Source organism: Pseudophryne corroboree, chromosome 6 (assembly GCF_028390025.1).
Source record: "Pseudophryne corroboree isolate aPseCor3 chromosome 6, aPseCor3.hap2, whole genome shotgun sequence".
Classification (NCBI taxonomy): domain Eukaryota; kingdom Metazoa; phylum Chordata; class Amphibia; order Anura; family Myobatrachidae; genus Pseudophryne; species Pseudophryne corroboree.
The window spans coordinates 155,006,713-155,078,801 of NC_086449.1; positions in this window are offsets into that span (position 1 = coordinate 155,006,713).

Here is a 72,089-nt window from a genome sequence, read left to right on the forward strand (position 1 = left end):
CCAGGAACTTAGGGAGGAGCTTTTATCTCTTTCCGTTATACATAGAAAGATTAATCTTGCCGCTGTACGTTACAAGCTCTTTGTGTTAATTAGTACCCTAATAGAACATACTGTACAGAGATACTAAGGACGGTGATTTGGCATCCAGGAACTTAGGGAGGAGCTTTTATCTCTCTCTGTCATATATAGAAAGATTAATCTTGCCGCTGTACGTTACAAGCTGTTCGTGCTAATTAGTACACTAATAGAACATACTGTACAGAAATACTAAGGACGGTGAGTTGGCATCCAGGAACTTAGGGAGGAGCATTTATCTGTCTCCATTGTAATCTTTCTAAGTATAACGGAGGAAGATAAAAGCTCCCCTAAGTTCCTGGATGCCAAATCACCATCCTTAGTATTTCTGTACAGTATGTTCTATTAGTGTACTAATTAGCACGAACAGCTTGTAACGTACAGCAGCAAGTTTAATCTTTCTATGTATAATGGAGAGAGATAAAAGCTCCTTCCTAAGTTCCTGGATGCCAAATCACCATCCTTAGTATCTCTGTACAGTAAGTTCTATTGGATTACTAATTAGCACAAACAGCTAATTTAATACCCTAATAGAACATACTGTACAGAGATACTAAGGACTGTGATTTGTCATCCAGTAACTTAGGGAGGAGCTTTTATCTCTCTCTGTTATACATAGAAAGATTAATCTTGCCGCTGTGCGTTACAAGCTGTTTGTGCTAATTAGTACACTAATAGAACATAATGTACAGAGATATTAATGACGGTGATTTGGCATCCAGGAACTTAGGGAGGAGCGTTTACCTGTCTCCATTGTAATCTCTCTAAGTATAATGGAGAGAGATAAAAGCTCCTCCCTAAATTCCTGGATGTCAAATCACCATCCTTAGTATCTCTGTACAGTATTTTCTATTAGAGTACTAATTAGCATGAACAGCTTGTAACATACAACACAGATTCTCTAATGCCGACGATCTACAGTACTGTGTTGCTCGAACAGTTAGTTGCGTCAGAACACACTAATACCACTTTCACAGTGCCAATGCCAGATCCCACCTGGTAATTGGAAACGGGTCCTTCCTGGGTGGGATCCAGCATTGGCAGCTGCTGCAGGCTTCCCCGACCGGCAATATGCCGGCGGGTTGCCATAGTAGTGGGGGTCAGAGCCAGCAGTGGGGGTGGAGGTGGAGGCAGCGCTGGGAGATGAGATCATCTCCTCGCCGCCTCTCCCTGCTGTAGTAAACGGGTCCCGGGATGCATCGACCCGGGAGCCCGTTTACGCAGCCAATTACCCGGTATTCCACTCGGGTATAACTGCTTTATTCCTGGGTTGAATTGCTGGGTCATGCGACCTGTGATTTTTGGCTTTGCCCATTACACACTGCACGCCGAACCATATCGACCCGACATTATGCCAGGTTGATACCGGGTTATTTGTGCAGTGTGAAAGGGGTATATTTTATATTTACTGGTATGCCTATAGGTGCTCATTACAGCTGTGTATTTTAGATAGGGAATAAGTCGCTCCTGTAGATTTACCCCGATTTGTGTGAAACCTGTGTGCACCCTTCCTTTGAATGTTTTACAATAGATTACACAGGGGGAAAAAATAATAAAGTGAATGTCACGGGAACACACAAAAAAAAAAGATTGGCACTTTGGGAATCGAACCCAAGACTATCAGCATGGCAGGCGGGAGCCTTCATCGCTAGCCCACGTCACTGCATGGAAGATTCACAAGTTCATGTGTAAAAGTACTGCAAAGAGCGATTCCTTCCCATTGGTGTTGATTTCTGCCTTAGGGGACTCGGATGCTCATACTGTATTTCAAAAGCACGGTATTTTCCACTGCCTCCCCCTACCCCCATCGCCCTTTTCCCCCTGGGAGCCTGCATAGTTCTTGCAGTAGACAGGTCAGGTTCAAGACATGTGCAACAGTATACTATGTATGAAAATCACTGCAGTCGCGTTGATACTGTAGATGAGTATAATACTACAGTAGCAGTGATCCCTTCTCATTAAGTAAAACGCAGATTATCACAACACAGATTCTCTAACGCCGATGATCTACAGTACAGTGTTGCTCGAACAGTTAGTTACGTCAGAATACACTAATTAATCATGGATTAGTGGCGCATTAATTTATATTTACTGGTACGTCTACAGGTGCTCATTACCGCTGTGTATTTTAGATAGCGAATGAGTCGCTCATGCAGATTTACCCCGATTTGTGTGAAACCTGTGTGCATCCTTCCATTGAATGTTTTACAATGGACTACACAGAAAAAATAATAATAAAGTGAATGTCACAGGAACACACAAAAAAAAAAAAGATTGGCACTTTGGTAATCAAACCCGGGACTCTCAGCGTGGCAGGAAGGAGCCTTCATCGCTAGCCCACGACACTGCATGGAAGATTTACTAGTTCATGTGTAAAAGTACTGCAAAGAGCGATTCCTTCCCATTGGTGTTGGTTTATGCCTTAGGGAACTCGGACGCTCATATTTCAAAAGCACGGTATTTAGTGCACTGTACATACTTTAAAGTCAATGAGCTACATTATTTCTTTCACACATTAGTTGCGTCTGCATACTCAATCTTTAGTTAAATCTGCATACACAAGTGTTTTAACATGTTCGTTTGTATCTGTATAAACTATTTTTTTAACTCTCTCCATCTGACCATCTGTGTGTACACTATGCAGTACAGGACTGTATATTAACATTACAGTCGTCACTGACCATTTGCCAGAGCTTGTAGATCAATCCACAGCTATTTGTTCTAAAGTACTGGATAAGTGGCGCATTAGCCACCCAGTGGTGGAGATGTGTATTGCATGCTGTGTATCTAGTCGTGCCTCAACGCGCCTGTCCATGATTTATCTCAGCAACCTAAGCTATCGCCTAGGTGTTACTAAACCTCTGTCTAGGCACAGAAAGAGCCAAGATAACGGAGGACCCATCTGTATGCAGGAAAACCCATTTCTGTGCACAAACTGAGCAAAGTAACAAAAATATCTGAGGGCTTATAAGTGACACATGAAATAAAGACACATGGAATCTCCTGTTTTGATCCTTTAAGACATAAATGAATTTAAAAAGAAATCATTTAGGAATAAAATAAAAACAGTTAAATGGAAGTAGCGGTTTGGTTCTAAGGTCAAAGTTGAATACTGTAGACTTTAAATATACCCCTTATGCTGAGTGACAACAAATCCTCATAATTAGAATTGGAATGATTTTACTGAGTTGTTTTAAAGAGACCTGGAAATGCAGCTGGAAATGGCAGACAAGAAGATGCTTTTTACGCAAATAAATAAAACATTGCAGGCCCACATTTTATACCTTCATAAATTACTTTTATTGTCAGTTTGTCATAGTCGCTTATTGTCTATTGTTTGTTACTGCCTTAGCAATCCAATTTTTTTCTCTACCTCCACTTACCATATGCTTTCATCAAGCTGCCACCTGTGGTAATATTTTTCATTCCCCAGTGCATTTTGTGCTATCTTCATTTACCGATACCTTGTTATATGCTTTTTTTTTTATAATTGTTTATAATTAACATTTATTTTTTTAATTTTAGATTTTATGGTGTCTGTCTTGTGCTATTGAAGTGTTCCATTTTCATTAAGCTATGATTTAACGGTATAATTTTTCTATATGTATTTTTTAATTGTTATAGTGTTATGGTATGTCAATACACACTGCTACATCTTTTTAATACACCTTTCATATTGACATCATAGCAAAGTGCTAGATATATTATTGTAACAAAAGTGCATTCATGTGTATTAATTCACTTTTATATCACATCTTTAAAAATACACAATATGGCATATTTTTTAAAATAGAAACATATGTTTCTATCTTAAAAAAATATACCATATTGTGTGACATTTTAAAAGGAGTATCCTTCCTCACTATAGGGCATTCTGCAGAATTGAATGTACTGAACACCTGTTTGTGGACAATATACTACAGAACTACATTTATGCAGTGTGCATGATCCATGACCAAGCATACGCAAGTGTGGGTGACTCTGAGTCTCACACAGTTCAGCCGTAGGCAGTGTCGGACTGGGGCATGAAGGGCCCACCCGGGGAATGCAGTTATAGGGGCCCATATGTAGGGGTGTTGCCAGCCTACAAAGGGGGTGTGGTCAGCCTCTACAGAGGCTTGAAATACACAATAGTCTAGTGCAGTATAATGCAACATATCTACCATGTATAATACAAGTGCACAGTCTGGAACCTGATCCCTAGAGGAAGGAGTGGGCCCCCAGGCAGTGGGGCCTACCGGTGGTTTCCCTGGTACCCCTGTGGGCCAGTCTGACCCTGCAGGTAGGCGAAGTTCAGTGCAGGCATATTGATGTAATAGCGGGCTACACAGCTTTTGACAGAAGTGTCAATATAACTGGATCTTCTGAAGGTTTATCACTTGCAACAAGTATTAGCTGATTCAAGTGTGATGATGTAGGCACCACAAGGTGCAGTCCGTACTGTATATAAGGGTTAACATAACAACAACAGCAACAAAATACACATCAAAAATACATACTATACCACAATAATGAACAGTTCAAAGCATTATACAAATATTGCAATAAAACCACAGACAAGGAGTGGCAAGTACAAGCGAAAGGGTGGAGTAATTTGCTGTAGCAAGAGAAAGCAGACAGTAATGTGTTGCAGGCAACTTACACATTTTATTATTTATTTATTTGTTTGCAGTTTCTTAAATAGCGCTTTATAGTTGGAACAACAGTAATAGAACAAAACTGGGTAATAACAGATAGACATAGAGGTTGGAAGGCCCTGCTCGCAACTTACAATTTTATCTTACGTGTGTTCTCTTCTGCATTCACACAGCTCTTTGATCCCAGGCCAACATTGCTGTATGAAAGGAAAATACAGCAAACTAAGAACCTTTTAACCTTGCAATAATTCCCCATGTCTCTCTCTCTCCTCTTCTCTCTCTTCAGAACTCCCCACACTCTTCTTCTGCTCCTCTCAGTAGATGTATGTTTAACCAGACCACTCTGGAAGTGACATCACCAAGGAGGGTTAGAAATCAGAACCATATTTGGTGGAATCTTGTACTTATCTCCCATTTTCCTATACATTGTAAGCTTATGAGTAGGGCCCTATCACCTCTTTCTCTATCTGTTCTTACAGTGTTATTTTATTAATGTTTTGCTTCCAATCATAAGTGTGACAAAATACACTGAATTTATGATAATAAATGTTAATAAATAAATAAATAAATAAATATGAGTTATACTAAAATGCAGATAATCAATATCAACTATAAGTATTGAGTTATAATTACTGTAATTCAGCTGGTAACTATTTCATTTGCATAGTTCCATAATATTCAGGTTAAAGTATCAGATAGCAGCCCCCCACCACAACCACCCAATATAATGTAGGGAGGGGTGGGAAGGCATAAAATTTGTGGAAACCCATATATACTTCCCAGGCATTTCTTCCATTAAAAAAAATTGGTTGCTGTAGGTTACAATTATTTTGCTTCATCTTATTATATAAGAGTGCAAATCATATTTTGTTTCATCTAGATGTCTGAATTCACTGTTATACTGTACATTGCATACCATAATTCAATAAACACTCTATCTATGAGTAACAGAAAGATTATGCTCAATGAAAACAAATTATAATTGGAATTTGGTATTGTAATGACTAAATAATTTGTATGCTTTGTGTAAAATAATACAATCTGTATGAATGCTGACATTGTAATAACACTAATTGTTAATGTAATTGTAAAGGAAAAATGTGGGAGCAATTAGCAATTTCATTTCTGCTTTAAATGAGAAGTTTAACTGAATTATTGATGATAAAGTGTTGTGTTTGCTCAGTAATGTTGTTTTTGAGAAGAGGATTAGTGAGCTCTCCTGTCCTTAAATGCAGTAAACTTAAATGATTATGTTAGTTACATGTACATTTCATTTCATTATGATCCTCTCAAATAGTAACAAGGGAATTAAGGTAAGTTCACTGTTTTGTAAACACTTCAGAATGTTTGTTTTATGTTGCTGCCTCTGCTCTTAATACATTGGATGTGACAGTTAAGGGGTAATTCCAAGTTGATCGTAGCTGTGCTACATTTAGCACAGCTACGATCATCTTCCCTGACGCACAGTGGCAATGCTTTTGTATTTCAGGAGTAACTCCCGGCCAGTGCAGCTCCTGCCGCTGGCCACAGTGGCTACGTGTGACATCACACAGCCGCTGCGGCCGCCCCCCCCCCCCGTTCGGTCCGGCCACGCCTGCATTGGCCGGACCGCGCCTACGAAACGGCAGCCGCCCCCTCCCGCCCAGCGACCACATCTGCCTGTCAATCAGGCAGAGGCGATCGCAGCCCTGTTATGGCCTTCGGACGTCTGGCATGCGCCGGCGCACTACGGCGCCGGTGCATGCGCAGTAGAGACCCGTTCGCCCAGCTGCGATAAACAGCAGCGAGCGAACGGGTCAGAATGACCCCCTTAATGCAAATAACTGCTCTTTTCAGAGAGCTCACGAGTTTCTGCTCTGTCTCTCTCCATGGTGCTGAAAAGGATCATGTAAGTTTAGTGCTTATCTAGAGCTTGTGCTATAAAAGATTACAAATCTGAACACATTCAGGCTCAAGGTGCAGTCACTATCCACTTCTACAGTATCTCCTATTAAGTAAAAAAGTTAAATGTGTCTTGTTATATGAAAAACTTAACTGTACGATAAGGGTGGCCCAGTGGTTATCATTGTTGCTTAACTGGGGTCATAATGTGTATGTGTATAGTATGTCTTTGAGGTAAGGAATATGGATTACAAACTCCACTGGGGCAAGTACATTTTCTCTTTGCAGCGCTGCATTGTATTTAAGCACTACAGCATATACTGTGAAATACATAGTAAATAAGAGCAGTGGTTATGAGAGAAAACATATAAGCAAGAATTCCTACATCTATGTCATTCTGTTATTACCCAGATTTTTTCTATTACTGTTGTTCCAATTGTAAAGTGCAATGGAATATGCTGCGCTATATAAGAAACTGTTCATAAATAAATAAATAAATAATAAATACATTAGATATACAGTATGTATGCGCCAAATGTGCTATCGAACTATATTATTAAGTTGTTATTAATAAAAGCAAAAGTTGCATTTTACCATAGAACAGTGGTTCCCAAACTTCTTTGAGTAACGGCTCCCTAGAGTATAAAAATTTTTTTCGTGTCACCCCCTAGGCCAAAAGTTTCTTATTGAGAAATTCCGGAAAAAAAAATGAAATTAAGTAATTTGTGTGTATATGTCATCCTTAGGGTCAGTTATGTGGTGAGGGACAGTATTCACTTCTGTTTGTCCGCATATTTTAGGATTGGAAGCCACAAGCACTGGTATTGTCTATTATATTTACCATAAATAATTAGAATTTGTCCTGGACCACCAACCCAGGGCACCTCTGCAAGTACCCCAAGGCACCCCAGGGTGCCTAGGCACACAGTTTGAGAACCACTGCCATATAAGAAAAACATTAAATATAATACCTCCATATCTGTTGAATCTTAAAACTTTATGAGAAGTAAATGGGAAATATCTATCCTGCAGTATTCCATTTAAAAAGATAATTCCTCTAAATAAAAATATACTAATTAACTGATTTAGTGCCATGTTGCTAGAGATCAATCCACAATAAGTCAATCAATGTTACTGCTGGAAAAATATGTCTTCATTGTATATTGTACCAGCTCTCAAGAACATACAGCACTTAAAGTTTTGTCTGCTTATCGGAGAACACTGAAACATATAATTACTACAGCAATATGACGTGTAATTACTAGTGCCCACTGAAGCCACTTAACACTACAGCTTTCTGTTGCTTATGACTCAAATGGATATAGATGGATCCACAGAGGAGGATGTGGTTAGGAGAAGACTAAAAGTCAGCAACACAAATATAGGACAGACAGGAGTGAAGAAGAGTGAGACACAAAAGGGCATAGATAGAGAAACAGATATAACATAGATAAAATGCTACCATATCTAAAATTAAAGGCAATTGCTTCATGAAACTGTATACTGTACCTAAAAAATTGTGTGCAGTTACATGCCCAGTATATGGCATCTTATCATCTCCAAACCTAAGTTTAGTGGACATATTATATTTAATTAATAAATAATGAGACCATTTGTTTTTGTTAATTTGTTAAATGTATGCTTGCGCTATATGAATTTATTAAAAACACATTTATACAAAAATATGAATGTAGACTTGCTTGGCATTATGATCATAGCTACTATTACATTAATGGCAGATTGATCCACAGGGGATGTTGAAGAGGTGCTTAATGATTATCAGTATATTGTAGTTATAAGTAGTCATTAACAGAACTATGGCACTTAATTTTCTGCGGCTGACATGGTTCTTTAGATGTTGAGTGAGGTTCTACTGTACCTGCCAGCTCAGAGACCTGGTGGCTATATTTACTAGACTATTGGATAGTAAATATACCCCTTGCTTTTTGCAAATAAATATACAGTGGTCTTCTGCTCCACAACACAAAAGTTACTATCTTGGAGGATGTAGGGTGAAAACTGAAATTGCTGGTGAATGTTTGGCAGTTTTATAACTTCTAACTGCACATGATTTTCACCAAGCAGCGAGCCCAATTCAGTACTGATTGCTGAAGTGCGGAAATCACATGTGCTAGTACTTAATCTGCGATCACATGTGATCACAGTCTAAGTCCCTGAAAGAGGTGGGGATAGGGCGGCGTAGCATAGTTTTCTGAGTATCATCGTGGCATTGGGGGGCACGCTCTGGACAACAGAGGTGTGTCCGGACTGTTTGTGGGGCGGGTTGTGGTGGCTGCGTGATGTCACACGTAGCTGCTGCAAACCCAAAACATTGCGGCCCAGTGACAGCCTTGGCAGCTAGGCTGCGAAGGCAGGGAGCGACCCTACAGATGTAAGCGATTCGCTGTTTAGCAAAGTGCTCTCAGTTCAGCAGGGGGAAGGACCTGGCATGCCCTGTGCTGGGCAGCCCTTCGCATGCTAGGGAATGGAGTTGTAGTTTTGCAGGTTTTTCACAAAACTTCAACTCAAACTTACTTGGGCCCAGCATCTGATTTTGGGGGTCATTCCGACCCGATCGCTCACTGCAGTTTATTGCAGCACAGCGATCGGGTTGGAATTGCGCATACGCCGGTGCCGCAGTGCACCGGTGCGTGCCGGACGGATGAAGGCCATCATTCAGTAGCGATCGCCTCTGCCTGATTGACAGACAGAGGCAGTCACAGGGCGGGAGGGGGCTGGACGATGGCGTTAAGCAGCCATTTAGGGGGCGCGGTCTGGCCAATGCAGGCATGGCCGGACCATTGGGGGAGCGGGCCGCGGCGGCTGTGTGACGTCTCACGCAGCCGCTGCGGCCAGTGGCAGCGACGATCGACTCCCGGCCAGCTGCAGCAGCTGTGCGATGCTTTTGTATTTGTACGGGGGGGGGGGGGGGACTGACATACGGGGCAGACTAGCCCTGTGCTGGGCGTCCCCCCGCATGTCAGGGAAGATGATTGTAGCTGTGCTAAATTTAGCCCAGCTACAATCAACTCGGAATGACACCCTTTACCCCTTACATTCTGTAACTTGGTGCAAACACATGTGGCACTACAAAAGCCAGCAGACATTCATAGACCCTAAGTTTTCTTACATGCTGGCACTTGTAGAACTACAAGGGCTAGAATGGTCATGGCTGACAGTGCATAATTGTTTTCCCATTAATTTCAAAGTGGTTGACCCCATCAGAAATGAAATTATCAATATTGATTTTTTTTTAGATATGATACCCTGATTTTAAATCATGTCCCAACATTTACTAGCAGTTTCAGTGCCCCAACTCTTATAAATTCCTATCTTTGATCTGATTAACTATTAAATGCTGCAGATCTTATTCATTTGTTTTATTTTCTGATATTAATAATGATTTTTGGCAAGCATATTTTATTTATGTATGTGGTGGGAAAATCACTTTCATTTTAATAGGGTCACATATTTAGAGCACACTTGTGACACTAAAAGTGCAAGTATTTACTATCGGCCATATTCATGCTGTCACCTGTACTGTAGGTCTACAAGCAGCATCAGGCAAGAGTGGAACACTCATGGCCTGCCAGCTATTAATATAGTATATAACTCTTTCATGTTTTTTTCATTTATTATTTTAATTTTAACAGTTGGTATTTTAAATGTATAAACTTCATTTTTTTCTTTAATATGTGGTTGTGTGAGCCACTGATTAAGTCATTGTAAGATGTATCTTCATCGTTGACAATGCAAAAAGATATTTGAGTGCCGATAAAGCAGCACTTTACTGTGCAGTGACTGTTTGGTGGCTGAGTTTCCTCTCTAGTAGTCTTGTTGTAACATGTGAGGAGAAATAGTTTGGAGAACAGCTGTGCTTGAAAATTCCTCAGGGCCTAATTATATGGCACACAACTCAACATGCTGGATCTGCTCCTGATTTCAAACGGTACTGCCAAACTTTCAATAAAAAAGTATGGGGCACCATTTTGGATTTGTGATGATGTGAGTTGCAGCTGCTTGGCACAGAAGGGGCTCTTTTCTGATACAAACTGAAGCTGAGGGTGTCAAAAATCAAATATCTGTCTCTCAACCTTCATTCTCTAAAAACATTTTTTTTTTGTCCAACATGAAGAAATCAAGCTTTCCACAAACTGATAATTACCTCACACAAGGGAATCAAGATATGTTAATATGGCATAATTTCTTTTCTATAACAACTTGTTTGTGTCATTAGTTACTGCATTTATTTTCCATAAAAGTTGAAAAATCCAAGAATTGACAAATACAGCATGTTTGGAGGAAACACAACATTGTGTGGCCTCCTGACCGATGGTCTTCAGTAATACCCTTATCTGTACACTTCTTAGGGAGGGGTGTTTGTAGGCAATTTAAGAATGTTGCTCATGGCATTTTTGGTCTCCAAATACACCATATTTACTATTTAGCAGTTTAAAGGGTGATTGTAAAATAGCCATCAACATGCACAATTTAACATGTCCAAACCACCATTGATTTGGCCCAACTTGAAATAACTTTTATGACTGCAATCATTATGTATTGAATAAGCGGACAAGAACCATTAATAATTATAAAGGCATTAATATTAATTAATATATTAGAGAACCAAATTAATATTTAATTATATGAATAGAGCAATATTATTTATTTCTTAATTATACTAAGTCGGAAATATTAATTGTACAGTATTCTTACTTCATCATATTTTTCTCATTGATTAGAAATGTTAATTACCGTATATACTCGAGTATAAGCCGACTTTTTCAGCACTTTTTTTTGTGCTGAAAAAGCCCCCTCGGCTTATACTCGAGTCAGTGCAGGGAAGGAGTGGGGACACGGAGGGCAGTCAGTGCAGTGTGAAGGAGGGACACGGAGGGCACCGCGCACACCTCTTCTGTGTCCCTCCTGCGTCTTTGGCGGCAGCGGTGGGTCTATTAAAGGAAGTACCCGTTCGTGAGCTCTGATTGGCCCACGAACTGGCACTTCATTTAACAGACCCGCTGCGGCTGCTGGAGACGCAGGAGGGACACAGGAGAGGCGCGCGCTGTGCCCTCCGTGTCCCTCCTTCACAAGACAGTGCGGGAGCAGCGGAAGGTAAGTAACTGGCACTAGGGGAGCATATTTGGCACTCTGGGGGGCGCATATCTGGCACTATGAGGGCATATCTGGCACTGAGGGGGCATATCTGGCACTATGAGGGGGCATATCTGGCACTATGAGGGCATATCTGGCACTGAGGGGGCATATCTGGCACTATGAGGGGGCATATCTGGCACTTTGAGGGCATATCTGGCACTGTGAGGGGCATATCTGGCACTGTGGGGGGCATATCTGACAGTGTGAGGGCATATCTGGCACTGTGGGGACATATCTGGCACTGTGGGGGCATATCTGGCAGTGTGAGGGCTGTGTACGGCTAGAGCTGCATTTCCCACCATAGGCTTATACTCGAGTCAATACGTTTTCCCAGGTTTTTGTGGTAAAATTAGGTGCCTCGGCTTATATTCGGGTCGACTTATACTCGAGTATATACAGTAACTGCTAAGAGTGCCCAAATATGTATTTATGACAGTAATAACAATTGTTATTTTATGATGTGCACACCATACTGTATATATAGTTGTTAAAATTATTGGTGCCCCCATCATAAATATTTTTTTTTACGTTATTAGCAAATCATATTTCCAACTGAATGTAATTAATTAATGTTATTGCTTTTTTAACACAATTTAGCATTTATTTTAAAAACTGATTCTATATATGTATTATATGAGAATGCTCACATACGATAGTTTTAGTCTGCATATTGAAATATATAAGCATTGCTCTAAGAATAAATGTCTTGAAGATCTTTGAGCTATCTCACATTGTACAACCACCTATTCTGTGAGTGTTTCCCATAACTATTCAATGATTTGCAATCCACATGTAGGAAATCAGGACAGTGAGTATTGTAGTATAGTATAGTGTAGTGTGTGGTATTGACAAGTAGTAGATTTGTGGTGGTTTTGCCTAAATAAATCTGTCAGTAAAAAAAACAAAAACACAGAAATAAAACCAGAAATCGTCAATTTTGACAAACCACCTTTAGTATATTCCCCTGAGAACAAATGACTGTGCAGTGTTAGTTTCATTTTCCTATACTTACATGTTGACATACTGTACTTCAAACAAGGGGATGGCGACAGGGAATACTTTTACGCAAGTTTTTGTAATTTTAGAATTGTACATCGTAAATATGAATTAAAATAATTTTCCATCATCATTAGGGGTGCTGCCTAAGTAAATAAGTATAACTTTAAACAGGTAAAAAAAATAAACGTATGTATTTAAATATAACCTTTATTGGTATCAACTAAAAGCCTGACCAGTAGACATAAAGCCAATATTACACAAAAGATATATAAATGGGAAAAAAAGTTAGAAATGTGAATTAAAACTAATGACTCTCTGCTTTGTTACTGGATACTGTATTAAATGTATTATATTATACAGTACATATACTAGTTATCAGCCCATCAAAATGATGGAACAACTAAACAGTAATGTCAGCGCCGGCAGCTGTGTGTACCCGAATGGAGTAATACCTGAATTGCTCCATTGGGCACCATCCAATGACTGCTGGTGTGAAAAACACTTGAATTACCCCTATAGAGGTGAAGAGCATATATATAGGATTTGGGATCATAAATATAGATTCCCCACCACTGATTGACACTTGTAAATCAAGGAAGACACCAATGGTTCTTAATTACTTTTGTGAAATAACTTCAAAGAGATGTTCTATATAACATGTGCACTATTTTAGATTATCCGTATGGCATGGTATTCGGATTGTCACCATTCAAACCATGTTGTATTCATTCTTTCAATAGATATAAATGTGTATTTTGTCCCAAAATAAATTATGATGTGTTGTTACAGATCATAACTTTTGGCAAACCAACACTTCCATTATACTTCTTCAACTGCAAGCATTCCCTGAAAATTCCTTCAAGCGTTCCTTGAAAACTCACCTCCTCAAGCAAACTTATCAAATACTGGAACTGCTTACATAACCATCATAAACTTTCCTATCCAATTGCATCCCCACTGTACAGTACACACATATCCTCACATGTTTTCTCTTTCTTCACTCTCCTATCCTCCTGACTCCAGGCCAACATTGCTGTGTGACCATATCATACAGCCAAACAAAAACCTTTGCAATATGGTAGACCCTTGTGTACTGTATCAATGCCTATTTCGCTGTAGATTGTAAGCTTGCAAACAGAGCCTTTCTACATATCATAGAATAAGCAAATGAAACAATCAAAGACCAACTAATTGAGAATTATTTAGTGGTGATGTTTATTTCCCATATTATTGAAGCTTTTAAGGGAATTAATAACTCCAACAATTCTGCACTCTGACACACGTAAATGAAAAAAAAAGAAAAAAATATAATAATGAAAAAGTTAATGAAAAAAATGAACAAAAAAATAATAATATATATATGTATATATATATATATATACACTGTGTGTATATATATATATATATATATATATATATACTGTATATATATATATATATATATATAGTGTATATATATATACTGTATATATATATATATATGTATATATATATACACTGTATATATGTATATATATATATATAAAATAGTTCAGTGGATACTTATTTATGTGATCAGTAACTTTTTTCAGCATCCGCAGAGAATGAACCTATGCACTTTATGATGGCAGTGAGCAGTAGCTGAACTCCTGTCTCTTGTAGTTCTATTTTACCATTAAAACTGGACTTCTGATGTAAGAGGTCTAATTATCAATCAGCTCCAAATCCATATTATACTATAAATCAGGGCAAGCCCAACATACCAATTTGGATAGGACTGATATTAAATGCGTGGTTAAAACGTACAAATTGGAAGATATTGTACTATATATATTTAGTTACTGAGAGATAGAGACACTGAGAGATACTGAGAGATAGAGATACTGAGTGATATCATTCAATCTCAGGTGTAATGGAAGTGCTTGACACAAGATGGGGATAATGATTTATATCTAAATACACAGTCTCAACAAATGTCAGCTATTCCTGTTACCCCGTAATAATTAAAGTGCCCTAAGATTTTGTATAGCCAATAGATCTACTGTATTTTATACAATGCTTGCATTTACACACCAGCAACTCCAATATAGAATGTCTCTTCACACATGAAAATTGAAGTGACTGGATGAGAATTAATGATACTGTATGTCATTCACTATGTGTATGATTAACAAACCAGGGGAGTGATGAGTTGATCCTAGTGTGTATAAAGGAAGTTCAAGTTCAACAATTTTTTTTTATCTGTAATGACACATAATTTATTTTGGGAAAAAAGACACATGTATATCTATTGAAAGAATGAAACCTTCATTACAACCTGGTTGGAAGAGTGACTATACGAATACCATGTATTACTAATATTTTATAGTGGAGACGTTATACTGATCTCATTATACTGATCTCTTATTTCACCAAGGTATTTAATACCCATTGGGTCTTCCTTGATTACAAGTGTCAGTCAGTGGTGGATAATCTATATTTATGATCCCAAATATACTGTATGTATAGCATAATACATTTAATACAGTATCTGGTAACAGAGCAGCGAGTCATTAGTTTTATTTCACATTTCTAACTTTATTTCACATTTAGTTGCACTGTCTTTTGTGTAATATTGGTTTTATATTTCACGAGCCAAGCTTTTGATTGATACCAATAAAGGTTATATTTATTTTTTGTGTGCCAGGGGAATAAAAGACAGTATTTCTTGTTTCATGATGACATACTTGTAGCTAGAGATGAGCGGGTTCTGTTCCCCGGTAATCGAACCCCTCCCCCCCGAACTTTGCGATCCAAGTCGGGATCCGAGACCGGCTTTTTCTTACTCTGCCTCGATTAAGTCATTGAGGCAAAACATCATCATCACGCTGTCAGATTCTCACAGGTTTTGGATTCTATATAAGTCCCCGTGCATTGGTGCCATCTTCACTCTGGCAAGTGTACTGAATGGGCATCTACGTCTCAGTACTGAGAGGCATGGTGTGGGGTGCGGCAGGTGGGGGTGCACTGTGTCCTGTATCTGATATAGGGGTGCTCTCTGTCTGCTGTATTTGAAAGGGGTGCTCTCTCTCTGTCAGCTATATCTGAAAGGGGTGCTTTCTTTCTGTCAAGCCAGTAAGACAAACTGCGCATTCAGAATCAGAACCACCAGACATTATTGAGGAACAATTAGAGGTGTCCATGTCAGATGACAGTTCTTACACTGTCCTCATAGAGAAGCCTCTTTCACCTCCTTCCACCATTTCTGAACCATCTGCACAAGTGGGGAGCAGTACAAGTAAAGATGGCGATGAATCTGATGAGGAGGGTGATGAATCTGATGAGGAGGACATAATACAAATTGAGGATTCATGTGTGGTAGTGGGACAGGATGAGGGGGATATGTGTATTCTATCTGACAGTGAGGATGTTGATGATACTGTTTGTGTAAATCAGCCACCAGTGACTGTAGTTGTTGACCGTGATAAAAAGAAAGCTATTGTTATGCTTGGGCAGAAGACCAAAAAAGCCACCTCTTGGGTGTGGGATTATTTTTACTCCAATCCTGACAATGTTTATGAAAGCATCTGCTCCATTTGTGAGGCCAAATTTAGTAGAGGTAGGAATGTTAACTATCTAGGCACCTCCTCCATGTTACGTCATTTGCGGTGATGACATGACATTTATTGTACAAGATTATAATGTAATTAACACCTCATCATCAAAATCCTCAGAATAATTACTTAACGGAGGAAGTCCTTCTAAAAAATAGTTTTGTGGGTGCGCAAACAAATCAATAATTTCAGCCACAAGTGATGGTCCCTGTCACTAAAATGCTTGGTTTGTTCAACTGTGCATGTCCTGTTTAATATATACAACATAAGGGTGGGTGGGAGGTCCCAAGGACAATTCCATCTTGCAACTTATTTCTTTTCGTTATGTGTCTTTGGAGCATTTTTTTTGGGCATAGTTTATAAAACTGTCATCCTGTCTGCCACTGCAGTGCCACTTCTAGATGTGCCTGGTGTTTGTGCCACCCATTTATGTAGCTTAGCTTAGTCATCCAGCTACCTCTGTGCAACCTTTTGGCCTAAACTGCATAAAAACAATATTGCGAGCTGTGAGGTGTTCAAAATAGACGGGAAATGAGTGAAAAAGAATGTTATCGAGGTTAATAATACTGTAGGAACAAAAACACCCCAAATACTGTGAATTTATCTGTTTTTATGATTACAAATTTTTTTGAACCAAAACACACAAGGGCGGTTTTGGCAAAACCAATCCAAAACCAAAACAAGAAAGAAAAAAACAAAAACAAAACCTGAAAAATGGCCAGGCACACATCTCTATTTGTAGCATATATATATATATGTATATATAATTACCCATTTATAACTTATTTTTTCCTAATTTAAATAGTTTTCTCTAATTGCCCCAAGTATGTGGAGGACCTACAGTACCATCAATAGAGCACAACTACACCAAATTACATTTTTCTCCATGGACTCTTTTTTCATAACCAACATTCATTTGAAAACCCTGCCATTTGTCTCTACCTTTTTTCATACCACCTTGCTATCTTACCTATGAAGAAGGCAGACCACATACTGTACACTTAGACTCTCAAACATCTGCAGGTCACTACATGCTATAAACCTTTTTCCAGAATACGCATAAGCTATGTATACAGGCCAAGCTCTGTAAGATAACGAGTCTCCCTATTAAAAAGGCATGCAGGCAATAATCCCTGTTGTGGGCCCCACATCTTGCCATTAAGTGTTACGTTTTAATCCTGACTCCATTTATACCACTTAGTATTAATAAATTACAGTAGTTATGTCACCACCATCTCTGAATTATTTATTGTACGGTACCAGGAATCAGTATGATACACCAGCTGTCGGGATGCCGGCCATCAGTATACCGATAGCGAAATATGCCGGCAGCAGGGCGAGCACTAAAAAGCCTCTTGCGGGCTCGCTGCAATTGGTAAGTATGAGCAACATCACCAGTTCTAAAAATCTCCCACCTTAGTAAATTAACCGCATTGTGTCAACTTGATCAAAAACCATAAAACCTACCTCATCAAAACTTAACTTCCGGCTGTCAAGCTAATTCATCTTTGTACGCTAATACATTAGAAAGTGTGATTGTCTAAAATATGGGATTGCTAATGTTATTAGCAATCACAAACTCACTCGCAACTGCGTACACATTTGCAGCCTATATGCAAAAATGGGAAACATTGAGGCTAAGGGTTGGCCCATGGCACGCAGACTGGAAACAGCAATAGTGACTCAGATGCCATCTTTTTGCATGTATGAGCTCATAGCCATCAGCAGAAATATATCCCAAAAACGGACCATGACACACCAGCGTTTTCCCAACCACGCCCCAAAAACTCCCCATTAACACCTCCAAACTGTCACTTCCTGTCAATCTCTTTTCCATGAAATCCTCATTGCAAGCGGGATCGCAGCGGCACCTTCGTGCATGCGCATTGCGGTCACGGCACATGTGCAATCTACCAATAAATGCCCCATTGTGTGATAATCAGCCATTGCGTACGAACATGAATTAGGCCCCTAAACTTTATATTGCATGTACTTCTTTGACATAACTGTAATTATATATTGGCATGTTAATGAATGTGTTGTCACTGCATACAGTGGTAATAACAGATGGTAATTAATGAGAGGAAAAATACAGACCTTAATAAATATGTCTTAATAAAGGTCTTATGTAGACTGATCTGTCAAATTTCTAATAAATACACTTATTTTTGCTACTACTGCAAGTCATGATATGAGATATAAATGTATATTTAATACATACACCAGGGACTGTACATTTCTAACATCTTCAATAAAATATGTGTTTAAAAATACATTTACTTATTTAAATGTATTAAACTTCGGTATCAGAGTAGCTTATCAGCCCCCACAGACTCTGGTTTGTGTACATCACAGGCCTGGTTAAGCAGTGTGTCACTGCTGTGAGGACCCATGCAGATGTAATATTATGGAGATACAGACTCCTGCTAAGAGTACCAATTGAATATTGTATGCCTCGGAACACTGTGCTAAGTGATTTTGTACAGAAGATGCTGTTTTCTCTCTCTCTCTTGTTCGCAAACAAAAATAAGTACAGATAGACATGGAAACTTTTAAAAAATAATAAAATCAACAGATGAAGCATTTGATATTATATAAAAATAATATATAATATTATTTCTCTACCTAATTTCATTTTTTATGGTTTAATAAATATCCACAGTGCATAAAATAATGTTCTGTATATATATATATATATATATATATATATATAGAGAGAGAGAAATACTGGCGGCACTCCACGGGTTTTCAAGAAGAGACAGCTACACAAGCTTAATGTGTAGCTGTCTCTTCTTGAAAACCCGTGGAGTGCCGCCAGTATTTCTCTCTCTGTGTTTGCTCCGTCTGGACCGTGGAGGGCACCCAGGTATTTAAACTTTTGTTTGGAGTGCCGGTCATATTGGAACTATATATATATATATATATATATATATATATATATATATATATTTTGAGTAAATTAACGAAGGCCATAGCAAGAAAAACATGCTCTAGTCTGTTGTCAATAAGTAATATTGGGGCTGATGTAGAAATGGTTACAAAATAAGAGATGTAGTTATGTGACCGGCGGTCAGGAGAACGCCAGTTAAAATACTGGCACCTACATCCCACCCCCTCAGAATCCCTATAGTCAGCATGCTGACTAACAGGGACTATTCCCACTTGTGGTTGTCCACGACACCCATAGAGTGGGAATAGAACCTGTGTCAGGCACAGCTCGCCACCAAGTCCGCAAGGGGCTTCATTGCGCTGCCCCCCACGTCCATCTCAATGCAGTGATCCCGGCGTCGGTATGGCGATTGGCGGTCGGGATGCGATTCCAACCCCACAATAACTTATGCCAAAATGAGTGCTGGAAGAAGGCATATTTCTACCCATGCACATTTGCATACTGTAGCTCAGCATTAGCAACATATGTTTTCTGTTTACCAAAGGTATATATATCACATACATTTAGGCCCAAGTTTGAAACCATTTGTTTTGCTCGAGAAATACTCTTTTAGACATTAAAAAAAAAATATTTTAAAAAACTGTTCACATGCAAAAGAAAGAACTGAGGGCAGAACATGCAGGAAATGACTTATGTGGAAAACTGTGCAAAGGAAAAATTTGCCCTAGCGCACGACTAGCAGTAATACAGATGGATATATTTTACACAAACTCTTTAAAGATGGATGTGTACACAAGTACAATATATGTAATGAAATGTATTTAAAATTAAAAATAAAAAGATACAGCATTTATATACATACAATGATCATTACAATATTCAAGCTAATACAGGTATACAGTACACAGGTGGGGGGGGTTATGGAAATGAAAGAGGTAAGGAAAAATGGAGAGGATTTTTTTTTTAAATGGTGCAGGGAGCACTCTCCCTTGGGTGGTGTGAATGAAGGTGTGTATCACATATGGAATCCAATTACTGGTGGCAACAAGTGGGAGCTCCTGTTTGTAAAGGTGAGTCTTAGCTCACCATAAGTCCTTCAGAAAAGTACTTTAAGTCCAAGAAAAAGGGTGCAGAGTAGGTTTTGCCGGCAAAACATGGGTGCTGTTATCTGTGGGTAGGTAAGGGCTCCACAGCAAGTACTCCCTCCAACGCATTTCTCCTCTCAGAGGCTTCTTCAGGGAATGGGGGAGGGCTGGTGCTCTCCCTCCTTCTCCTTTTTAAGGTATCAGTGTTCCAATCGGGTGGTGTCAAGAGTGCATGTTTCCTGTCCAGCTGCTAGTAAAATATTCTATCCAGTGGCTCCCTTCCTTAGGTGCCAGTGTATCTTGGTTCCGCCTGATATTTTGTCGTGCCATTGTGGGTGCTTGTGGCAATGGTGCTAACACTGGGTGCGAGGCTGACATCCACTCAGTGTGCCAGGGGCTGGGACGCTGGTATACGAGCCCATCTCTCTGGCATTTCCAGTGGAGTCTCCTCGCAGCATGGCTCATGGGTGCAGAACAGGGGCTTGGTAGGGGGCCTTAATTCAGATGGATGCACTGTGGCTGTTGATTTCCAAGCCAGCAGGCATAGACAGTGAACACAGGCCCGTCATGTGTTGGCAGTTGGTATACATATCATTCACCATGATGGTGGAGTTATGGACATTCCTATGGTGATTGTTGTTTCAAGTGATGTGACTTCAGTTGCCGGCATACATGTGTCTCAGGTCTCTTGGGATCTCTTGACCTTAATGTCTTTTTTCTATGGCCAGTTTGTTTGCCCCTTTTTCTTGGCAATTTTGTTTGGTTTGCTGCCATCCATCTTCTTTTACTGCAGAGCAACTTGATCCCCTTGATGGACAGTTTTCTCCAGACATTAACTTCCTCTGGCCTCATTGCAGTGCTTCCAACTACCAATACAGCTGTTGCAGTGGCTGCTTCTACTGTTTTTGCTGTTCCCACTACTGCTGTCCAGTCTCCCTTGGCCACTGTCCAGATGTTCCATTACCATCTTTTTAAGATTCAGAAAATGATTTCTCAAGTGATTGCAGCCAGGAGCGCACATACCAGGCTTCACCTTGTGTTTCCATATGGATCAGCAGAGTACCATAGGTGGGTGTGGCTTGACATAAATGCGGCCGAAAATAGCTCTTTGCCCTTGACAACTTAATCTGCATACTCTAATTTACATAGGGCTGTGCAACACACTACTAGGTAAGCAGAGTATTAAGCTAACTGGAGAGAGTAAATGCTGTATCTATCTCTCTCTCTCTCTCTCTCTCTCTCTATATATATATATATATATATATATATATATGTATCAGAGTACATTAGTCTACCTGAGGGCTGAGGGTCACTCAGATGTCTAATGAGCAAGCATAATATACTCAATGGATACAATGCTGCACCTTCAGATGCAGCCAGACAATCACAGAAGCCGGCAATGAGCGTCTTTTTACCAAGATGCCTCCTGTGGCTTTTACATATTTGAGCACGCCCGCTGAGCACAAAGAGGCAACAGTGGTGCCTTCTGTGTACAGTACATCTCTGAATCAGACCTTTTGTAAAAACCCCGTAGAGTATTTCTGTGGATTAGTCTCAGATAATGATATGAAGTAAATTTCTACTGCAATACATGATTACTGTTTCTGTGTTCTGACAAATATTGTATGCTTTGCCGTCTCCTATTATAGGAAGAGTTAAATAGAATGATCACGATCGTAGGTTGAAATTACCATATGGTTTGAAAAAAAAGAAAGAAAAAGCTGGCAAATAGTCCCTCCGTGGGAAGGATGATTCCTCTTTTGTAGAACAGAATTGACTTTGTTTGAACTAATGAATCATCTTCCAATAATTTCTATTACTGAGAGAGAAGCGGGCCCAGAGTAATCACTAAATCTGCCTTGTTTTGTGCTCTTGGGAGAGAGCAGCTGTACAATAATAAGTGGCATGTTTTTTTTCACTCCCTATGTTCCGCATATAGCTATTTTAGCGTGAATTTTAAGGTTGTAGCAATAGAGCCAGATAAACTCTCTTGAAGACCGCTGTGTCCCTCTTTGTGCTTACAGTATGTAGCTGGAAGAAGTAGAAAATATGACTGAAAAAGCACAGTAAAAAACACTTACATATGGAAAAAAAAATCCTTTTTTTAAATAAATACTCCCCCATACATTTCCACATTCACTAAAAGGTTGCTCACTTACAGTAACTTCAAATTGGCTTCCTCTTCCGTCCAGTTAGAACCTTGGTATGGCAAAACAAAAATCAAGTGAACAGCATGACCCGTGTGCTCCCATTGCCGTTTGTTGTGCAAGAGCAGGCATGCCAAACTCGTGGCCCTCCAGCTGTTGTGAAACTACAAGCCCAAGCATGCTTTGCTAGCATACCTTTCACTGATCATCAGGTAAAGCATGCTGGGACTTGTAGTTTCACAACTGCTGGATGACCATGAGTTTGACAGAGGGACAGTTTAAGATGCAAGCCCCCTCCCACCGATTACTTCCAACTGGTCCTTCTTGCAAGATTATTACTTTTCCTCCGTCTCCCCCCGCCACTCCTGCTACCACTGCTCCATTTCTGACCATGCGCTACACATGGGTGTAGGATGAGGTTAAAATTGGGACTATGCGTTAGCAGCCAGGCAAACATCATACAAATATCAGGCAAATATTGTTAAGTTCATTTAACTTACAGGAAAAAGCAATACCTAAATACAGAAATGTTCAGGCCGTTGCGACCGCTAAGCGTGTGTGTGATAACCCTCTATGAAATGCGTACATGTTGCATAAGCACGCCGTCATGCTGTAAGCACAAAGTAGCTACACGTGCGGCCGAATAAACTTTAAACCCCTAACAGGAAAGGAATGCCAAACCAATTGTATATGTTATGTTGTGGTCCAATGCAGCAACACATATTTACTTAAAAGGGGGTTCACAGAGAAATACAACAATACAAGAGAAAAGCTACAAACAATGGATATATACATTTGTTCGCCTGTGCCACCCGGATCCGTTCCTCAGTCAATCTGGAAAGATGACCTTCAGGGAATAGTCTGAGGCTGGCCAGGAGGCTTGGCTTTTATACAATAGTCAAATGCATGAAACAAAGGAAACTGTAATCTCTTCTTTCATAGGTCAAAGGGCTGGTCATTTACAGTACATGAGACCAGGCATCCATCGCCCACCTATTCAAACCGACCTACAGTATGACCCCATACTGTAGGTCGGTTTGAATAGGTAGGCGATGCCTGGTCCAGGTGCACTTGCAGGTGTCCTCCACTGGGTTCCCGACAAATATCAGGAGTACAGTAAATACAATGTGATATTAATAATATATTCCTGCGCATAGATATGCGCAGGAGCATGCTACTTTCTGCAAACTGCCATCGGATTATTGCCCTTGAAATACTGTACAACTGGATACCAAACACCACCTCCTAACCTAATTCTGTCCCCTCTTATCCTGTAAAGTTGAATCCCTCTGTTGTTATGCCTCTGAAGCAAATGTAACTTGCTGGTGTGGTGTGTGTGTAGGCTATGTGTAAATTATGCACTATGTGGATTAAATATCAGATATGTCTTTGTGGCTTTTCCATGCGAATGCGTATGCTACCGTATTTACTCATACTACACGTTAATACGCAGGACTTCGTGAGCCAATATATGCAACGTGCGGGCATGCGCACGCACGGCAGAACAAGCAAACGCACGGAGGCCACCCTGTGTGGTATTTGCATGTGATGCATGTGGGTATAATATTTTCGACTTCGACAGTCCACCCTTTGGCAGTAAGCAATAACTGCCACACATAACTAATAATACTGAAAATATTACATAATACAATATGTACAAAATTTCGGGTAACAGGGGAAGAGTTGTAGGTGGGAAATTGTATAACCTAGTGGGATAGGAAAAAGCATATATGTATGAGTAAATGTCTGAGGGGCATGTATCATCATGCCGTATATGTTCTAAGTAAGCTTCGAGGTACTGCAAAGTATACATTAAATCCTTCTCATCCCGTATTAAGGGTCTGTACATGGGCAAACAAACACTACCGAGCTTTTTCTAGGCAAAGGCCATTAGCCCTCACCTTTCCGGCTTCTTATACCAACAAATGGGGAGCACATTTATCTGATGATACATGTGGGGGAGACATGTGTATGCTATTATGTGTGGATAACATTTATCGACTATGTGTGTCATTAACTGAAGATTGCAGAGATGAGGGTAAGACACATAAAAATACATGTACATAAATTTGGGTATACTGAAGGCTTTTCCGGTTGGATGTCTCTGGGTTGAGGGGAAAATAGAAAGAAAATAGTGAAAGAAACAGGCCATGAAATTCATTTACAATCCTTATCCCAACACTGTTTCTGCGGATGGGTCATAAATCAGATCTGCCGCTGTTACAACGCCCTCGCTCCTTAGACTCATCAAATTTGTCCTGTGTTTGCGCCGCGTCAAAATTCGAACACATCTGAATATCAGACCAATAATTATGACGACACCCAGGATACAGAGGAGAAACTTTCCCACACTTGCAATTACATTGTGTGCCCACTCTCCTAACCCAGAGTACCATTTGAGTGGGTTCATCCATGAGGCCCAGCCGGTCAATTCATTACCCACAGCCATCAAGGTAAGGTTGTGCTTCCTTCTGAACTCCCACTTCAACTGCAAGATCTCATCCATCTTTTGATCGATGATCTCCTTTGGGTCTTCAGTACTATTCGTAATAAACGTACAACACTTCACACCATATTGAGTTGCCAGAGTAACACAGTACCCACCTGTCACAGCCGTGACATAATTCAAGACCATCCTGTGCTGGACCAGCTCCTTCTTGTAGGCCTGCAGCTCCCTACCCGTATACCTGAAGGTGTCAACATACATCTCAGTGATATTATCTATCAAGTTCGCTAGCGCATGGATGTACTTATAATTTATAATTCCTCTGGCAGTACAGGTGATATCTAATGCGAGAAGAATTTGAATCCCGGTGGATTCATGGTTCAAATCAGAGGCTGCGGGCTCTGTCCTATCTATGAGGTATCTCTTGACAATGTGTTCATAATGTGTATGAGTATAAGGAGTCTGAGCGTTGCAGTGAATATCTTTCATTTTGTCGTGTGCAATGGTCATAACCTCTGGTAGTACTCTGCCAATATAACACAACCCTTCAGAAATCTGAGTAAGCCACTTGTACGCTTTCCTTCCACATATGAAGTAGGCATCATCTGGAAGAACATAAGGGACAAAATGCAACAAAACCATATCACAGATTTTTCTTATAAAGAAACCAGTCTCCAGTTCTCCCATTTGCTCAGTACAAGAATCGGGCTGGATGATGTGGGCACAATACCCCTGCGAAACTTTTCCAGCCCACATGGTTTTGATCCCACGTGTATACCTATGTTGAAAATACTTCCCACTTGTGGCTATCTTACGTACAAGTTCGGAGTTGATGGGTACTTTATCAGCTCTATGTGAGAAGGTCATTGTCTGGTTATTCCATGTCACTTCCCAATTTCCTGGTTTCCAGAAATTGGACACGTTAAAGCACAACAGTGACCTATCTACATGGTACTGGTGGGGCTTCAAGCTAGGGGGCCTAGATATATTGAATTTCTTGTCCACCGGACTCCCTCCCCCCCATAATTTGAGTACCTCATCTATTGTTAAAGGGTATGGCACTAATCCCGACTTACTCTGTCCTTGAGGTACTTGTGAGCGCACCCAGCATTCTGTTTGGTTTAAGACCGTACCCACTAATGAGTGGTAATCACTCAAAGGATGTCCACTCATGTCGATATTACTGTTTGACTGACATCTCTGGATGCACCCATCTTCGACTATGTTATCGCAGTGTGCACATATGCAGTATTCATCAGACAATATGGAAAGAACCAATCTGTGCGCAAAAGGATCAAAGTTAAACCATAAATTGTTTTATTAATAATCCAATATTGGATAAATAAAATATAATCTTTAGGAGTGACCACACAAATACAATAATATAGACAATAACCCTTCACATTGCCTCCGAGCTCCATGACTACCAGATACTTACTGATACCAGCTTTGACCAAAGTGATGCGCTGATCCTGGGGTCCTTCGAATCCGTACTCTCCATCAGAACCCATTCCAGATCCTTGCTCGATGTCTCGGGGGCCCTCACAAAAAAGATTGTCCTGATCAAAAACAGAATCACAAGAAAAAGCCAGAACACAGTCTCTTGGTGTGGATCCATTTCATTAAGGAGCAAAAATAGAATAGGGGAAAAAAGAAAAATGTAGTGGGGGGGGGGGGGGGGGGGTGAAAAAGAAAAATGTTACGACAACCGTCCTTGATTTTGCTGCTCTCCACGCTCAGGTGCCGTCCAACAGTTCTGCCTCTCAGCTTTCCCGGAATAGATTCTCTAGTGGTACAAGGTGCTCTTCACCTTTCTCTTTGTCACGAGTTTTCTCCGGGTCAGCGACCTTCTAGCAGTGGGACGAGAGGACCCAAGTCTCTCTCTCGGCAACCTTTAGTGCTGTCGTGCTGGTCAACAAAACTTGATACGGTCCTTCCCTTCTGTCAATGAGGTAACCTGAGCATAGAAAATTTTGAATCATCACATAATCCCCAGGTTCAATGTCATGACAATTACTGTTTGGTAGGTCAGGAATCGCCAGTTTTAGATTCCTTTGCTGGTTTCTCAGTTGCTGGCTCATCCTAGCCAAATATTGCACAGTCATTTCATTATTGCACTTCAAATCATCCTGGGGGTCTATCATTACATGGGGTTGTCATCCAAAAAGAACTTTGAAGGGTGATAAGTTAAGCGGTGACCTGGGAGTGGTTCTGATGCTGTACAACACTAGTGGCAATGCTTCTGGCCACAACAGTCCAGCTTCAGCCATCACTTTGCTCAGCTTGTCCTTAATAGTGCTATTCATTCTCTCCACCTTCGCACTGGCCTGTGGCTGGTACGAAGTATGTAGCTTACTATTAATACCCATCAGTTTGCACATGACCTGAAAGACTTCACCTATAAAATGGGTACCCATATCACTTTCAATCACTCTAGGGATACCATATCTACACACAAATTCCTGCACGATTTTCTTTGCAGTGAACACGGCAGCATTTGTGGCAGCGGGGAATGCTTCTACCCTGTTTGAAAAAGCATCGATACATACTAATACATACTTTAAATACCTACAGGGTGGTAACTGTATGAAGTTGATTTGTATTACCTGGAAAGGTCCGTCTGTAGGAGGGATATGGGATGGCTCAGCTGGTATTGTCTTACCAATATTCTTCCTCAAGCAAGTAAGACATGTCATTGCTTTATTACCTGCATGAGAAGAGAACCCTGGTGCACTCCAGTAGGCTCTTACTAACTTGCACATACCTTCCTTGCCCAGATGAGTCAGACCGTGTGCCGCCTCAGCTAGGCTTGGGAGATATGCCCTGGAGGCCACTGGCTTACCGTGTCCATCTCTCTAAAGTCCTGAGTACTCTTGACCATATCCCTTCGCCTACCAGACTGCCTTCTACTGTAGGGAACACAAATTTTGCATTTCGATTAATTGTGTATTTGTTGTGTATGGAAAAAACATCTTTAGAGGAGAGAGAAGAGAAAAAATGTCAGGTTTGCGTTCACCAACGGGCTGTCACACCATCATGCATATCAGTGTCTGTACACAATTTCCCTTCACCAGTATTCTCATTCTCCACCCTTTGTGCATGACAAGGCACACTGCAGTCATACTGGTGCCATTGTGCTGGCAAGATATACCGGGTTCGGGCAGAACTCTGAAAGACCAATAAGGCATGTGGTGTATGAACTGTAATCGGATCCATGTATTGTACCCTCCTGTAGGTGAACGTAAAAGATGGAGAGGAAACTGTGAAGAAAAACAGAATAGAGGTGAAGAGGATTTTATTAAAATGACAGCTGGATTGGGCACTACGGGGAATTGATTCTCTACTTGGTCTACTCCCCTTTAAAGTTTGTGCTTGTTGTATTACTACTGGGACTATCCAAGCCATCAATCCAGTGTCCTGTCCATCCTAAGTTCATAGGGAACCCTGTATTTTGCTAGATAATTTCCTCTACCTGTGATGGACATGAATCTAGAACAGTGGAATGCAACATTAGTCTTTGTGGGTGTCTAACATACTGTACTTTGTACTTCCTGAGCGGGAGCACACTATATGTATATCATATTTAACAAAGTCTCTGTCAGGGGCCACTGCTGCTAGGAGAAAAAAAAGAAAAGGTTTAGCATCATAGAGGCCCAATCTTAACTTCAGCAGGTTTTGTCAAAGGGTAATGTTGCACTTATCTTGTTCTTCCCATTTACCTAATTATGTTTTCTATATGGCTCTGAATTCTTACTATATGTCCCTTGTTCCCGTCTATGGGGTAAATTTACTAAGCTCCCGATTTTGACCGAGATGCCGTTTTTTCATCAAAGTGTCATCTCGGTAATTTACTAAGCAATAATCACGGCAGTCCAAGAAAAAGTCCAAGAAAAAAATTACGAATGAATACACCATCGGTCAAAACGCGGCTGTTTAAGTATGAATCTCGGTAATTTACTAAGAAGTGCAAAGCAAAAAAAAAAACATACACTGCCGTGAAAAATTACAACTCGTAAAAAAGTGCTAAAAAAAAACAGACCTGCTTTTTTTTTCCGTGATTGGATAGGCATGCAGGGATCCATGAGATCCGTGCATGTATATCAGTGGGAAGGGGTGGGAAAGTTGTTGTTTTATTAAAAAAAATTGCGTGGGGTCCCCCCTCCTAAGCATAACCAGCCTCGGGCTCTTTGAGCCGATCCTGGTTGCAGAAATATGGGTTGCGGTTGACCTAAAGTGACGTCACCGCTGAGCAGAAAGTTCCCACCATTGGTTACAATGGAGCGCATAGGCGCTACATTGTAACACTGCCGTGTGCCGCCTGTCATACAGTACAGGAGCACACAGCCGATCAGGAGAGTGCTACAACGTGGCGCTCCATGATTGGCTGAAGAAACCCACTTAGACATCAGTCAGAGTGGGTTTCTGGCATTCGGGGAAAGGAGTCCCATGTGAAAACATGGGGCCCCTTTCAGTTCGTGGCTCGGCTTTCCGTTTTCTTATTTTATGCAAGTACGTGGATTACAAATGGATGCCCCGAGGAGCCTGGGACCCGCGATCTGGTGAGTAGAATTTATTCAACAGGTACCCCTTGGATTCTACTGGAGAAGAGGACCGACCTGCGTGTGAACATAAGGTAAGTATGTATGTATGTATGTTTGTGTGCATGTATGTAATAAATCTTTACTTTCACGGTGTGTGTGTCTTGTCTTTTTTTGGGTATTTTTTTAGTAGTAGTACTACAGGTACCAGCGGGCCCGTTTTTCCATCGCATGCTGGTACTTGTGGTTCTCCAAGTACCAGCATGCGGGGGAGGCTTGCTGGGCCTTGTAGTACTGCTACTAAAAACAATATCTTTTCATTATCACAAAAGGCTATCAGCCTCCCCATCCGCAGCCCATTGGATGGGGGGGGACAGCCTCGGGCTTCACCCCTGGCCCTTGGGTGGCTGAGGGGGGGGGACCCCTTGATTGAAGGGGTCCCCACTCCCCCAGGGTACCCCGGCCAGGGGTGACTAGTTGGATTTTTGATGCCACGGCCGCAGGGCACTATATCAAAGTGACCCCCGGCTGTGGCATTATCTGTCCAGCTAGTGGAGCCCGGTGCTGGTTTTAAAAATACGGGGGACCCCTACTCTTTTTGTCCCCCATATTTTTGGAACCAGGACCAGGCGCAGAGCCCGATGCTGGTTGCTTAAATATGGGGGAACCCCTGTCATTTTTTTACCCATATTTCTGCAACCAGGATCGGCTCAAAGAGCCCGAGGCTGGTTATGCTTAGGAGGGGGGACCCCACGCAATTTTTTTTAAGGATTTTACAGTGTTTAATTTAAAAAAAAAAAAAAAAAATGAACCCCAGCACGGATCACACAGATCCGGCCGAGATTCATTGTAAAAAAGTCGGCAGTGTTTTGCTAATCACTGCCGTAAAAATAAAAATAAAAACACGAATGACATCGACATCGGAACAAAAGAAAAACCCGAATACGGCAGCTTAGTAAATCCGTCGTAACAAATTCAAAAAGTTGCAGTTTTACACTTTCGATGTCATTCGTGATTGAACTTTGACCTGAAACGGGAAAATACGAATGTTAGTAAATTTACCCCTATGTGTTTAATAGCGTGGCTCGTGTTCTTTGTCTATGGGGTCTATATTTACTATGTGTCCCATTACTCCTACAATCCCTGGCAATATGTCCCTCCTTTCTACAAGTATAAAATATTCTTGTCCGTTTCCAGTCTTCAAGGGCATCAGGTCTTGGTTGATTGGACATCCCTTTAAGTGCCTGTATGCTTACCGTCATCAACCTCTTCTCCTGATGTTCTTTTCATTTGGAGATACTCTTGTCATGCTCAACAGCACACTCCCTGAGAGTATCTATTGTGACCCCTCTCCAATTAGGCAAAGAAGTCAGTACCCTGACTTTCAATGCCTTATTGAACCCGTCCATTAACACAGAGACAGCCACCTCCCTGTAATTCGCATCATTCCTTATATCCGATACCCCAGTGTATCTAGCAATTATTTGTAAGGCCCTATGGAAATACTCGAATGTCGGTTCATTTTCTCTCTGTTTTATGGAGAAAATTTTATTCCACTGGACAACAATGGGGAAGTACAATCCTAGTTGTATGTTAATTCGTTCCACGTTCTCCTGATTGTATTCGTCAGTCAGAGGATCGTCTGACTCTATCTTACAATCCGTGATTAATTTTTGGGTGTCAATATTAGGAGGTAGGCACGCTTTCAAAAGTGTCCGCCAATCTTTGTTTGTAGGTTTATGGGCATTACCCAGATCCTTAATAAACTTCTGACATCTGGCTAAATGTCTCCGGGGTTCAGAGAATTCTGAAATGATTGACCACAATTCTGATCTGGTCCACGGGCAAAACATTGCAGTATTCCTGATGAGGGTTACTCCCTGGCTATCGGTTCTCCCATTGGGAGTTGCTATTACCAAGACAGTATGTAACCCAACCATTCTATTCCTGATCGGCTCACTGTGAGGTGTTACTGTCTCTACATAATGAACAGTCTCACACTTACCGGTGGCTGTGATCTCACCCATCCCTTCAGTGGGAGACACCGTCACTGTTCTTACTGGTTGGGCCGTGCCCACCTGAGTTTCCTGCAAGGTGACTGCCTGGATGAGGGCTAAGATTAGGCTGGATCCATCTTCTTCCTCCGACCTATGACCTTTGAGAGAACTTAAGACAGGGTACAATACTGTATGTATGGGTTAGGGTTAATACAATTTACATGAATGTTCCTATCATTTGCTGATGTACCATTGGTTGTAGCTGTTTTCTCTTCATCGACATGTGTCGGTGATGGTGTGCTCGCAATCACATTCCTGTCAGGTTTGGAACTTGCTGTGCAAGCTAGTTCCCTTTGCACCTCTCCCTCTTGTTGCCATATATTTAACCAGTCATTATGTCTGATCCTTTGTTCCTTAGACTCGATCAGACATTCTATTCCTTACATTCTGCAGTACCTCTGGTTTAAAACTACCCATCCTAGGAAATGATGCCTTATCCCCCGCAGTCATACATCTTCATTCATCACAAAAAGCCTCTGTACGTGGACCATACTTATCACACATTACTAACCTTGCGGACCCTTTTGACCCTTCTTCTTATTCAGCCTGAACCCTGGAAGCTGAACACCTCTCACTTGTGCACTTGGCTCCCATTGTGGGCCTTTTATACACAATCCCCAAATGCACAAGGAAAAACGGTGAAAGTTCTTACCGAGTGCTTTCACTCACTGCAGTCCCTGCTGGCCTATACTATGAACCACTGTCAATAGTGGGACGCGATGTACCCAACCTTTGGACTGCTATCAGACCCTTCAGCACCGTCATTTCTTTCGGTGGAGGTTCTGTTGGAATATTTTTCCTGAGAGAGACAGCGAAAAAATTCCTTTTCGGTATCTTTCCACTGGAATTTTTGTAGGATGAGATCGATCACCCTTTCCAGTTAATGTCCACCAGGGAGATTTCCTGAAGAGCGAAAAACCCCTTTGTTTACACAATCACATCTGCGTATGCTTCTACAAAGTACAAATGATGACGCAATTTGCGCAAAAGAATGCAAATGGTATCACATTGCGCCTTGTATAACACACGGAACCAATCACACAGCCTATAGATACTTGTTTTCTATAAGCCCTATGATCACTATCACGAATCCACCTAGTTCACTTAGACCACCTAGTCTACTTCAGTCAATACGTAAGGTTGCGAACCTTTCACGCCGCGACCCTCTGCTAACTCAGCGTCTTTCATGGGATCACGATTTTCCCCAGGGTTCAATACATCCACTCCTACTTTCAGCTCACACAAATACACAATGTTTTTCTGTACAGAAAAATATCACTCCTTTTGATTGATAGCCTATCCCAGAGGTAGTACAGTTTAAACAAAATATTATAGTAATCTGTTTTTAAAATTGGATAGTTATTTGCTATTGTATGACAACAAATCCTTTACCCCGCCTTAAACTTGAGCTACTATCGTGTGGTTAAAATGTGCGCTTGCTGCTTCACATAACTCTGCGTATGCACGCAAGCATGCATTCCCCGTGCCACTTGCGCGTTCCCGTTCGCTATCCGCACACAGCATGCCACGTACTCACCGTGCGTTCGCACTTAAATATACCACACTATATCACGATAAATGTGAGCAACAAAATACTACTGCTCACTTACACAACACACAATTGTTCCTTACACTCGCCGGAAGTAACCCACACAGGTGATCCTCTTTTGAGTGTATACCTAAACGTTTAGGCTGGAACTGCGTTTCGTGTTTTTATAATTACTCCCTTAACACACTAATTCAAATATATATAGCAAATAAATGTATCCGATTTTACACAGATCTATAATGACTATTATAACATATGGCAACAGTATGTGAGAATGTATGCAAAGTATCGGTACGCTTTGTGTACGCTTTTGGGCCAAAAGTTACACACAAATAATAAACAGCTTTTTTCCTGTTTGTCCCTCGGGTTACACCAGCACCTCTAAGACTATACAGAACAGACCTGGTCTAACAACACAAGATGGTTTTAAACACAATGCAAGGTTACTTAAGATGCATCTCCACCATTTGTTGATAGATCAAAGTCTGTTATGGCCTGCAAGTCTGTAAGTATGTGGTGAACCGGGCGAGTATCCAATTGTTAAGTTCATTTAACTTACAGGAAAAAGCAATACCTAAATACAGAAATGTTAAGGCCGCTGCAACCGCTAAGCGTGTGTGTGATAACCCTCTATGAAATGCATACACGTTGCATAAGCACGCCGTCACGCTGTAAGCACAAAGTAGCTACACGTGCGGCCGAATACACTTTAAACCCCTAACAGGAAAGGAATGCGACACCAATTGTATATGTTATGTTGTGGTCCAACGCAGCAACAATTATTTACTTAAAAGGGGGTTCACAGAGAAATACAACAATATAAGAGAAAAGCTACAACCAATGGATATATACATTTGTTCGCCTGCGCCACCCGGATCCGTTCCTCAGTCAATCTGGAAAGATGAAATCCAGAGAATAGTCTGAGGCCGGCCAGGAGACTTGGCTTTTATACAATAGTCCAAAGCATGAAACAAAGGAAACTGTAATCTCTTCTTTCATAGGTCAAAGAACTGGTCATTTACAGTACATGAGGGGTCATATGTCGGTTTGAATTGGTGGGCGATGCCTGGTCCAGGTGCACATGCAGGTGTCCTCCACTAGGTTCCTGCTGAATATCAGGAGTACAGTAAATACAGTGTGATATTAATAACATATTCCTGCGCATAGATATGCGCAGGAGCGTGCTACTTTCTGCAAACTGCCATCGGAATATTGCCCTTGAAATACTGTACAACTGGATACCAAACACCACCTCCTAACCTAATTCTGTCCGCTTATATCCTGTAAAGTTGAATCCCTCTGTTGTTGTGCCTCTGAAGCAAATGTAACTTGCTGGTGTGGTGTGTGTAGGCTATGTGTAAATTATGCACTATGTGGATTAAATATCAGATATGTCTTTGTGGCTTTTCCATGCGAATGCGTATGCTACCGTATTTACTCATACCATGCGTTAGTACGCAGGACTTCGTGTGCCAATATACGCAACGTGTGGGCATGCGCACGCACGGCAGAACAAGCACACGCACGGAAGCCACTCTGTGTGGTGTTTGCACGTGATGCATGTGGGTAGAATATTTTCGACTTTGACAATATCATACCTACCAACTTTTTGATGGGGTAAAGAGGAACAATTAGGGGGCATGGCCTCAAGGCAAGTGCCTTGTTTGCAAGCCCGCCCTTGTTTTCATCACTATGGGGGCATGGACAGTGCTCTGTGAGCTGCTGGCTATGCCCCATGTCCCTCTCTGCCAGTGTTCTGGGTTTTGAAAGCTCTCTGCTCCTTCAAAAAGTGTAGATTCTCCCATCTCTTGTTGGATGTGATAGTCCAGCAGGATGTAGTTCTGTGCCACTTGTGGCATAACAAGACTGACCAGTTTGATAAAGGTTTTTGACTTTCACATCAACCGTGCTCCGAGAGTAGTGTGTGTCCTGTAACATTGGTGCGTGTCTACATGCAGGTGCGAGCAGGGCATGGTTGATGCATGCAGATGGATTCCCAGTTGTCAAGTCACAGTTTTGTGACACCTTGAAATGTTGCCTGGCTTCATTAGATCTAGTTCCGAGGTACTTCAGTGCCTACTTGTTCTGGATTTAAACTACAACTTCTGCTGCTTCCTGACATGGAGATTAATTCTCTGGATCAGTGGCTTCTCATGCATTCTGATCCTATATACAATCCAGGTTTGTCTGTTTCCTCTCATAAAAACTAGCTGACCTGAGGAGTAACTACTCACTGACGTACTGCAGGAGTACTGAGGCATTTAATTTCCCCCTGGGGTCAGATTGGCATTTTATGTAATTACTGTATAATTATATGTTGTTAGTAATTTACTCTGGGGGTTTTGCGTTTTTGTCTCTGGTCCGGCTATGTTTTTTAAGGTATAGAGCAAAGTGCTAGGACTCGCTCCTGGTTTTTCTGGTGGAGGCTGTTTGGTCTTATGGCTTGCACAGGTTTTAATATTACATCTGGGAGGCAATGACATTGGTTGGTGGACAGCTCTTGATTTGTGATCTGTTGTCATTGTGGACTTTCATTTGATAGCGGAAGCTTTGTCCTCCTCTAAGCTTGTGTGGTTGTCTCTGGTCCTAAGGTATGTCTGACGGAATGCTAGATCTGTTGCTAGGTTGGATATCAGCCAGAAGAAGGTCAATACAGCAGTGGCGTGTTACTTGTTGGAGAACAATCGTGAAATTATGGAGCATGTATTGATTCGATTTTCGGATGCACACTTTTAGCATCCTGATGGTGTTCTCCTAAGTCCTGTGGGTTTGGACATTTTTCTGGAGGATCTATTGTGCTGGTTGCCAGATTTTACTTAGAGGAGTTTTCTGTTGGTGGCAGTGCAGCGGCTTAGGCCTTGCTTTGGTGGTAAAAAACGGTAGGTAGTTTGTTAAGACTTAAGCTTAGTGAGCGCGCTCTCTTTTCTTTGGGGTATGTTATAAACCAACTGTCCTAGATTGGACATAAATGGATTGGTTGAACAGATAGGTTGTAAAAAAGAAGAGTTGAGCACCAATGTTTGGTGCACTGTGTGTGTGTGTGTGTGTGTGTGTGTGTGTGTGTGTGTGTGTGTGTGTATGTGTGCTTGGTTGTCTGTGAATTTCTTAGTACCGCCACCATTTCAAATTTAAATGTGAAATAATGTTACTTGTCAATAGTGATGAGCGGGTTCGGTTCCTCGGAATCCGAACCCCCCCGAACTTCACCCTTTTTACATGGGTCCGAGGCAGACTCAGATCCTCCCGCCTTGCTCGGTTAACCCGAGCGCGCCCGAACGTCATCTTCCCGCTGTCGGATTCTCGCAAGATTCGGATTCTATATAAGGAACCGCGCGTCGCCGCCATTTTTCACTCGTGCATTGGAAATGATAGTGAGAGGATGTGGCTGGCGTCCTCTCACTTTGATTCAGGGGGCTGCAGTGCAAATATCTTTATTCTGGGGACCAGCAGTATTATAGGAGGAGTACAGTGCAGAGTTATGCTGACCAGTGACCACCAGTATTATACGTTGTCTGCCTGAAAAACGCTCCATATCTGTGCTCAGTGTGCTGCATATATCTGTGCTCACACTGCTTTTTTGTGGGGACTGGGGACCAGCAGTATTATATAGGAGGAGTACAGTGCAGAGTTTTGCTGACTAGTGACCACCAGTATACGTTGTCTGCCTGAAGAACGCTCCATATCTGTGCTCAGTGTGCTGCATATATCTGTGCTCACACTGCTTTATTGTGGGGACTGGGGACCAGCAGTATTATATAGGAGGAGTTCAGTGCAGAGTTTTGCTGACCAGTGACCACCAGTATACGTTGTCTGCCTGAAAAACGCTCCATATCTGTGCTCAGTGTGCTGCATATATCTGTGCTCACACTGCTTTATTGTGGGGACTGGGGACCAGCAGTATTATATAGGAGGAGTACAGTGCAGAGTTTTGCTGACCAGTGACCACCAGTATTATACGTTCTCTGCCTGAAAAATGCTCCATATTTGTGCTCAGTGTGCTGCATATATCTGTGCTCACACTGCTTTATTGTGGGGACTGGGGACCAGCAGTAATATATAGGAGGAGTACAGTGCAGAGTTTTGCTGACCAGTGACCACCAGTATTATATGTTCTCTGCCTGCAAAACGCTCCATATCTGTGCTCAGTGTGCTGCATATATCTGTGCTCACACTGCTTTATTGTGGGGACTGGGGACCAGCAGTATTATATAGGAGGAGTACAGTGCAGAGTTTTGCTGACCAGTGACCACCAGTATTATACGTTCTCTGCCTGAAAAAAGCTCCATATCTGTGCTCAGTGTGCTGCATATATCTGTGCTCACACTGCTTTATTGTGGGGACTGGGGACCAGCAGTATTATATAGGAGGAGTACAGTGCAGAGTTTTGCTGACCAGTGACCACCAGTATTATACGTTCTCTGCCTGAAAAACGCTCTATATCTGTGCTGCATTGTAGTATATAGTAGGAGTACAGTGCATAATTTTGCTGACCACCAGTATATAATATATAAGAGTACGGTACAGAAGGCCACTGCTCTACCTACCTCTGTGTCTTCAAGTATACTATCCATCCATACCTGTGGTGCATTTCAGTTTTGCACAGTTTGCTGACCACCGGTATATAATATATAGCAGTACGGTACAGTAGGCCACTGCTCTACCTACCTCTGTGTCGTCAAGTATACTATCCATCCATACCTGTGGTGCATTTCAGTTTTGCACAGTTTGCTGACCACCAGTATATAATATATAGCAGTACGGTACAGTAGGCCACTGCTTTATCTACCTCTGTGTCGTCAAGTATACCATCCATCCATACCTGTGGTGCATTTCAGTTGTGCACAGTATATATAGTAGTAGGCCATTCCTATTGATACTGGCATATAATTCCACACATTAAAAAATGGAGAACAAAAATGTGGAACGTAAAATAGGGAAAGATCAAGATCCACTTCCACCTCGTGCTGAAGCTGCTGCCACTAGTTATGGCCGAGACGATGAAATGCCATCAACGTCGTCTGCCAAGGCCGATGCCCAATGTCATAGTAGAGAGCATGTAAAATCCAAAACACAAAAGTTCAGTAAAATTACCCAAAAATCAAAATTAAAAGCATAAGGAGAAGCGTAAACTTGCCAATATGCCAATATGCCATTTACGACACGGAGTGGCAAGGAACGGCTGAGGCCCTGGCCTATGTTCATGGCTAGTGGTTCAGCTTCACATGAGGATGGAAGCACTCATCCTCTCGCTAGAAAAATGAAAAGACTTAAGCTGGCAAAAGCACAGCAAAGAACTGTGCATTCTTCTAAATCACAAATCCCCAAGGAGAGTCCAATTGTGTCGGGTGCGATGCCTGACCTTCCCAACACTGGACGGAAAAAAGGTGGCACCTTCCACCATTTGCATGCCCCCTGCAAGTGCTGGAAGGAGCACCCGCAGTCCAGTTCCTGATAGTCAAATTGAAGATGTCACTGTTGAAGTACACCAGGATGAGGATATGGGTGTTGCTGGCGCTGAGGAGGAAATTGACAAGGAGGATTCTGATGGTGAGGTGGTTTGTTCAAGTCAGGCACCCGGGGAGACACCAGTTGTCCATTGGACGAATATGGCCATTGACATGCCTGGTCAAAATACAAAAAAAATCACCTCTTCGGTGTGGAATTATTTTAACACAAATGCGGACAACAGGTGTCAAGCCGTGTGTTGCCTTTGTCAAGCTGTAATAAGTAGGGGTAAGGACGTTAACCACCTCGGAACATCCTCCCTTATACGTCACCTGCAGCGCATTCATCATAAGTCAGTGACAAGTTTAAAAACTTTGGATGACAGCGGAAGCAGTCCACTGACCACTAAATCCCTTCCTCTTGTAACCAAGCTCCTGCAAACCACACCACCAACTCCCTCAGTGTCAATTTACTCCTTACACAGGAAAGCCAATAGTCCTGCAGGCCATGTCACTGTCAAGTCTGACGAGTCCTCTCCTGCCTGGGATTCCTCCGATGCATCCTTGAGTGTAACGCCTCCTGCTGCTGGCGCTGCTGTTGTTGCTGCTGGGAGTCGATCGTCATCCTAGAGGGGAAGTCGGAAGACCACTTGTACTACTTCCAGTAAGCAATTGACTGTCCAACAGTCCTTTGCGAGGAAGATGAATTATCACAGCAGTCATCCTGCTGCAAAGCGGATAACTCAGGCCTTGGCAGCCTGGGCGGTGAGAAATGCGTTTCCGTTATCCACCGTTAATTCACAGGCAACTACAGACTTGATTGATGTACTGTGTCCCCGGTACCAAATACCATCTAGGTTCCATTTCTCTAGGCAGGCGATACCGAAAATGTACACAGACCTCAGAAAAAGAGTCACCAGTGTCCTAAAATATGCAGTTGTACCCAATGTCCACTTAACCACGGACATGTGGACAAGTGGAGCAGGGCAGACTCAGGACTATATGACTGTGACAGCCCACTGGGTAGATGTATTGCCTCCCGCAGCAAGAACAGCAGCGGCGGCACCAGTAGCAGCATCTCGCAAACGCCAACTCGTTCCTAGGCAGGCTATGCTTTGTATCACCGATTTCCAGAAGAGGCACACAGCTGACAACCTCTTACGGAAACTGAGGAACATCATCGCAGAATGGCTTACCCCAAATGGACTCTCCTGGGGATTTGTGACATCGGACAACGCCAGCAATATTGTGCGTGCATTACATCTTGGCAAATTCCAGCACGTCCCATGTTTTGCACATACATTGAATTTGGTGGTGCAGAATTATTTAAAAAACGACAGGGGCGTGCAAGAGATGCTGTTGGTGGCCCGAAGAATTGCGGGCCACTTTCGGCATTCAGCCACCGCGTGCCGAAGACTGGAGCACCAGCAAACAGTCCTGAACCTGCCCTGCCATCATCTGAAGCAAGAGGTGGTAACGAGGTGGAATTCAACCCTCTATATGCTTCAGAGGATGGAAGAGCAGCAAAAGGCCTTTCAAGCCTATACATCTGCCTACGATATAGGCAAAGGATGGGGAATGCACCTGACTCAAGTGCAGTGGAGAATGATTTCAACGTTGTGCAAGGTTCTGCAACCCTTTGAACTTGCCACACGTGAAGTCAGTTCAGACACTGCCAGCCTGAGTCAGGTCATTCCCCTCATCAGGCTTTTGCAGAAGAAGCTGGAGACATTGAAGGAGGAGCTAAAACAGAGCAATTCCACTAGGCATGTGGGACTTGTGGATGGAGCCCTTAATTCGCTTAACCAGGATTCACGGGTGGTCAATCTGTTGAAATCAGAGCACTACATTTTGGCCAACGTGCTCGATCCTAGATTTAAAACCTACGTTGTATCTCTCTTTCCAGCAGACACAAGTCTGCAGAGGTTCAAAGACCTGCTGGTGAGAAAATTGTCAAGTCAAGCGGAAGGTGACCCGTCAACAGCTCCTCCTTCACATTCTCCTGCAACTGGGGGAGCGAGGAAAAGGCTAAGAATTCCGAGCCTACCCGCTGGCGGTGATGCAGGGCAGTCTGGAGCGAGTGCTGACATCTGGTCCGGACTGAAGGACCTGCCAACGATTACTGACATGTCGTCTACTGTCACTGCATATGATTCTCTCACCATTGAAAGAATGGTGGAGGATTATATGAGTGACCGCATCCAAGTAGGCACGTCAGACAGTCCGTACGTATACTGGCAGGAAAAAGAGGCAATTTGGAGGCCCTTGCAGAAACTGGCTTTATTTTACCTAAGTTGCCCACCCTCCAGTGTGTACTCCGAAAGAGTGTTTAGTGCAGCTGTTCACCTTGTCAGCAATCGGCGTACGAGGTTACTTCCTGAAAATGTGGAGAAGATTATGTTCATCAAAATGAATTATAATCAATTCCTCCGTGGAGACATTCACGAGCAATTGCCTCCAGAAAGTACACAGGGACCTGAGATGGTGGATTTCAGTGGGGACGAATTAATAATCTGTGAAGAGGGGGATGTACACAGTGAAAGGGGTGAGGAATCGGACGATGAGGAGGAGGTGGACATCTTGCCTCTGTAGAGCCAGTTTGTGCAAGGAGAGATTGATTGCTTCTTTTTTGGTGGGGGCCCAAACCAACCAGTCATTTCAGTCACAGTTGTGTGGCAGACCCTGTCGCTGAAATGATGGGTTTGTTAAAGTGTGCATGTCCTGTTAATACAACATAAGGGTGGGTGGGAGGGCCCAAGGACAGTTCCATCTTGCACCTCTTTTTCTTTCATTTTTCTTTGCATCATGTGCTGTTTGGGGACTATTTTTTTGAAGTGCCATCCTGCCTGACACTGCAGTGCCACTCCTAGATGGGCCAGGTGTTTGTGTCGGCCACTTGTGTCACTTAGCTTAGCCATCCAGCGACCTTGTTGCACCTCTTTTTTTCTTTGCATCATGTGCTGTTTGGGGACTATTTTTTTGAAGTGCCATCTTGTCTGACACTGCAGTGCCACTCCTAGATGGGCCAGGTGTTTGTGTCGGCCACTTGGGTCGCTTAGCTTAGTCATCCAGCGACCTCGGTGCAAATTTTAGGACTAAAAATAATATTGTGAGGTGTTCAGAATAGACTGAAAATGAGTGGAAATTATGGTTATTGAGGTTAATAATACAATGGGATCAAAATGACCCCCAAATTCTGTGATTTAAGCTGTTTTTGAGGGGTTTTTGTAAAAAAACACCCAAATCCAAAACACACCTGATTCCGACAAAAAATGTTCAGGGAGGTTTTGCCAAAACGCGTCCGAATCCAAAACACGGCCGCGGAACCGAATCCAAAACCAAAACACAAAACCCGAAAAATGTCCGGTTCACATCACTACTTGTCAATAATAAAATTGTGAAAAATGTAAAATGTTAGCACTGTTGTCCATGTTTTATTCTTAATGGCTAAGTCATAAATATGTAGTTGTTAATTGTAGGTACCTTATAAAAGATAACGTGAAAATATGCCGTTAGTGAGTTTATTGAATCTGCACCTTTGTATCCAATATTGCACCATGATGTGCTCCTTTAATTAAAAAATATGGTGAAAAAGATATGGAAATTTTATAAAGATGGTGAGACAAGGACAATGATACAGTGCTTACAGCAATATAATACTGTAAGAGAACTTTTATGGGAATAATATTTCACATGTATTCATGATCTGTAGGATCTTTAATATGACATAACCTTTTGCGAAGAACAACCAGAGTTTTTTTTAAATAAATCTATTTTTGTATAAGTACTTTAGGGCCTATTTGCTAAGCCTTGGATAGAGCTAAAGTGGATGGAGATAAAGTACAAGCCAAACAGCTCCCAACTGTCATTTTTCAAGCGCAGCCTGTGACATGGCAGTTAGGAGCTGGTTGGCTGGTACTTTATCTTCGTCCACTTTATCAGCATCCAAGGCTTAATAAATAGACCCCTATTAGTGGCAATTTAACTGGATTGATCATTATTATGTTAGTCCTCTAGGCACATTTTATTTGGTATGCCATACTATCCCTGTATATACCTATATAAGCTCCCATATACAGGATCTACAGGTGCATATTCATTTAGCCACGGGGCTTACCCATCTAAAAGCCAATAATTAATAAATATTAAATTTTATGAGAATGCAGCCCGTTTAGAAGGAACCAGTGACAGTAGGAATATACAGTATTATTGGCCTGATTCAGAGCTGGGCGCAATACCGACATTTGCGGATTTGAGTGATTTTTGTGCATACATCAGTGTCACACTGCGCACTTCTAAGTTTATTACCGATGACAGGGATGATTTGGATGCAGAGTAATTGACAGCAATAGTAGTGGGGGGGGGGGGGAATGAGCCAAACGCAGGCATGATGCGACTGTTTAAGATGGAGTGTCTCGGCCTGTGCCTGCGTCTGTGCATAGAGGCTTTCTTCCGATGGACATTTACATGGTTGCTTAGATGATCGATGGTACAACTGATGTGCTTCCGATGGTGCATCTTTGTACACAAGCTGTGGATTAGACATGCCGCCAGTTGGCATCTCTCTACAAACCCCAAAGCTGCGACATCATCTTATTTTCATGGTACTGCTGCATATGAAGAGATCAGCGACCACCTCTGAATCGCCCTAAGGTCATATCATAATTAGTCTGAATTCTCAAGAATTTGGTTGTGCTAAAAAAATTATTACTGTACCTCTATGATGCATAATTTATCCTTTCATTTGGAATGAATAAAAAAATCAATAGTATACTATATATTGTGCCATCAAAAATCAATAATCTTAGCCTTTGATGATTTAGAGGAACCATGATAATCTCTCAAAGTAGGTACTACACAGCAGTCCAAAAGTTCTGATAATGGACTGCTTAGCTTTGTTTAAAAAAGGAAATGATATAAAATAGCCACTGCCCAGGCAAAGCTTTACATTTATGTCTGGCCAAACAGCTGTTATGATAGTTGAGGAAAGTTAAAGTACTGTCATTCACCCCTTTTTTACTTCAACAAATTAAAAACTTGTTTTACAGTAAGTTTATCATCTATTATTTATGATGGCGGTGGTGGTGTTGTTGCTGCTATTAGAATCTAGGAGGAAGGACAACACTGTGCCACACCTGGTCGGAATGTAGTTAACCTGACACCGGCAGTGAAGCTGTGCAAGGACACAGCATTCTGTACTGGAAAAAATGACTTCGCCATAACCTGCTTCCATGGACCTTAGGAAGCCTGCAGCCAAACAACAAAGTAATTTCAAGCTCATTTCTTCCTGGCTGCGTGTTTCTGCCAGTCACAGATCTGACCTGTGTATTTATATGATAAAGAAAAGAAGTGTTCAATCCACGTGACTGTAAGAACCCCCTAGACAAAAAATATGATTTCTTGACAAATTTGCCACTGTAAACCTGAAACAACCTCAGCCATAGTACCCTTGGTGTGTTTTGAGTTTTCCCGTGGAAGATGCTGAATGACAAATGATCGTAGAGTCCTGTTATCAGTGACGAGGAACCTAAAGGGTCAATATTTTTACTATTTGGCATTTGGCATAATATAGATTCTCAATTAATAGAATTTGCACACGAAATGAAGCACGGCCAGCCTAAAGGGTTCATTTTTATATTTGTAAGTAGTAGATATTTCTGTGTCATATGCTGTAATTGCAGAAAAATTGGAATCCAGATTTGGTTGTCTCAATCTTAAGGAACCAATTTTGAATCTTGGTAGATTTGCAGTGAGTGAGTGCACTGCTCAAAGTTATGGAACCAGAAGTTCACTGAAGGTACTGTACTGTGCATAGATCTGCTGACCAAACTGCTGCCCCCCACTGATATACAAGTTTGTGCAGTTCAAATATATCTCAGCAGGCATTCAAAGTGACAAAACCACTTCATGAGACTGAACTGCTTATTTTTATATGAAACACAAAATAGCCACAGCCACTGCATCGTAGCACTTGGCACAATACAGATTCAGAATTATTAGCACGCAGATGTACAAGTGTTGCATACCAAATTAATCAGGGCAGTCTCTTGATGTGGTTTTCTTATACCACATTGAATTTGTAACTGACACAAACTTGGGCTAAAAAAGAACTCAGCATGAGACAACCATCATTAAACTTGGCAAGCCAAGAAGGCTGTTTGGCAAGACTGCGGCACAAGTGTATGATTGAGGACACATCTGTATCTCGCCATCATAGGGGGTACATGGTGGCAAACTCAGTGATCTAATAATCATGGGCATTGAATAAATCTCAACCATTGCTTTGAGTATGAAAAGCTTTACAGACACATAAACCTGGAGCTCTTCTTCCAGGCGATTTGAAGCAAACCATCAAATAAGATTTTAGGTAAGGTGCAATATACTGTAGTGGTACATATAATAATTGGATTTAAAACATCAAGATGTCATGCACACATTAGGTTAAGGTTGTTCATAGTATAATTATAATCATTTCATCTGTGTTACCATACTGCAATGTAAATTAAAAAAACAATGTTTATTCCTTATGAGGTTGTTCCTCGCTTAAATATATATTTATCACTAGATGAATTATCATAATATAATGTTGTTTACAGACATAAAACATTTGTAGGGAACCTGACTGGTGATTAGAACTATATATGTATTAAATAGTCCATTATAAATCTTTGTTTAAGATCTGACACTATTAGCCATAGCAGCTAATGTTACTATATATCGATCATTGTGTTACACTACATCATAGTTTCTATATTATAATAATGACTGTGTATTCTCAGACTGTGTATTATCACTACTGCAGTATATACAGTAACCATTAAATAATTATAAATATACGTTAAATTGGGTAACATTTTCTTTGACTACTGCTGGTGCTTTATAATTATCTATGTTTATTACAATCAGTTTAAAGTGTGATTTAACTTTAATTGTTAATTACTTATTATCGATACCATTTCTATTTATGTATAAAATATCTCAGAAAGGAGAATTATATAGTTGTATTATATTTTTTTTATGTTTTTAAAAAAAATCTGGATTCCTATGAGGCAGGGACAATTGAGAAGTCCAGGGAATTGGGGTAAATGTAATAGACTGTGTGATATACTGTAGGCATCGGTGGGTTCCCAGCAAGTTAAACCGATGTTTTAAAGTAGCAATCATTTAAAAGTCACTGTGGTGAGAGATCGCAGCAACGTGCTGAAACATGCCCATCACACTCCCATAACAAGCCAGTCACCCTCCCATAACACAGCCATGACACACCTATAACACACCCATAACACACCCATGACGCACCAATGACACACCCATGGCACTTCCGCATTTAACCAATGAATCACAGGAGTCTCCGCAACTAACAGCGATGTCTAACGTACATGTGTATGCCATTGAACTCATGCGCAGTAAGGATTTGTACTGGGCTGTGCATGAGCAGTTTACCGATTATCATTTCTAACATGCGTTCCTCTTTTAACTGTGTCCACCTCTAAATCAGGCCCTGTTTCTCACCAAGTACTGTAAGACTATTTGTGTACATGAACACACTAAACTATAAGGGGGAGGCAGTCAATTTATCCACTGTCAGGATCCTGACTGTCAGGATACCGACGATGGAATCTCGACACCCAGTGAAATACCGACGCTGGAATCCCCACTTCGGTGGTGGCGTGGACCACCGCCCGATGGGGAATATAACCCTGTGGTGCCACCAGGTCTGAAGTGTGGAGAGCACAGCGAGCCAATGAGAGGACATGCTACGCTCGCCATTGGGATCCCACCGTCAGTCTCCTGATCGCCAGGATCCCGACTCCTGAAATATCATACTGATTCCTTTTAAGGGGCTGATGCGGTGTTGAATGCATTTTAATCTGCAAAGTATCTAGTGTGTTTTGTGCTGCACATGCTACAGAACTGAGCATACGCAGGCACAGTACAGTAGTCATATTGCAAATCACTGGTACAGCATCTCCACTTGCAGAGGAATATCTGGGCTGCACTCCCACATAAGCAAATATTCATTGGTCATGCAGAGTTGTGCTGCCATGTTATTATGCCTGTCTTCAGATGGGTAATTTGCCCCAAGGATAGGGCAAGTGCAAGTGCACACTGATGATCAGCTCTGTAGCTAGGATGGTGCAGCCGGTGCCATTATCCAGGTGCGATAAGGCAATGGTGCTGCCATCCAACCCATATGGTCCTACCAGCCTGAGCCCACATATATGGTTTGGTGCCTATGAATGTACATGAATGGTGCCCAACTGTCCCTGGTTGTCTTCCTCCGGTGTACTATATGGCACTAGTGGTGACAATGTCAGACACACAGGAAATGAGACATCAGAGAGGAGCGCCACCTCAGCTAACAGGAAATAAGACCCAGACCAAAGGCAAAGAAAAGAAAGAAGAAATAGAAAGAAAAAGCAGAGCAGGTACAGTAATAAAAAAAATAATAGAGGGAGGGCAGGGATGGGACAAGGCAAACAATCATTAAAAATTCAGTATGTAAGGGGTTTGCTATGTTTATTGTAGTGCCTGAAATATTGGAGGTACCCTATCTGCATGGATACTATATTTGGGGTTCCAATACTCCCATTCACAAATGTCTAATTACTGTTCTACTAATGATGAAGATGATGTTTAAAAATATACTATGCTAATTTTGGCACACCAATTTATTTTTAGAATTGTAAATGTGTAGTGAAAATATTATTAGAACAAATTATTTCTCAGAACACTATTTATCTGTAATATTTAAGTAAATGGCATACAGTATTTTAATTTTTAAGGTTGGGCTAAATATAGAGATGTGTGGCGGGCACTTTTCGTGTTTTGTGTTTTGGTTCTAATTCCCCGCTCGTGTTTTGGTTTTGGATTGGTTTTGCCAAAACCACCCTTTCGTGTTTTGGTTTTGGATCTGGATGATTTTTGAAAACAAAACAAAACATAAAAACAGCTAAAATCACAGAATTTGGGGGTAATTTTGCTCCTAAAGTATTATTAACCTCAATAACATTCATTTCCACTCATTTCCAGTTTATTCTGAACACCTCACACCTCACAATATTGTTTTTAGGCCACAAGGTTGCACCGAGGTGGCTGGATGACTAAGCTAAGTGACACAAGTGTGCGGCACAAACACCTGGCCCATCTAGGAGTGACACTGCAGTGGAAGACAGGACGGCAGATTTAAAAAATAGGCCCTGAACAGCACATCATGCAAAGAAGAAAAAGAGGTGCAATAAGGTAGCTGGATGACTAAGCTAAGTGACAGAAGTGTGCAACACAAACACCTGGCCCATCTAGGAGTGGCACTGCAGTGGCAGACAGGATAGCACTTAAAAAAAACTATGCCCCAAACAGCACATGATGCGAAGAAGAAAAAAAGGTGCAAGCTGGAATTGTCCTTGGGCCCTCCCACCCACCACCCTTATGTTGTATAAACAGGACATGCACACTTTAACAAACCAATCATTTCAGCAACAGCGTCTGCCACACGACTGTGGCTAAAATGACTGGTTTGTTTGGGCCCCCACCAAAAAAAGAAGCAATCAATCTCTCCTTGCATAAACTGGCTGTAAAGAGGCAAGATATCGACCTCATCCTCATCCTCCAATTCCTCACCCCTTTCAGTGTGTAGATCCTCCTCCTCCTCACAGAGCATTAATTCGTCCCCACAGGTATCCACCATCACAGGTCCCTGTGTACTTTCTGGAGGAAGTTGCTGGTCAAGGTCTTACTGGAGGAAATTGTAATTCATTTTGATGAACATCATCTTCTCCACATTTTGTGGAAGTAACCTTCTATGCTGATCGCTGACAGGGTTACCAGTTGCTCTAAACACTCTTTCGGAGTAAACACTGGAGGGGAAGGGGGGGGGCAAAATAAATCCAGTTTGTGCAACGGCATCCAAATTGCCTCTTTTTCCTGCCAGTACATGTACGGACTGTCTGGCATGCCTACTTGGATGTTGTCACTCATATAATCCTCCACCATTCTTTCAATGGTGACAGAATCATATGCAGTGACAGTAGACATGTCAGTAATCATTGGAAGGTCCTTCAGTCGGACCAGATGTCAGCACTCGCTCCAGACTGCCCTGCATCACCGCCAGCGGGTGGACTAGGAAATGTTATCCTTTTCCTCACAGCCCCATCTGCGGGAGAAAGTGAAGGAGGAGCTGTTGACGGGTCACGTTCCGCTTGAGTTGACAATTTTCTTACCAGTAAGTCTTTGAACCTCTGCAGACTTGTGTCTGCCGGAAAGAGAGATACAATGTAGGCTTTGTACCTAGGATCGAGCACGGTGGCCAAAATGTAGCACTCTGATTTCAACAGATTGACCACCCTTGAATAACGGCAAAGTGAATGAAGGGCTCCATCCACAAGTCCCACATACTTTGCGGAATCACTCCGTCTTAGCTCCTCCTTCAATTTCTTCAGCTGCTTCTGCAAAAGCCTGATGAGGGGAATGACCTGATTCAAGCTGGCAGTGTCTGAACTGACTTCACGTGTGGCAAGTTTGAAGGGTTGGAGAACCTTGCACAAGACGGAAATCATTCTCCACTGCGCTTGAGTCAGGTGTATTACCCCTCCTTTGCCTATATCGTAGGTGGATGTACAGGCTTGAATGGCCTTTTGCTGCTCCTCCATCCTCTGAAGCATACAGAGTGTTGAATTCCACCTCGTTGCCACCTCTTGCTTCAGGTGATGTCAGGGCAGGTTCAGGAGTGTTTGATGGCACTCCAGTCTTCGGCATGCGGTGGCTGAATGCCGAAAGTGGCCCGCAATTTTTCGGGCCACCGACAGCATCTCCTGCACACCCATGTAATTTTTCAAAAAATTCTGCACCACCAAATTTATTGTATGTGCAAAACATGGGACATGCTGGAATTTGTGCAGATGTAATGCATGCACAATATTGGTGGTATTGTCCGATATCACAAGTCCCCAGGAGAGTCTACTTGGGTTAAGCCATTGTACGATGATGTCCCTCAGTTTCTGTAAGAGGTTGTCAGCGGTGTGCCTCTTACGGAAAGAGGTGATACATATCATAGCTTGCCTAGGAACGAGTAGGCATTTGCGAGATGCTGCTACTGGTGCCGCTGCTGTTGTTGCTGCGGGAGGCCATACATCTACCCAGTGGGCTGTCACAGTCATATAGTCCTTAGACTGCACTGTTCCACTTGTCCACATGTCCGTGGTTAAATGGACAGTGGGTACAACTGCATTTTTTAGGACACTGAGGACACTTTTTCTGACGTCTCTGTACATTCTCGGTATCGCCTGCCTAGTTAAGTGGAACCTAGATGGGATTTGATACCGGGGCTACAGTACCTCAAACAATTCTCTAAGTCCCACTGAACTAATGGCGGATACCGGACGCACGTCTAACACCAACATTGCTGTCAAGGCCTCAGTTATCCAATTTGCAAAAGGATGACTGCTGTCATATTTCATCTTCCTCACAAAGGACTGTTGTACAGTCAATTGCTTACTGGAAGTAGTACAAGTGGTCTTCCGACTTCCCCTCTGGGATAACGATTGACTCCCAGCAGCAACAACAGCAGCGGCAGCAATAGCAAGCATACCACTCAAGGATCCTCCGGAGGAATTCCAGTTAGGAGAGGACTCCTCAGTCTTGACAGTGACATGGCCTGCAGGACTACTGACATTCCTGACTGAAGAGGAAGTTGACGTTGAGGGAGTTGGTGGTGTGGCTTGCAGGAGCTTGGGTACAGGAGGAAGAAGGGATTTAGGTGTCAGTGGACTGCTTACACTCTTACCCAAAGTTTCACAACTTAAAACTGACTTATGATGAATGCGCTGCAGGTGACATATAAGGGAGGATGTTCCAAGATGGTTAACATCCTTACCCCTATTTATTACATATTGACAGAGGCAACATACGGCTTGACACCTGTTGTCCGGATTTGTGGAGAAATAATTCCATACCGAAGAGGTGGCTTTTTTGGTATTTTGCCCAGGCATCAAAAATGGGCTTCTTCATCCCACGGACAACAGGTGTCTCCCCCGGTGCCTGATTTAAACAAACCACATCACCATCAGAATCCTCATCGTCAACTTTCTCCTCAGCGCCAGCAATTCCCGTATCCTCATACTAGTGTACTTCAACAGTGACATATTCAATTTGAATATCAGAAACTGGTCTGTGGGTGCTCCTTCCAGAACTTGCAGGGGGCGTGCAAATGGTGGAAGGAGCCACCTCTTCCCAACCAGTGTTGGGAAGGTCAAACTTCACAACCGCCGACACACTTGGACTCTCCTTGGGGATTTGTGATACCATCTTAGAACTCACAGTTCTTTTCTATGCTTTTTCCAGCTTAACGCTTATCATTTTTCTAATGGAAGGATGAGGGCTTCCATCGTCATGTGAAGTTGAACCACTAGTCATGAACACAGGCCAGGGCTGTTCCTTGCCACTCTGTGTCATAAAATGGCATATTGGCAGGTTTACGTTTCTCCTCAGACCATTTAAATTTATTTTTTGGGGGTCTTTTTACTGAACTTTTGCTTTTTGGATTTTACATGCCCTCTACTATCACATTGGACATCGGCCTTGGCAGATGACGTTGATGGGATTTGATTGTCTACGTCATGACTAGTGGCAGCAGCTTCAGCACTAGAAGGAAGTGGTTCTTGATCTTTCCCTATTTTATCCTCCAAATTTTTGTTCTCCATTAATTTTCTGGAGTTATGTAACAATTTGCGGTACAGGAGAGTTTACCTCTACACCACACAGGGCAAACCCTGTGAAAATTATTTGAATTCAATATTAATAACCCCTTTATTTGGAGTAAATAATATACAGCACAGGACAGCACCACTGAACTTATATGGCAGCACCACTGAACTGGATTTATACAGAATTATATGTACTTATATGGAATTATACTGCAGGATACCTGGATTTTTATGGCATTTCCACTGGACATATACAGCAGTATCAATGGACATATACGGCAGTATTTCTGGACATATACGTCAGTATCAATGGACATATACGGCAGTATCACTGAACTAGACTTATACGCCAGTACCACTGAAATTATATGGCAGGCTCACTGGATTTATACGGCAGTATCACTGGACATAAACGGCAGTAACACTGGACATATACGGCAGTTTCACTGGACTGGCCTTATACGCCAGCACCACTGGAATTATACGGCAGGATCACTGGATTTATACGCCAGTACCACTGGAATTATATGGCAGGATTACTGGATTTATACGGCAGTACCGCTAGACATATACAGCAGTATCAATGGACATATACAGCAGTATCACTGGACTGGACTTATACGCCAGTACCACTGGACATATATAAGGCAGTATCACTGGACATATAGGCCAGTACCACTGTAATTATATGGCAGGATCACTGGAATTATATGGCAGGATCACTGGATATATATGGCAGGATAACTGGATTTATACGGCAGTACCACTGGACATATACGGCAGTATCAATGGACATACAGTATATGGCAATATCACTGGACATATATGGCAGTATCACTGGACTGGATATATACGCCAGTACAACTGGAATCATATGTCAGGATCACTGGATTTATACGCCAGTACCACTGGAATTACACGGCAGGTTCACAGGAATTATATGGCAGGATCACTGGATTTATACGGCAGTATCACTGGATTTATACGGTAGTACCGCTGGACATATACGTCAGCATTACTGGACATATGCGGCAATACCACTGGACACATACAGCAGTACAGGGACACCACCACTGGACTGATGCAGGACAACACAACACCACTGCAATGTACTGGACTTATACAGCACCAATGCAATGTACTGGACTTATACAGCACCACTGGACATATGGATGCAGAGGACACCACCACTGTGACTGTACTGATGCAGCACAACACACCACCACTGGACTGATGCAGCGCAACACACCACCACTGGAGTGGATTTATACAGCAGCACTGGACATATGGCAGCAGAGGACACCACCACTGTGACTGGACTGATGCAGCACAAGACACCACCACTGGACTGATGCAGCACAACACAGCACCACTGGACTGGACTTATACAGCAGCACTGGACATATGGCAGCAGAGGACACAACCACTGTGACTGGACAGATGCAGCACATGACACTACCACTGAGGATACTGAGGACGGAGACATGTCCTCTCTCTACACTCTCCAATGCTGGAGTAAAAATGGCGGAGACGCACGGCTCCTTATATGGAATCCAAACCCAGTGAGAATCCGACAGTGGGATGATGACGTTTTGCCTCGTTCTGGTTTCCGAGTCAGGTGGGAAAACCAGAGCCTGACTCGGATCCGGGCTCTGAGTACCGAACCCACTCATCTCTAGTTAAATAATCTGCAAACCTGCTGTATATACAGTAACTATGTTTATTATGTGAAGTTTAGAGGTGTTATGTACATTATCAGTTATCTAACTTCAGATTTCAACAGTCTGTCTATTGATATTGATCTATATTGTATTTCACACACTTGGCAAGACCTGAGAAAGGTGTAGGGCATCTTAAAGATAATTTGTACCAATGATGATTGATTCGTCCTCAGAGCATAAATCTTATTATTATCATTAATTTCTTGTTGTGGTCTTATATCCTTCTTTTACTGAAATATTTCTGACTTCATTAAGTACTGCTTAATACAATATGTTATCTTTTAATGGTGGTATAACTATATATTGTTCAACTGCAGGCTAATTGATATTTGACATTTATTGATGACGTCTAATTAAAATAGTGACACTGTACAATACTTTTCTTAGGTTTCTGGTAGTGATGAGCGGGTTCGGTTCCTCGGAATCCGAACCCCCACGAACTTCACCCTTTTTACACGGGTCCGAGGCATACTCGGATTCTCCCGTATGGCTCGGTTAACCCGAGCGCGCCCGAACGTCATCATCCCGCTGTCGGATTCTCGCGAGATTCGGATTCTATATAATGAGCCGCGCGTCGCCGCCATTTTTCACTCGTGTATTGGAAATGGTAGTGAGAGGACGTGGCTGGCGTCCTCTCACTTTGTTTCAGGGGGCTACAGTGCAAATATCTTTATTCTGGGGACCAGCAGTATTATAGGAGGAGTACAGTTTAGAGTTTTGCTGACCAGTGACCACCAGTATACGTTGTTTGCCTGAAAAACGCTCCATATCTGTGCTCAGTGTGCTGCATGTATCTGTGCTCACACTGCTTTATTGTGGGGACTGGGGACCAGCAGTATTATATAGGAGGAGTACAGTGCAGAGTTTTGCTGACCAGTGACTACCAGTATTATACGTTCTCTGCCTGAAAAATGCTCCATATCTGTGCTCAGTGTGCTGCATATATCTGTGCTCACACTGCTTTACTGTGGGGACTGGGGACCAGCAGTATTATATAGGAGGAGTACAGTGCAGAGTTTTGCTGACCAGTGACCACCAGTATTATACGTTCTATGCCTGCAAAACGCTCCATATCTGTGCTCAGTGTGCTGCATATATCTGTGCTCACACTGCTTTATTGTGGGGACTGGGGGCCAGCAGTATTATATAGGAGGAGTACAGTGCAGAGTTTTGCTGACCAGTGACCACCAGTATTATACGTTCTCTGCCTGAAAAACGCTCCATATCTGTGCTCAGTGTGCTGCATATATCTGTGCTCACACTGCTTTATTGTGGGGACTGGGGACCAGCAAAATTATATAGGAGGAGTACAGTGCAGAGTTTTGCTGACCAGTGACCACCAGTATTATACGTTCTCTGCCTGAAAAACGCTCCATATCTGTGCTGCATTGTAGTATATAGTAGGAGTACAGTGCATAATTTTGCTGACCACCAGTATATAATATATAGGAGTATGGTACAGAAGGCCACTGCTCTACCTACCTCTGTGTCGTCAGGTATACTATCCATCCATACCTGTGGTGCATTTCAGTTTTGCACAGTTTGCTGACCACCAGTATATAATATATAGCAGTACGGTACAGTAGGCAACTGCTCTACCTACCTCTGTGTCGTCAAGTATACTATCCATCCATACCTGTGGTGCATTTCAGTTTTGCACAGTTTGCTGACCACCAGTATATAATATATAGCAGTACGGTACAGTAGGCCACTGCTCTACCTACCTCTGTGTCGTCAAGTATACTATCCATCCATACCTGTGGTGCATTTCAGTTTTGCACAGTTTGCTGACCACCAGTATATAATATAAAGCAGTACGGTACAGAAGGCCACTGCTCTACCTACCTCTGTGTCGTCAAGTATACTATCCATCCATACCTGTGGTGCATTTCAGTTGTGCGCAGTATATATAGTAGTAGGCCATTGCTATTGATACTGGCATATAATTCCACACATTAAAAAATGGAGAACAAAAATGTGGAGGGTAAAATATGGAAAGATCAAGATCCACTTCCACCTCGTGCTGAAGCTGCTGCCACTAGTCATGGCCGAGACGATGAAATGCCATCAACGTCGTCTGCCAAGGCCGATGCCCAATGTCATAGTAGAGAGCATGTAAAATCCAAAAAACAAAAGTTCAATAAAAAAGACCCAAAAATCAAAATTAAAAGCGTCTGAGGAGAAGCGTAAACTTGCCAATATGCCATTTACGACACGGAGTGGCAAGGAACGGCTGAGGCCCTGGCATATGTTCATGGCTAGTGGTTCAGCTTCACATGAGGATGGAAGCACTCATCCTCTCGCTAGAAAAATGAAAAGACTTAAGCTGGCAAAAGCACAGCAAAGAACTGTGCGTTCTTCTAAATCACAAATCCCCAAGGAGAGTCCAATTGTGTCGGCTGCGATGCCTGACCTTCCCAACACTGGACGGGAAGAGGTGGCGCCTTCCACCATTTGCACACCCCCTGCAAGTGCTGGAAGGAGCTCCCGCAGTCCAGTTCCTGATAGTCAAATTGAAGATGTCCCTGTTGAAGTACACCAGGATGAGGATATGGGTGTTGCTGGCGCTGAGGAGGAAATTGACAAGGAGGATTCTGATGGTGAGGTGGTTTGTTTAAGTCAGGCACCCGGGGAGACACCTGTTGTCCGTGGGACGAATACGGCCATTGACATGCCTGGTCAAATTACAAAAAATGTCACCTCTTTGGTGTGGAAATATTTTAACACAAATGTGGACAACAGGTGTCAAGCCATGTGTTGCCTTTGTAAAGCTGTAATAAGTAGGGGTAAGGACGATAACCACCTTGGAACATCCTCCCTTATACGTCACCTGCAGCGCATTCATCATAAGTCAGTGACAAGTTCAAAACTTTGGATGACAGCGGAAGCAGTCCACTGACCACTAAATCTCTTCCTCTTGTAACCAAGGTCCTGCAAACCACACCACCAACTCCCTCAGTGTCAATTTCCTCCTTACACAGGAAAGCCAATAGTCCTGCAGGCAATGTCACTGGCAAGTCTGACGAGTCCTCTCCTGCCTGGCATTCCTCCGATGCATCCTTGAGTGTAACGCCTACTGCTGCTGGCGCTGCTGTTGTTGCTGCTGGGAGTTGATCGTCATCCCAGAGGGGAAGTCGGAAGACCACTTGTACTACTTCCAGTAAGCAATTGACTGTCCAACAGTCCTTTGCGAGGAAGATGAAATATCACAGCAGTCATCCTGCTGCAAAGCGGATAACTCAGGCCTTGGCAGCCTGGGCGGTGAGAAACGTGTTTCAGTTATCCACCGTTAATTCCAGGCAACTACAGACTTGATTGAGGTACTGTGTCCCCGGTACCAAATACCATCTAGGTTCCATTTCTCTAGGCAGGCGATACCGAAAATGCACACAGACCTCAGAAAAAGAGTCACCAGTGTCCTAAAAAATGCAGTTGTACCCAATGTCCACTTAACCACAGACATGTGGACAAGTGGAGCAGGGCAGACTCAGGACTATATGAATGTGACAGCCCACTGGGTAGATGTATTGCCTCCCGCAGCAAGAACAGTAGCGGCGCCACCAGTAGCAGCATCTCGCAAACGCCAACTCGTTCCTAGGCAGGCTACGCTTTGTATACCCAGCTTTCCAGAAGAGGCACACAGCTGACAACCTCTTACAGAAACTGAGGAACATCATCGCAGAATGGCTTACCCCAAATGAACTCTCCTGGGGATTTGTAACATCGGACAACGCCAGCAATATTTTGCGTGCATTACATCTGGGCAAATTCCAGCACGTCCCATGTTTTGCACATACATTGAATTTGGTGGTGCAGAATTATTTTAAAAAATGACAGGGGCGTGTAAGAGATGCTGTCGGTGGCCCGAAGAATTGCGGGCCACTTTCGGCATTCAGCCACCGCATGCCGAATACTGGAGCACCTGCAAACAGTCCTAAACCTGCCCTGCCATCATCTGAAGCAAGAGGTGGTAACGAGGTGGAATTCAACCCTCTATATGCTTCAGAGGATGGAGGAGCAGAAAAAGGCCATTCAAGCCTATACATCTGCCTACAATATAGGCAAAGGAGGGGGAATGCACCTGACTCAAGCGCAGTGGAAAATGATTTCAACGTTCTGCAAGGTTCTGCAACCCCTTGAACTTGCCACACGTGAAGTCAGTTCAGACACTGCCAGCCTGAGTCAGGTCATTCCCCTCATCAGGCTTTTGCAGAAGAAGCTGGAGACATTGAAGGAGGAGCTAAAACAGCGATTCCGCTAGGCATGTGGAACTTGTGGATGGAGCCCTTAATTTGCTTAACCAGGATTCACGGGTGGTCAATCTGTTGAAATCAGAGCACTACATTTTGGCCACCGTGCTCGATCCTAGTTTTAAAACCTACGTTGTATCTCTCTTTCCGGCAGACACAAGTCTGCAGAGGTTCAAAGACCTGCTGGTGAGAAAATTGTCAAGTCAAGCGGAACGTGACCCGTCAACAGCTGCTCCTTCACATTCTCCCGCAACTGGGGGTGCGAGGAAAAGGCTAAGAATTCCGAGCCCACCCGCTGGCGGTGATGCAGGGCAGTCTGGAGCGAGTGCTGACATCTGGTCCGGACTGAAGGACCTGCCAACATTTACTGACATGTCGTCTACTGTCACTGCATATGATTCTCTCACCATTGAAAGAATGGTGGAGGATTATATGAGTGACCGCATCCAAGTAGGCACGTCAGACAGTCCGTACGTATACTGGCAGAAAAAAGAGGCAATTTGGAGGCCCTTGCAGAAACTGGCTTTATTTTACCTAAATTGCCCCCCCCTCCAGTGTGTACTCCGAAAGAGTGTTTAGTGCAGCCGCTCACCTTGTCAGCAATCGGCGTGCGAGGTTACTTCCAGAAAATGTGGAGAAGATGATATTCATCAAAATGAATTATAATCAATTCCTCCGTGGAGACATTCACCAGCAATTGCCTCCAGAAAGCACACAGGGACCTGAGATGGTGGATTCCAGTGGGGACGAATTAATAATCTGTGAGAAGGGGGATGTACACAGTGAAAGGGATGAGGAATCGGACGATGAGGAGGAGGTGGACATCTTGCCTCTGTAGAGCCAGTTTGTGCAAGGAGAGATTGATTGCTTCTTTTTTGGTGGGGGCCCAAACCAACCAGTCATTTCAGTCACAGTTGTGTGGCAGACCCTGTCGCTGAAATGATGGGTTTGTTAAAGTGTGCATGTCCTGTTTATACAACATAAGGGTGGGTGGGAGGGCCCAAGGACAATTCCATCTTGCACCTCTTTTTTCTTTCATTTTTCTTTGCATCATGTGCTGTTTGGGGACTATTTGTTTGAAGTGCCATCCTGCCTGACACTGCAGTGCCACTCCTAGATGGGCCAGGTGTTTGTGTCGGCCACTTGTGTCGCTTAGCTTAGCCATCCAGCGACCTCGGTGCTCCTCTTTTTTTCTTTGCATCATGTGCTGTTTGGGGACTATCTTTTAAATCGACCATCCTGTCTGACACTGCAGTGCCACTCCTAGGTGGGCCAGGTGTTTGTGTCGGCCACTTGGGTCGCTTAGCTTAGTCATCCAACGACTTCGGTGCAAATTTTAGGACTAAAAATAATATTGTGAGGTGTTCAGAATAGACTGGAAATGAGTGGAAATTATGGTTATTGAGGTTAATAATACTATGGGATCAAAATGACCCCCAAATTCTATGATTTAAACTGTTTTTGAGGGTTTCTTATAAAAAAACACCCAAATCCAAAACACACCCGAATCCGACAAAAAATTTTCAGGGAGGTTTTGCCAAAACGCGTCCGAATCCAAAACACGGCCTCGGAACCGAATACAAAACCAAAACACAAAACCCGAAAAATTTCCGGTGCACATCACTACTTTTATTAAAGACTATATTAATCCTAGTGTATTAGCTTGGCTAAAGTTAAGCATATATAGCTAATGAATAAATTGAAGAGTTGTATAAATTGTCATTTCATTATAAGCATTACTAGCTAGCTAGTCTGCAGCCAAGTCCCTAAATAAAAGGTCATAAAAATTCTTATTGCTCTTTAGTCACATTATCCTGAATCCATTTATTAAGGATGTTTTGGATTGTTCTATATATTTGGCTTCTTCTAGGGGCTTTAACTAACCACTTATGTGCTACTAGGTGATTCATCGCGCCCTATGGGCGCTCTTCACACCGTCGTAAGGGGCTATGCCCCCTTAACCCTTGCATACCCTTGTGGCGTGCAATATTTGTATTATATGAAGTACTACCTCCAATCATAATTGTGAGAGTGGTTAAATATTGCACAAAGGGCATGCGATGGTTAAGGGGTCCCTTACAGTGTTGTTGTGTTGTGCTGCATCAGACCAGTGGTAGTGTCCTGGCCATTAGTCATTCCAGCGACAAGGCAGTCACATTGGTATACGCTGCTGCTATATGTCCACTGCTACAGTATTATAATAATAATAATAATAATAATAATAATAATGATAACAACAACAACAACAACAACAAGGCCTTTACAGTGTTGTGTTGTTGTGTTGTGCTGCAGCAGACCAGTGGTAGTGTCCTGGCCATCAGTCATTCCAGTGACGAGGCAGCTACAGTGGTCTATGCTGATGCTATATGTCCACTGCTGCCGTATAATAATAATAACAACAAGTCCCTAACAGTGGTGCTGTGTTGTCCTGCATCAGACCAGTGGTAGTGTCCTGGCCATCAGTCATTCCAGTGACGAGGCAGACACAGTGGTGTATGATGCTTTATGTCCACTGCTGCCGTATAATAATAATGATAACAACAACAAGTCCCTTACAGTGTTACTGTGTTGTGCTGCATCAGACCAGTGGTAGTGTCCTAGCCATCAGTCATTCCAGTCATTCCTGTGCCGCATATTGTCTTATATAACTCCCAAAAAATAATGGAGAACAAAAATGTGGAGGATAAAATAGGGAAAGATCAAGAACCACTTCCTCCTAGTGCTGAAGCTGCAGCAACTAGCCATGACGTAGATGATGAAATGCCATCGACGTCTTCTGCCAAGGCCGAAGCCCAATGTGATAGTAGAGGGCATGTAATATCCAAAAAGCCAAAGTTCAGTAAAAAGACCCAAAAAAAGAAATTTAAATCGTCTGAGGAGAAACGTAAACTTGTCAATATGCCATTTTTGACACGGAGTGGCAAGGAACGGCTGAGGCCCTGGCCTATGTTCATGGCTAGTGGTTCAGCTTCACATGATAATGGAAGCCCTCATCCTCCCACTAAAAAAATTAAAAGAGTTAAGCTGGAAAAAGCACAGAAAAGAACTGTGCGTTCTTAGATGGTATCACAAATCCCCAAGGAAGTCCAACTATATTGGCGGTTGCGATGCTTGACCTTCCCAACACTGAACGGGAAGAGGTGGCTCCTTCCACCATTTGCACGCCCCCTGCAAGTGCTGGAAGGAGCACCCACAGTCCAGTTCCTGATATTCAAATTGAAGATGTCACTGTTGAAGTACACCAGATTAAGGATAATGGTGTTGCTGGCGCTGAGGAGGAAGTTGACGATGAGGATTCTGATGGTGATCTGATTTGCTTAAGTCAGGCACCGGGGGAGACACCTGTTGTCCATGGGATGAAGAAGCCCATTGTGATGCCTGTGCAAACTACCAAAAAATATGCCTCTTCAGTGTGGAATTATTTCTCCACAAATCCGGACAACAGGTGTCAAGCCATCTGTTGCCTCTGTCAATCTGTAATAAGTAGGGGTAAGGATGTTAACCACCTAGGAACATCCTCCCTTATATGTCACCTGCAGTGCATTCATCATAAGTCAGTGTCAAGTTGTAAAACTTTGGGTAAGAGTGTAAGCAGTCCCCTGACACCTAAATCCCTTCTTCCTCCTGTACCCAAGCTCCTGCAAGCCACACCACCAACTCCCTCAACGTCAACTTCCTCCTCAGTTAGGAACGTCAGTAGTCCTGCAGGGCATGTCACTGTCAAGACTGAGGAGTCCTCTCCTAACTGGGACTCCTCCGGAGGATCCTTGAGTGGTACGCCTGCTGTTGCTGCCGCTGCTGTTGTTGCTGCTGGGAGTGGATCGTCATCCCAGAGTGGAAGTCTGAAGTCTGAAGACCACTTGTACTACTTCCAGTAAGCAATTGACTGTCCCAACTTTGTGAGGAAGATGAAATATGACAGCAGTCATCCTTTTGCAAAGCGGATAACTGAGGCCTTGACAGCTATGTTGGTGTTAGAGGTGTGTCCGGTATACACCATTAGTTCAGTGGGACTTAGAAAATTTGTATGAGGTACTGTGTCCCCGGTATCAAATTCCATCTAGGTTCCACTGATCTAGGCAGGCGATACCGAGAATGCACACAGACGTCAGAAAAAGAATCACCAGTGTCCTACAAAATGCGGTTGTATCCAGTGTCCATTTAACCACAGACATGTGGACAAGTTTAACAGGGCATACTTAGGACAATATGAATGTAACAGCCCACTGGGTAGATGTATGGCCTCCCTCAGCAACAACAGCAGCGGCACCAGTAGCAGCATCTCGCAAATACCAACTCGTTCCTAGACAGGCTACGCTGTGTATTACTGCTTTCCGTAAGAGGCACACAGCTGACAACCTCTTACAGAAACTGAGGAACATCATTGCAGTATGGCTTACCCCAATTGGACTCTCCTGGGGATTTGTGATATCGGATAACGCCACCAATTTTGTGCGTGCATTACATCTGGGCAAATTCCAGCATGTCCCATGTTTTGCACATACAATTAATTTGGTGATGCAGAATTTTTTGAAAAATGACAGGGGTGTGGAGGAGATGCTGTTTGTGGCCCGAAAAATTGCGGTCCACTTTCGTCATTCTGCCACTGCGTGCCGAAGACTGGAGCGCCAGCAAACACTCCTGAACCTGCCCTGCCATCAACCGAAGCAAGAGGTGGTAATGAGGTGGAATTCAACACTATATGCTTCAGAGGATGGAGGAGCAGCAAAAGGCCATTCAAGCCTATACAGCCACCTACGATATAGGCAAAGGAGGGGTAATGCACCTGACTCAAGCACAGTGGAGAATGATTTCTGTCTTGTGCAAGGTTCTCCAACCCTTTGAACTTGCCATACGTGAAGTCAGTTCAGACACTGCCAGCTTGAGTCAGGTCATTCCCCTCATCAGGCTTTTGCAGAAGCAGCTGGAGAAATTGAAGGAGGAGCTAAGACGGAGCGATTCCGCAAAGTATGTGGGACTTGTGAATGGAGCCCTTCATTCGCTTTGCCAGAATTCAAGGGTGGTCAATCTGTTGAAATCAGAGCACTACATTATGACCACTGTGCTCGATCCTAGGTTTAAAGCCTACATTGTATCTCTCTTTCCAGCAGACACAAGTGTGCAGAGGTGCAAAGACCTGCTAGTTAGTAAATTGTCAACTCAAGCAGAACGTGACCCGTCAACAGCTCATCCTTCAATTTCTCCCACCACTGGGGCTGCAAGGAAAATGCTAAGATTTCCTAGCCCACCCACCAGCGGTGATGCAGGGCAGTCAGGAACGAAAGCTGACATCTGGTCCGGACTGAAGGACCTGCCAACGATTAATGACATGTCTACTGTCACTGCATATGATTCTGTCACCATTGAAAGAATGATGTAGGATTATATGAGTGACAGCATCCAAGTAGACATGTCAGACAGTCCGTATTTATACTGGCAGGAAAAAGAGGCAATTTGGATGCCCTTGCACAAACTGGCTTTATTTTATCTAAGTTGACCCCCCTTCAGTGTGTACTCCAAAAGAGTGTTTAGTGCAGCCGGTAACCTTGTCAGCGATCGGCGTAGGAGGTTACTTCCACTAAATGTGGAGAAGATGATGTTCATCAAAATTAATTAGAAATTCCTCCGGGAAGACCTTGACCAGCAATTGCCTCCAGAAAGCACACAGGGACCTGTGATGGTGGATTCCAGTGGGGACAAATTAATACTCTGTGAGGAGGAGGATGTACACAGTTAAAGGGGTGAGGAATCGGAGGATGAGGATGATGTGAACATCTTGCCTCTGTAGAGCCAGTTTGTGCATGGAGAGATTGATTGCTTCTATTTTGGTGGGGGCCCAAACAAACCAGTAATTTCAGCCACAGTCGTGTTACTGAAATGTTTGGTTTGTTAAAGTGTGCATGTCCTGTTTACACAACATAAGGGTGGGTAGGAGGGCCCAAGGACAATTCCATCTTGCACCTTTTTTATCTTCTTTGCATCATGTGCTGTTTGGGTCATAGTTTTTTTAAGTTCCATCCTGTCTGTAACTGCAGTGCCACTCTTAGATGGGTCAGGTGTTTTTGCCGCACACTTGTGTCGCTTAGCTTGGCCATCCAGCTACCTCATTGTACCTCTTTTTCTTCTTTGCATCATGTGCTGTTTGGGGCCTATTTTTGAAATCTGCCATCCTGTCTGCCACTGCAGTGTCACTCCTAGATGGGCCAGGTGTTTGTGCCGCACACTTGTGTCACTTAGCTTAGTCATCCAGCTACCTCATTGCACCTCTTTTTCTTCTTTGCATCATGTGCTGTTTGGGGCCTATTTTTTAAATCTGCCATCCTGTCTGCCACTGCAGTGCCACTCCTAGATGGGCCAGGTGTTTGTGCCGCACACTTCTGTCGCTTAGCTTGGCCATCCAGCTACCTAATTGCACCTCTTTTTCTTCTTTGCATCATGTGCTGTTTGGGGTTCTAGTTTTTGAATTGTGCCATCTTGTCTGCAACTGCAGTGCCACTCCTAGATGGGCCAGGTGTTTGTGCCGCACACTTGTGTCGCTTAGCTTAGTAATACAGCCACCTCAGTGCAACTTTTAGGTCTAAAAACAATATTGTGAGGTGTTGAGAATAGACTGGAAATGAGTGGAAATGAATGTTATGGAGATTAATAATACCGTAGGAGCAAAATTACCCCCCAAATTCTGTGATTTTAGCTGTTTTTATGCTTTCTTCAAAAACCATCCAGATCCAAAAGCAAAACACGAAAGGGTGGTTTTAGCAAAACCAAAACACGAAAGTGGAATTAGAACCAAACCAAAACACAAAACACGAAAAGTGCCAGCCGCACATCTCTAGAAAATACTTGTTTATACAGTAGTACCAGAGATGCTGATACTTCATGCTTCTAACATTGCAGAACTAAAACTGTATACTTCACATCTATACATGTGAGAAGTACCTCTAATATAATTACCCAATGTTTCAGAGTTACAATGACATGGACCACATGCTTGTATCTGTGAGACTCTACTTCTGTTTTCAGTTGAGACTGACTATACTCCATAGATTTGCATTAGACCAGAGGTTCTCAAACTGTATGCCGTGGCACCCTGGGATGCCTCAGGACACTTGCAGGGAAGCCCCGGGTTGGTGGTCAAGGACCAATTAAAATTATTTATGGTCAATATAATGGGCAAAACCAGTACTGGTGGCTTCTTCTAACCATAAATTATGTGAACAAACAAAAGCAAATCCTGACCCTCATGACACAATTGAAGCTAAGGGTGACATAAAAACACAATTTACTTCATTTAATATTTATTTCTAAATTTCTCAATAAGAAACTAGGGGTGCCGTGAAAAAAATTCTGATACTTTAGGGTGCCAAGATTCAAAAAAGTTTGGGAACCACTGCATTAGACCATTGTGCATAAGTATTATTGAAAATAAATTGTTTTTTATTCTGGATTTTATTGGCAGTTGTCTATTTGGCCTGATATAATTCAGTTGTGCACAACATGCACTGTAGTAACTATATATATATATTTTTTAAAATTATGTTTTATATTTAATATATTATTAATAATAATAATATTAATAATGATTTATTTACATAAACTATTTCATCTGTATATATTGTATTAGTTTTTTTTTTTAGAACGTTCTTTGGTTCATCACTTAAGAGTCATCAGTCTCCCTTATTTCACTGCTGCGTCACTATATTGCAGTATAAAAATAGTTACATGGTATTTGTAGGTGTCATGCATGCAGAAATAACATATTGGGGAACCCTTGCATTGCAATATGGGGGGTAATTCCAAGTTGATCGCAGCAGGATTTTTGATAGCAATTGGGCAAAACCATGTGCACTGCAGGGTAGAGATGAGCGGGTTCGGTTCCTCTGAATCCGAACCCGCCCGAACTTCAGGTTTTTTACACGGGTCCGAGCAGGCTCGGATCTTCCCGCCTTGCTCGGCTAACCCGAGCGCGCCCGAACGTCATCATCACGCTGTCGGATTCTCGCGAGGCTCGGATTCTATCGCGAGACTCGGATTCTATATAAGGAGCCGCGCGTCGCCGCCATTTTCACACGTGCATTGAGAGTCATAGGGAGAGGACGTGGCTGGCGTCCTCTCCGTTTAGAGAAGAGAGAGACACAGTATTTTCGGGGAGCATTATTAGGAGGAGTACTACTGTATACTACTATACTACTTGCTGAAGTGATATTTATAGATTAGATAGTGTGACTGTAAGTGTATTATCTGACTTGTGGGGGAGACACTGACAGTGGGGAGCAGTTAGAGTCTGAGAGCAGGACTCAGGAGTACATATAACGTACAGTGCACACTTTTGCTGCCAGAGTCAGTGCCACACTGCCATTGTTGTGACCACACTGACCACCAGTATAATAATATATTTTGTGATTGTCTGCTTAGGCCTCGGAGTACTAGTTGCAAGTTGCAACGTGACCTGTCCTGAAGTGACCACCAGTTTAATAATCAATCACCACCAGTTTAATATATATATATATATATATATAATTGTATATAATATATATATATAATATTGTATACCACCTACCCGTGGTTTTTTTTTTTCATTCTTCTTTATACATACTACTATAGTAGCTTACTGTAGCAGTCTGCGGTGCTGTGCTGACCTGACAGTGTCCAGCAGGTCCGTCATCAGTCATTACATAATAAATATATATAGTACCTGTCCGGCTGCAGTACTAGTGATATTATATTGATTTCATCTCATTATCAATAATTTATCATCCAGTCTACTCTAGACTCTATATTAGCAGCAGACACAGTACGTTAGTCCACGGCTGTAGCTACCTCTGTGTCGGCACTCGGCAGTCCATCCATAATTGTATACCACCTACCCGTGGTTTTTTTTTTCCTTTCTTCTTTGTACATACTACTATAGAGTATAGTAGCTTACTGTAGCAGTCTGCGGTGCTGCTGAGCTGACAGTGTCCAGCAGGTCCGTCATCAGTCATCATTACCTAATAAATATATTATCTACCTGTCCGGCTGCAGTACTAGTGATATTATATATACATACATATATATATTGATTTCATCTCATTATCAATCATCCAGTCTATATTAGCAGCAGACACAGTACGTTAGTCCACGGCTGTAGCTACCTCTGTGTCAGCACTCGGCAGTCCATCCATAATTGTATACCACCTACCCGTGTTTTTTTTTTTTTATTTCTTCTTTGTACATACTACTATAGTATAGTAGCTTACTGTAGCAGTCTGCGGTGCTGCTGAGCTGACAGTGTCCAGCAGGTCCGTCATCAGTCATCATTACCTAATAAATATATTATCTACCTGTCCGGCTGCAGTACTAGTGATATTATATATACATACATATATATATTGATTTCATCTCATTATCAATCATCCAGTCTATATTAGCAGCAGACACAGTACGTTAGTCCACGGCTGTAGCTACCTCTGTGTCGGCACTCGGCAGTCCATCCATAATTGTATACCACCTACCCGTGGTTTTTTTTTTTTTCTTTCTTCTTTGTACATACTACTATAGAGTATAGTAGCTTACTGTAGCAGTCTGCGGTGCTGCTGAGCTGACAGTGTCCAGCAGGTCCGTCATCAGTCATCATTACCTAATAAATATATTATCTACCTGTCCGGCTGCAGTACTAGTGATATTATATATACATACATATATATATTGATTTCATCTCATTATCAATCATCCAGTCTATATTAGCAGCAGACACAGTACGTTAGTCCACGGCTGTAGCTACCTCTGTGTCGGCACTCGGCAGTCCATCCATAAGTATACTAGTATCCATCCATCTCCATTGTTTACCTGAGGTGCCTTTTAGTTGTGCCTATTAAAATATGGAGAACAAAAATGTTGAGGTTCCAAAATTAGGGAAAGATCAAGATCCACTTCCACCTCGTGCTGAAGCTGCTGCCACTAGTCATGGCCGAGACGATGAAATGCCAGCAACGTCGTCTGCCAAGGCCGATGCCCAATGTCATAGTACAGAGCATGTCAAATCCAAAACACCAAATATCAGTAAAAAAGGACTCCAAAACCTAAAATAAAATTGTCGGAGGAGAAGCGTAAACTTGCCAATATGCCATTTACCACACGGAGTGGCAAGGAACGGCTGAGGCCCTGGCCTATGTTCATGGCTAGTGGTTCAGCTTCACATGGGGATGGAAGCACTCAGCCTCTCGCTAGAAAACTGAAAAGACTAAAGCTGGCAAAAGCACCGCAAAGAACTGTGCGTTCTTCGAAATCCCAAATCCACAAGGAGAGTCCAATTGTGTCGGTTGCGATGCCTGACCTTCCCAACACTGGACGTGAAGAGCATGCGCCTTCCACCATTTGCAGCCCCCTGCAAGTGCTGGAAGGAGCACCCGCAGTCCAGTTCCTGATAGTCAGATTGAAGATGTCAGTGTTGAAGTACACCAGGATGAGGAGGATATGGGTGTTGCTGGCGCTGGGGAGGAAATTGACCAGGAGGATTCTGATGGTGAGGTGGTTTGTTTAAGTCAGGCACCCGGGGAGACACCTGTTGTCCATGGGAGGAATATGGCCGTTGACATGCCTGGTGAAAATACCCAAAAAATCAGCTCTTCAGTGTGGAGGTATTTCAACAGAAAAGTGGACAACAGGTGTCAAGCCGTGTGTTGCCTTTGTCAAGCTGTAATAAGTAGGGGTAAGGACGTTAACCACCTCGGAACATCCTCCCTTATACGTCACCTGCAGCGCATTCATAATAAGTCAGTGACAAGTTCAAAAACTTTGGGCGACAGCGGAAGCAGTCCACTGACCAGTAAATCCCTTCCTCTTGTAACCAAGCTCACGCAAACCACCCCACCAACTCCCTCAGTGTCAATTTCCTCCTTCCCCAGGAATGCCAATAGTCCTGCAGGCCATGTCACTGGCAATTCTGACGAGTCCTCTCCTGCCTGGGATTCCTCCGATGCATCCTTGCGTGTAACGCCTACTGCTGCTGGCGCTGCTGTTGTTGCTGCTGGGAGTCGATGGTCATCCCAGAGGGGAAGTCGTAAGCCCACTTGTACTACTTCCAGTAAGCATTTGACTGTCCAACAGTCCTTTGCGAGGAAGATGAAATATCACAGCAGTCATCCTGCTGCAAAGCGGATAACTGAGGCCTTGACAACTATGTTGGTGTTAGACGTGCGTCCGGTATCCGCCGTTAGTTCACAGGGAACTAGACAATTTATTGAGGCAGTGTGCCCCCGTTACCAAATACCATCTAGGTTCCACTTCTCTAGGCAGGCGATACCGAGAATGTACACGGACGTCAGAAAAAGACTCACCAGTGTCCTAAAAAATGCAGTTGTACCCAATGTCCACTTAACCACGGACATGTGGACAAGTGGAGCAGGACAGGGTCAGGACTATATGACTGTGACAGCCCACTGGGTAGATGTATGGACTCCCGCCGCAAGAACTGCAGCGGCGGCACCAGTAGCAGCATCTCGCAAACGCCAACTCTTTCCTAGGCAAGCTACGCTTTGTATCACCGCTTTCCAGAATACGCACACAGCTGAAAACCTCTTACGGCAACTGAGGAAGATCATCGCGGAATGGCTTACCCCAATTGGACTCTCCTGTGGATTTGTGGCATCGGACAACGCCAGCAATATTGTGTGTGCATTAAATATGGGCAAATTCCAGCACGTCCCATGTTTTGCACATACCTTGAATTTGGTGGTGCAGAATTTTTAAAAAAACGACAGGGGCGTGCAAGAGATGCTGTCGGTGGCCAGAAGAATTGCGGGACACTTTCGGCGTACAGGCACCACGTACAGAAGACTGGAGCACCACCAAAAACTACTGAACCTGCCCTGCCATCATCTGAAGCAAGAAGTGGTAACGAGGTGGAATTCAACCCACTATATGCTTCAGAGGTTGGAGGAGCAGCAAAAGGCAATTCAAGCCTATACAATTGAGCACGATATAGGAGGTGGAATGCACCTGTCTCAAGCGCAGTGGAGAATGATTTCAACGTTGTGCAAGGTTCTGATGCCCTTTGAACTTGCCACACGTGAAGTCAGTTCAGACACTGCCAGCCTGAGTCAGGTCATTCCCCTCATCAGGCTTTTGCAGAAGAAGCTGGAGACATTGAAGGAGGAGCTAACACGGAGCGATTCCGCTAGGCATGTGGGACTTGTGGATGGAGCCCTTAATTCGCTTAACAAGGATTCACGGGTGGTCAATCTGTTGAAATCAGAGCACTACATTTTGGCCACCGTGCTCGATCCTAGATTTAAAGCCTACCTTGGATCTCTCTTTCCGGCAGACACAAGTCTGCTGGGGTTGAAAGACCTGCTGGTGAGAAAATTGTCAAGTCAAGCGGAACGCGACCTGTCAACATCTCCTCCTTCACATTCTCCCGCAACTGGGGGTGCAAGGAAAAGGCTCAGAATTCCGAGCCCACCCGCTGGCGGTGATGCAGGGCAGTCTGGAGCGACTGCTGATGCTGACATCTGGTCCGGACTGAAGGACCTGACAATGATTACCGACATGTCGTCTACTGTCACTGCATATGATTCTCTCACCATTGAAAGAATGGTGGAGGATTATATGAGTGACCGCATCCAAGTAGGCACGTCAGACAGTCCGTACTTATACTGGCAGGAAAAAGAGGCAATTTGGAGGCCCTTGCACAAACTGGCTTTATTCTACCTAAGTTGCCCTCCCACAAGTGTGTACTCCGAAAGAGTGTTTAGTGCCGCCGCTCACCTTGTCAGCAATCGGCGTACGAGGTTACATCCAGAAAATGTGGAGAAGATGATGTTCATTAAAATTAATTATAATCAATTCCTCCGTGGAGACATTGACCAGCAGCAATTGCCTCCACAAAGTACACAGGGAGCATGGATGGTGGATTCCAGTGGGGACGAATTGATAATCTGTGAGGAGGGGGATGTACACGGTGATATATCGGAGGATGATGATGAGGTGGACATCTTGCCTCTGTAGAGCCAGTTTGTGCAAGGAGAGATTAATTGCTTCTTTTTTGGTGGGGGTCCAAACCAACCCGTCATTTCAGTCACAGTCGTGTGGCAGACCCTGTCACTGAAATGATGGGTTGGTTAAAGTGTGCATGTCCTGTTTATACAACATAAGGGTGGGTGGGAGGGCCCAAGGACAATTCCATCTTGCACCTCTTTTTTCTTTAATTTTTCTTTGCGTCATGTGCTGTTTGGGGAGGGTTTTTTGGAAGGGCCATCCTGCGTGACACTGCAGTGCCACTCCTAGATGGGCCCGGTGTTTGTGTCGGCCACTAGGGTCGCTTATCTTACTCACACAGCTACCTCATTGCGCCTCTTTTTTTCTTTGCGTCATGTGCTGTTTGGGGAGGGTTTTTTGGAAGGGCAATCCTGCGTGACACTGCAGTGCCACTCCTAGATGGGCACGGTGTTTGTGTCGGCCACTAGGGTCGCTTATCTTACTCACACAGCTACCTCATTGCGCCTCTTTTTTTCTTTGCGTCATGTGCTGTTTGGGGAGTGTTTTTTGGAAGGGCCATCCTGCGTGACACTGCAGTGCCACTCCTAGATGGGCACGGTGTTTGTGTCGGCCACTAGGGTCGCTTAGCTTAGTCATCCAGCGACCTAGTTGCAAATTTTAGAACTAAAAATAATATTGTGAGGTGTGAGGTATTCAGAATAGACTGAAAATGAGTGGAAATTATGGTTTTTGAGGTTAATAATACTTTGGGATCAAAATGACCCCCAAATTCTATGATTTAAGCTGTTTTTTTAGTGTTTTTAAAAAAAAACACCCGAATCCAAAACACACCCGAATCCGACAAAAAAAATTCGGTGAGGTTTTGCCAAAACGCGGTCGAACCCAAAACACGGCCGCGGAACCGAACCCAAAACCAAAACACAAAACCCGAAAAATTTCCGGCGCTCATCTCTACTGCAGGGGAGGAAGATATAACATTTGCAGAGAGAGTTAGATTTGGGTGGGTTATTTTGTTTCTGTGCAGGGTAAATACTGGCTGCTTTATTTTTACACTGCAAATTAGATTGCAGATTGAACACACCCCACCCAAATCTAACTCTCTCTACACATGTTATATCTGCCTCCCCTGCAGTGCACATGGTTTTGCCCAATTGCTATCAAAAATCCTGCTGCGATCAACTTGGAATTACCCCCATGGTTTGTTCAGGTGCAAAGTTGTTCCTTTTTTTTTGCCCTACTCCTAGTTCTGAATCAGCCCTGTGGCGTCTGCGTAAGTATGAGGTACTCCAGCTTGACAAGCTTTTCCTAGAGCAGATAAGATTTTCTCTCTAGCCAAATAATGCTTGTCACTCACGGCATCACTTTCGTAAGTAAACAATTTAATGTATATTCTGACAGACAACAGGACTATAATCTACCCTCTGTTCTCTTGGGGATTCAGCGGATCTCTGATTTATTCAGATTTTCTTTGCTCATTTCAAAACTGTGTGAACATGCAAAGCTCTTTATCCATAATAATCTTCTGGGTTTATTGTGAAGTTAGGAAAATGGAAACAAACAGGCACCAGTGGTTTTCAGAAGAAAGTAATCATGTTTATTATCGTCCACAGGCGAGATGTAGAGAACCAGTGCAGCACCAGAGTGACACCATCACTGAGGCATCTCTATACTGTATTTACTAGTGATACAATTCAGAACATTCCCATTCACATGATTTATCGGCTTAACATTATTACAGGATGTTTGAGGGACAAGACACTTTGGATAAATAGGCAGAGACAGGCTTGATCTTGAATGAGATATCTCTAAATCATTTATATTAATACCAGTCCGTGGTTCAAGTATTAACTAAAATAAATGTTTGCTCCTGCAACAGAGGAGATCTGGAAGGACCCCAATAGTTGCAACACATTGACTATTTCGATGAGTCTGTAGTATTTACAGGGAGTGAGGAGCCAGATGTCA